This window comes from Emys orbicularis, chromosome 1, assembly GCF_028017835.1.
Source record: "Emys orbicularis isolate rEmyOrb1 chromosome 1, rEmyOrb1.hap1, whole genome shotgun sequence".
NCBI lineage: Eukaryota > Metazoa > Chordata > Testudines > Emydidae > Emys > Emys orbicularis.
Genome location: NC_088683.1, coordinates 51,429,568 through 51,501,656, shown reverse-complemented (window position 1 = coordinate 51,501,656; position 72,089 = coordinate 51,429,568). Strand labels below are relative to the sequence as shown.

General features: G+C 41.1%; 1 long non-coding RNA gene across 1 annotated transcript; it reads left to right on the top strand.

Moving 5' to 3' along the window:
* The first annotated feature begins 17,351 nt into the window (after positions 1-17,351).
* Positions 17,352-57,248, top strand: LOC135891164 (uncharacterized). The gene is made up of 4 exons (XR_010562253.1): positions 17,352-17,661; positions 18,922-19,244; positions 20,235-20,325; positions 57,162-57,248. It is a non-coding gene; the product is annotated as an uncharacterized LOC135891164 (long non-coding RNA).
* Positions 57,249-72,089: the final 14,841 nt, after the last annotated feature.

Here is a 72,089-nt window from a genome sequence, read left to right as displayed (position 1 = left end):
TGATCTTTGCTATATTTTTCATGTGAGTTGGAAACTTTCATGTTAGGTTAGTCACTCTGGGGTCCTCTGGTGTAACCACTGCAGTGTGTTATGGCTCCATAAGGCACTAGCACTGGAAGTAGGCCTGGCCAGGGACTGTGCTGATTCTCCACTTCACTTTCAGCAGTTCACTTCAGAAACGCTGGTGCAGTGGGGAGCATAGTCTACACCCCCGCTGCCTCCCTCCCTCTGGATTTAACCTGAGGATTTAATCAGCAGGAATGTTAATGTGCACCCACTTCTCTTGGCTAGCTTTTCTGAATCTGATCCCTTTAATTAATAATATAGTTTTGCCTCAAAAATATAGATGTTTGCATTTTAAAAAACATTTATCTAGCAGCATGTGATTTAGTGTTAACATTGAAGCATCCAGTGGATCTCAAAGTGAATGAGTCCTTCACTTTTAGCCAGGGGTGAAAGTAACTTAAAGGACTTACCGGTACGCCGGAGTCCTGAGTGGGGGCGTGGCCTCAACCGGAAGAGGCAGGGCCTCAACTGGAAGAGGCGGGGGCCTTTACATCAAGATTTAAAGGCCCCGCTCTGGCTGCGTCTGGGAGCCCCGGTGCCTTTAAATCACCCCCGGAGCTACCAGCTGCAGAGGCGACTGGGAGCCCCGGGGCTAAGGGGTGATTTAAAGGGCCCGGGGCTCCGGCCGCTGCTACTACAGCACAGCTCCGGGCCCTTTAAATCACTGATGGAGCCCTGCCGCTGCTACCCCGGGGCTCCGGCAGCCCAGCGGCAGGAGCCCGGGCTCTTTAAAGCACCGCCCGAGCTCTGCTGCCTGAGCCCAGGGGTAGGTGGTAGGGCTCGGTTGGTGCTTTAAAGAGCTCCCCACAGCAGGAAGAGCCCTGGGCCCTTTAAAGCGCCGCCCGAGCCTGGCTGCATGAGCCCCGGGGTAGGCGGCAGGGCTCGGGTGGCGCTTTAAAGGGCCGGGGCTCACCGCAGTGGCAGGAGCCCCGGACTCTTTAAAGCGCTGCCCGAGCCCCACTGCCTGAGCCCCGGGGTAGGTGGCAGGGTTGGGGCGGTGCTTTAAAGGGCTCCCCGCAGCGGCAGGAGCCCCAGGCCCTTTAAATCGCCACCCAAGCCCGGCTGCCAGAGCCCCGGGGCTCGGAAGGCAATTTAAAGGGCCCGGGGCTCTAGCCGCTTCAGGGAGCCCCAGGCCCCTTAAAGCACCAGCCTGGGGAAGCCGGTTTGGTCCGGCATGGTGTACCGGCTCTTGCTGGTGCGCTGTACCAGACCGTACCGGCTTACTTCACCTCTGCTTTTAGCATGCCTTTTGGAAAATACAGGGATTCCGGGCCCCAGGGAGAACAGTCAGTGGGCCCCATGGAAAGGGATGGGCTATTTTTAACCAACAGTTTAGGTGTTTTTTTAGCAGTTGCACAATGTGAATTGTGCTATTCTGGGCTTGGGCTATTTTGCTGACCCTCACTCCAAAATATATCATCTACCTGAGAAGTGCTGCCCTTCCGCCTTTCACTCATCAGATGATGCTGTGGCATGGCACCAAATACCGCAGGGGGTGGTGTGTGTGGTGGACACGTGCACAGCAGGGGGTGGGGAGCCACTGATGCTGCACATCATGCAGGACAGGCTGGAGCCAGGCCCAATGCTGTTGTTGGCCTGGCATGGCGTCGCCACACGGGCACGGAACTGGACAACGTGTGGCGGCTGGTGCATGCATGCAGTCTGCCTGACATTTGGGCGGTGCTGCGCCTGCGCTGGCAGGTGCCCAGCGAGCTGCTGCCGGCTGTGCTGCTGGCACGAAGTGACCTGCCGGCTGTGCTGCTGGGTGCGCTCTTCCGGTATGGCCAGGGCTTCCACATGCCCGCACGGCTGCCTTCGCCACTGCCAGTACTGCATCGAGTGTGCCTAGCAGCGGCGGCGGATGGGAGGCCCCAGGCCCTTTTAAATCATCCGGGCCCCTGGGTAATTGCCCCATTTGCCTCCCCCCCTACCCCGTCGGCGGGCCTGGGGAAATACATGTGAGAAATTACTTTGTAACAAACACACAAACTGTAATTAGTAAAAACTTTTGTATCATTTAATTCACCATCAAGCTTATTTTAGTGAATTTTATAGCAAGAAAAATAGTAATCCAGTTTTAATTTACTTTATTTCCCCCTTTAATATTCTGAAAAAGGCACAGGTTACTAATATTTCTGTATGTGAAGTGAAGGACCTGATTCTGCACATGCAGAACACACACTGCCTGGTGAACCTTCCATTGCTTGGGAACTCTGCAAGGGCTACACCTGCATAGGCCATGGATGGAATTTGCCCTAGACTCCGTATTTTAAACCAGGGCATATATTGCTATTAAAGTTCAATGTAGGTTCAATCCTACATTCTCTGCTTGCCCCCAAAGTTTCACTGATGTCAGTGGGAGTTAGAGAGTACACAAGGAATGCAGAATTGGGTATCTTAATAAATATGCTTTCTCAAGGCAGGCTTAATGTATTTCTTATCCAGTAAGAATACTCTAGGGTGGCATTGAAGGATGATTTTATGTTTCAGGCATGGTAGTTATGCAAAAGGACAACAGGTTTTCCCCAGCAATTTACAGAATCAAAAATGGTTTTGTTTTTGTTTGTTTTTTCTGCTGTTGTTTTTTTCAAATTGGATAGTTAAAGGAAACGTAATTGGTTATAGAGACTTTCCATTTCTGGGTCATTTGTTTGAAAACATCCCAGGCGAATAGTTACCAGTTGACTGAATATCTTTAATATTTGATGGCTATATGGTAATCCATGTGAAATAAATTGGTGGTCCTATTGGATGGTATCCATGTCTCAAAAAAATTATCACTTTTGGCATTAATTGGAACCTTTGGCAGAGAACTCAAAGACTGAACTGGCAGAAGTATGAAGTCTCACGCCTAGAAATGATCCATCCACATCAAGATTCAGGCTCACTGTGAAGAAGCTTTGATTGCAACTGTTTATGCTTTGGAAAAACATATGACTTCACACTCCAGCAGGGAACTGTGAACTGATTCAAAAAAGAAATGGAACTTTCTGCCAACCTCAGACACATCGAGAACTGAACTCAAACCAAATATTTTGCAGGTTTACGTTTCAATAATTTTTTTAAATTATTTACATTGTTCTTCACCTCTTCACTTCAGGGTTGTGGCTACAACTAAAGCAGAAATAACATGGTATTGAGAAAGGAGCTACCCTTTAAAATGTTTCTGATGGGAGGATTTTTGGGTGGTTCTGGAAAACAATTTTTTTGTTCCCTCATTGAATCCCTCCAGCATAATTAACTCCTGTCCATCATGATCACACTAATATGGACAATAACAAGGGGGACCTCTGGAAATAATTTCAGTGGACTTTAAAAGCTAGTCCTAGGCAACTGTAGGAAAAAACATAAATAAACTGTGATCTTTAGGAGAAATCAGTAACAAATATTAATCCCTAGCAATTGGTTTGCCTGGGTCAGTGTTTTCTAGGCTACCTTCTCAAGCAAAAAGAACAGGAGTACTTGTGGCACCTTAGAGATTAACAAATTTATTTGAGCATAAGCTTTCGTGGGCTACATCCCACTTCTTCGGATGTAGCCCACGAAAGCTTATGCTCAAATAAATTTGTTAGTCTCTAAGGTGCCACAAGTACTCCTGTTCTTTTTGCGGATACAGACTAACACGGCTGCTACTCTGAAACTTCTCAAGCAAAGAAATTAGTAAATTCCTTTTTTAAATGAAAGTTGAGATTCTCCTTCCCATTTCTAGGACCACCAACTCAGGGTATCCTGTAGGTACAGGCCAATAGTTTAACCCAGTGTGGTCCCACATTAATCTCTGGAGCTTCTTCTCCGCAGCCTCCAATACCTGAAACACTCTCCCTGATCAGGTCCACCATGCCTTATCTCCCACCTCTTTCAAGTCCCTCAGAAACGCATGTTTCTTTCAAAAGGCATATACATTATCATGCTGTACCCCTCTCTTGGCCCTGAGAAGTGTTTACATATTAGTTTCATTTTTTTTTAAATTTCCAGCTAACATATGCTTGCAAAACTTTATTGTTCAAACACGTTACTTCTAATTTTTCCTACCTCTATCTTTCATGCATGGACTGTAAACAGATTAGGGCAAAAACCTCATCTCAATATCTCACTAACACTATACAATAGTGGGGGGAGGGATAGCTCAGTGGTTTGAGCATTGGCCTGCTAAACCCAGGGTTGTGAGTTCAATCCTTGAGGGGGCCACTTAGGGATCTGGGGCAAAATCAGTACTTGGTCCTACTAGTGAAAGCAGGGGGCTGGAATCGATGACCTTTCAAGGTCCCTTCCAGTTCTAGGAGATGGGATATCTCCATTAATTTATTTATTTTATTAATAAAATAATAATGCCAGAAATAACTTGATAAAACCACTTCTCATGAGATTACAGTCCAGTTTACAAACAAATCATTCAGGGTTTTTTGGGGAAAGTTTTGGGCAAGCATTCAAATTTTAGTTGTCAAAGATCCAGAATGAATCATAAAATATATGGCTCGAAGGGACCTCGAGAGGGCAACTAGTCCAGTCCCCTGCACTGAGGCAGGACCACATATTCCTAGACCATCCCTGACAGGTGTTCCTCTAACCTTTCTTAAAAACCTCCAAAGATTCCACAACATCTCTGAAAAGCCTATTCCAGTGCTTAATTATCTTTATAGTTAGAAAGTTTTTCCTAATATTTAACCTGAATTGCCCTTGCTGCAGATTAAGCTGATTATTTCTTGTCCTGTCTTCAGTGGACATGGAGAACAATTGATCATTATCATCTTTATAACAGCCCTTAACATGCTTGAAGTCTATCAGGTTCCCCCTCAGTCATTTTTTCTCAAGATTAAACATGCCCAATTTTTTTAACCTTTCCTCATAGGTAGGGCCCTACCAAATTCACAGTCCATTTTGGTCAATTCCACAGTCAAAGGATTTTTAAAATTTAAAATGTCATGATTTCAGCTATTTAAATCTGAAATGTCAGTGTTGTAATTGTAGGGGTCCTGACCCAAAAAGGAGTTGTGGGTGGGGGGGTCGCAAGGTTATTGTAGGGGGGGTTGCGGTACTGCTACCCTTACTTCTGCACTGCAGCGGGCAGTGGCAATGTCTTCATAGCTGGGCAGCTGGAGAGCGACGGCTACTGGCTGGGAGTCCAGCTTTGAAGGCAGAGCTGCCACTAGCAGCAGTGCAGAAGTAAGAATGGCATGTTATGGTATTGTCACCCGTACTTCTACGCTGCTGCTGGCGGGGCGTTGTCTTCAGAGCTGGGCACCCGGCCAACAGCCGCCGCTCTCCGGCTGCCCAGCTCTGAAGGCAGCACAGAAATAAGGGTGGCAATATCATGATCCCACTAAAATAACCTTGTTACCCCCCTGCAACTCCCTTTTGGGTCAGGATCCCCAATTTGGGAAACGCTAGTCTCCCCTCTGAAATCTGTATAGGGTAAAAGCACACAAAAGATCAGATTTCATGGGGGAGACCAGATATCTTGGTCCGTGACACGTTTTTCATGGCCGTGAATTTGGTAGGGCCCTACTTATAGGTCAGGGTTTTCAAAACCTTTTTTTGCTGTTCTCCTCTGGACTCTCTAATTTGTCCACATCTTTTTTAAATTGTGGTGCCCAGAACTGGATACAGTACTCCAGCTGAAGCCTCACAAGTGCTGGTTAGAGTGGGACAATTATCTGCCATGTCTTACATCCAACATTCCTATTAATACACCCCAGAACGTTATTAGCCTTTTCCACAACTGAATCACACTGTTGACTCTTACTCAATTTGTGATCCACTATAACCCCCAGATCCTTTTCAGCAGTACTACTGCGAGGACTGGTTTTTGCCAGGGTTTTTGCCGCCCCAAGCGGCGGGGAAAAAAAAAAAAAAGCCGTGATCGCAATTGCGATCGGCGGCATTCCGGCAGCAGCTCCACCACGCCGCTTTCTTCTTCGGCGGTAATTCGGTGGCAGGTGCTTCCCTCCGAGAGGGCCCCGCCTCCGAATTGCCGCCGAACAGCCCGACGTGCTGCCCTTTCCCCTTGGCTGCCCCAAGCACCTGCTTGCTGGGCTGGTGCCTGGAGCCGGCCCTGACTACCGCGTAGCCAGTTATTCCTCATTTTGTAGCTGTACATTTGATTTTTCTTTCCTAAGAGTGGTATTTTGCACTTGTTCTTACTGCATTTCATCATGTTGTTTTCAGACCAACTCTCTAATTTGTCAAGATTGTTTTGAATTGTAGTCCTGAAGGCTCCTCCATGGTAGGTCAGATTGGTCAGTGACTTCTGTTTTCTGAGGCTAGGCACCTGAGTTGCCAGCTGGGCTCTGCTCGGTCTGGAAGAGTTCTCCAAATCAGTGGCATTAAATATCAGCGACACAGAAGACCACTGTGCCAATACATTAGTTCAAAGAATCCGAAGAAGTGGGTTGTAGCCCACGAAAGCTTATGCTCTAATAAATTTGTTAGTCTCTAAGGTGCCACAAGTACTCCTGTTATTTTTGCGGATACAGACTAACACGGCTGCTACTCTGAAACCTGAAATTAGTTCAAATGGTTCTTGTACAACAAATCATTGTATTTCAAAAGAAACCTGAGAGCATTTTATGACATTAGAACCTCTGTCCATGGACAAATAACAAGTTGTGTTTATTCTAACTTTTAAATACTTAACCCACACAATACAAAATATGAAAAGTTAAATCCTTAAAAAAAAGGTTTCATGGGCATAGGCCTTTGATGTAGAGTTATTTATAATCTCATAGACTAATGCATTCCCAATTCTTCTTTGCTCCCTATCAGATAAAAACCAAACAATGATGTCAGTGGTTCCACAGAGGTGAGAAATTTGACAAGTTAGTGTGTTTGATCAGGGAGTGTGTGCTTCAATAACATTTTTTAGAGTTGTTCATTTTCAAATACCTGTGAAGAGCTTACAAAGTAGAGAGCTCCCTGTTCTTTGCATTTTTTTCCTCTTTAAAGAGTTCCAAAACATTGATGTTGCCACCACAGGGGTTATCTAAATTTTTGTTCTCATTATTCTCAGCATTTTATTTTCTTTCCAGAAAGGAGTCTTTGGTTTTGACTTGTATTTGCCACAATTAACTTTTCTTTAACTTCTTGTAATTCTTTTGCAGCATTCCATTCAAGTAAGGGACAAAAATGCAAACCTAAGTGGAACAAATGAAACTTTTCAGAGTTCTTTCACAAGCAAAAATTCTCTTAGATGAAACTGTCTGAGGTCACACACCTCCACCTGAAATATAAATGTCCTGAAACCAAATAAGTAAAAAGGGAAAATCAGTTGACTTGTTTTGTGTTGGATTGCGGGTTTTATGCATATCAAAGTCAAATGAATAGCAAATTGAGAAGAATTCCACTTATGGTTAGAAAGTCAGTGATAGTCATAACTACATAATTGTGTAAATCTGTCCTTATTTATGTGAACTTCTTGTGAGATTTACTTCGGGGTATAACCTGTGAAGTGCTAATGATCTTACACTGCAGTCCTGACTGTCAAATCAAATTATAATGCCATTGCATTTATTTTTCAAGCAGTTGCAACATAGATTAAAGGTCTATTAGATGTAGGACTAAGCACCTCATTAAATGGGTTAGAATCAATGTTGATTTCTCTATTAAAATGAATAGCCTGTTATTGATCAGTCATCACTAAACTATGTGAAGTTGCTGTTGATCAGGAATTAGATGCCACTTTAAAGAGTAAATTTATTTTTATTATTACTGCTATTCAATACATCTTAACTTTATTCTGTTGCAACCCCTTTAATTTAACAAAAACCTGTATCATTTATATTGAAATCTATGATAGGTTTAACAACCTGGTAGCTATTTGTCTGCCTGGGGAGTGTGAGCCATTGTGTTAATCTTTCAGGTCATTTTGCTTCTAGGACAATTCAGACTTTCACTTACTCTAAATAGAGATTTACAATGCAAATGCTGACAGATCCTTAATCAAGGTTATTAAAGTTACTGGAACTGTTCTCTTTCTTAGAGTAGATTTACACTAGTGTAACTCCATTGACTGTAATGGAGCAGCTCCTGATTTATACTAGTGTAAGTGAATGGAGAATCAGACCCATTTTCTTATGAAGTACTTATTAGTGGAATGGGAAGGTAATGTTACATGTGACTGGTGACTTATAAAGAAATAGATTACTGATTATTTTTGCATTTTGTAGGTGAATTGTACTCTGAGAAGGGCCGTATCAATTTAACTGCATTTTTCACAAGGTCACATCAACAACAGCAAATCTGAGAAGACTTCTATATGATAGGCAGATTCCCCATGTAGCAGGATAGCATGTATATACCAATAATAGCACCCGCAGAGAACAAGAAAGTCTATCATAAAAAAAAAATCTCTTGAAATACAATGACATGTTGTACAAGAACCATTTGAACTGATGTATTGGCAATGGCTTTCTTGCCCAGCCATGACACTTATATCTCTGTGTTTTCAGCAATTAGCTCAGGACAGGAATAACAGAATTGCCAAGAAAAGTAACTGAAAGCAATCTGTGCTATTTTTGAACCTTTCCAAGTGTGCAGGTGTCTTTTGAATTTTATAACATAGTCTTTTATTGTGATCAGTTATTTACAGAAAAAATCTGGCACCTTGACATCTTGGTGATGGGGGTCACCGCAAACACTTAGATAATTTATTTATCTGCTGTTCTATCTGCTGAATGCCTGGAGAACATCATCCTCAGGAAGGATCTGGGGTCCCACAGAGTTGTGCTTTGCTTATTCCTTTAATCTTTGGGATGTGCAGAGTTTGCAGGTCTCAGCCTCTTCCTTTATTGAAAGGCTGTACATCTCCCTGTCTAGAAGAAAATGCAGTTCCAACTCAAATTAGGTAATTTCAAGAAGATATAACTCATGGCTAGGCAAGAGATCTATTGCAAGTACATTAGTTCAAATGGATCTTGTACAGCAAATCATTGTATTTCAAGAGGGCTTTTTTGTGATAGACTTTCTTGTTATCTGCAGGTGCTATTATTGGTATATAAGTGCTATCTGTAATTCCTGCGACATGGAGAATCTGCCTATCATATAGAAGTCTTCTCAGATTTGCTGTTGTTGATGTGACCTTGGGAGAAACACAGTTAAATTATCAGTAGGAGAGTGTTTCCTGGACACACAAATCTGGAGGCATGGCCTGAATGACCATGTACTCCAGTGATCTCCAACTGACCAATGGGCTTCTTGGGACTGTTGCACTAGGCACAATTTAGAGCTGTACTAGGTTGCTCCTGGGGACTAGACTATGGCCTGGAAGGCTTAGGAGCAGGCAGCAGCAAAGGTTGCTTTTAGTTGATGATCCATGGTCTGAGATTTGAGTTTGTGATGAAACATGAAACCAGAAGCAATTTGGATTTTGTAATAAAGGTTTCTCACAGATTTCACCCTTAACTTCTGTCATTAGGTATTGCAGTTCAAAGTACTAGCTCAGTGTGCATGGGTCATGTCACCACCTACTGGGCAGCTGGATAAGAGTCCAATCTGTGCTCTTCTAAATAACTGTTCTGGATTCTATTCACACTAAGGACCCATATATTTATATGTGTGTATAAAGATTGGCACCTGACCTTTGGATAGGAACATCTGTGAACCTCAGAAGCTAAGGAGGAATCTCTCTTGAAGGGAGTTACTGGCTCAGTGTGTGCAATCATATTGCCACAAGTGACTAGCTCACAGAAAGAACACGAGATTATAGCTGAGTAAGGGAAATTCTCCTTTGGCTCAAATTGTATTCATTTATTTATTTTGGAATTTATACTAAAATAGATAAAAATGATAGGAGGCTGTGTTTTTACTCTGCTGTTGCATGTCTGTGATTTAGCTGATGACCAAAGTGTCTGTATGCTTGTAGTCCATTACATATATTAGTATACTGTAAGAACATGCACTCTCTGAGGCGTGGGGAGAAAAAACAGAGGCGTCGCCTAGTCTCTCAGCCTTCATTAGTGCTGATAGCCATGTTAGCACAGGAAAATTGTATGTTATTTGAAAATGTGCAGGCTCTGTATAGATGGCTGATGGCTTACGCTTTGGAATATTGCAGTTCTTATAGGAGTATCTCCTCATGCAATCTAGAGGTGAGATGGCTATAAGTGGAAAGTTGAGGTGTTCTACAGCCTTCAGGATGTGGGAGGAGACGCTGGTACGAGTTTTATGGTTTTAGCAGGGGACTGGGAGCAAGATCTCCAGTTCTTTTTCTTGCTCTGCTGTGTGATTAAGTGTCAAGTCACTTAGGATTTAATTCACCTATAGCATGGAGGGCCAGTGCAGGGCTCTTTGTACCACACAGCGGTTGTACAGGGGATGAAGGCATAGGCCTGTGAAGGAAGCTGTGAAAGGTGGACTGGGGGCCAGCTACCGGATGAGCAGCTGAAATTGCTCCACCAATCCTCTCAACTGTTATTTGGGGGCTGCAGGAACCTTGGATTTTGGGTTGTGACTCTTACTTGGGCTTTTTGCAGATGGTGTGGATTTCACCCTTGTCTTTGCCTCCATTTACCCATTTGCAAAGTGGATGTAATAGTAGTTACATGTGTTATCTCACAGAAGTGTTGTGAGGCTTAACTGAATAATATTTTAAAAATATTTTGAAGTCCTTTGATGGAAGGCTTTATGTTGTTGTTATTTGTTAGATGCAAATGTGTTCTCCAAAGTACACCTGTAACCATATTGTAAATCATTATTTTAATATATTTTGTTAAGTGTGGTAAGATTTACATCTAGAATGTCATTTTTTGTTATTTTACTGCTCTTTGCGCTTGAGGCATTTCTAGCAAACGAAGAGATCTTCACATGCATAGACAAGTCGCACTCTGGCTGTCTGTAGAGGAATGATTTAGAATAAAGAGAACATCATTTTTAATGCACTACAATAAGTAAAGATTTTACTGTGAATTAATATAATTAATATTTAATAAAATCCCAGTCTTATTTTGTTTGTGTAACATCTGTCTCTTATTATCATTTTTGTCCATCACTCAATTTTGTTGCCATTCAAAATAAGTAAAAGTAATTTTTTTCTTACAAATCCTGCAATTGGGCAAAGTGCTTCTCTTTTACAAACCTCTCAAAATTCAGGATATACAGAGAGAGAGAGAGAGAGATCTTGAAACATTAAAATGACAATTGGCTTATCTGGTCTTTTGTGGCACTATACAAAATGATACAGGATTTCTGACATCAAAATCAGCAATACAGATTGCCTTTAAAATACAGACTGTGTTGCTTATGTCAGGAAACAAAGTCTCACAAATAACAGAAAGCACCTTTTGTTCTTTAGTTAATTAGCTCATTATACTGTAGGTACATAATTCTTTCTAAAAAAGCAAACACATCTGAACAGGAATCACGAAAAAGTTATGGATGATAAATTCAGGCAGTGTAAAAATGTTAAAGATGTCGACTTTTCATGAAAGATGTATCTGGTAGCATGAAAGAATTTAAGCTTGTGGAACCAATGCTGGTGTAATGTTTTAATTCCTATCAGTTAAAAAGACGTTCTATTGTTTGTAAATAAAAAGGAAATATTTCACTGAGGCACTTCCATCTGTTACCTTAACAATGAGTGAAGTCATGCAGTTAATCACAGCATTTTCTAAAAAAGGATTTAAACTTGAAGCTCGGCTCTTATATCCCCATGCAGTTATAAAACACTTACCCACCAAGAACAACTATTTCTGACTGTCAGTGTTGTGCTTTAATTCCAGTATGGGCTAGTTCAGAACTCAAAGACATGGATTTCCTACTGAGTGCTGAGATCTGCTGCCAGGAATGGCTGCTTTCCAAGGAAATGTGCTACCTTTTCAAGATAAGTGTTCCCCGGGTGAAAGAATGTCTTCACTGCTGAATATGTTTGCTTGCGACATTTTTAGCAATATGTAATCGTCCAAATATTTAATTTAAGCAAGCTATCCAACATAAAAATAATGGGGAAAGAAAAACCGTGAAGCTAGCTTGATGGCTCAGAACTCTAATCCTTTCTAGTGCTAGTGGTGTGCTCTGCTAGGACTGTGATTCCAATCAGTGAACTGCTCTCAAAGCTGGGAAACAGACTAGCAGGACTAGCACTGCAAGGCAAGTTTCAAGTTAGGTCGCTCAATAAAAAGGCTTTCTTTTTTTTAATTACAGATATTGCTTTTCCCTAGGGAAGGAATGCTGGGACAATACTGCTGCATACTGGGAAATTTTAGGTCATGGATTTATCTACATAGTCCATCATGGACTAGTGAATAGGCTATTTTGAAGCATAATGGATAGTGACTTTTTTTTTTTTTTTTGCTGTTGTGTTTACTCATCTGATCTAAGCAACCCTGATGGTGATGTAAAGTCAGGAAAAATGTTACATTCATTATGGAGAATTCCTGAGGAAAACTGAAAAAATGTTCAAAGGCAAATAGCAGTTTCAAGGATGTCTTTGACACGCCATACCGTTTCACAGAGTGCAGGGCTGCTGCAGTGAAAAGATTGCCTATGTGACGTGTACCTGAAATTAGTAAGTGGAGGAAATTGCTTCCTTTAAGTAAGAAAAACATGTTTGTATGGAAACTTTAAACCACAAACCACTGACATAGATGCTAGTATAGGATTACCTTTTAAAACATGCATACAATTTAAAATGATATAATTACATTTCATATATTAATGCCAGGCATATACAAGAGGGGCACGGGCACTATTCAATATACAAAAAATATACAAAGTTCTTTTTACTGTTTGAGATTCACTTCCATTCCAACCCTAAAAAGGAAGCACCCTCTGCTGGCTCCGTCAAGATATTACTTTATTTCTTTGAAACATGGCAGCTATAAACTGTAAGCTAAATTGCTCTGAATTAGGTTCCTGAGGTTCATTTCTGATCAATAGAGATCAGTTTGTTAATCTGAGTGGTACTTCTTGCGGCTAATTGAGCAAAAATTACTCTTAACTCATTCACTTTAAGATAATGATGGTGATACTAAGCCAGGATCAAAAAGGTGTCACATATTACCTTTAAATTAATATTGAGGTTCTGTGCAAGCAGATAATGCAATCTACACTTAAATTTTTTTGCTGAAAATTTAAACCAAATACTGGCTATTTTTGAATTGATATGTAAAACATATAATCCTGGGACAGAGAGACAGGAAAGTTTTAGAACTAATCTAACTATATGTATTTGAGATAGGGAAAATGTATTGGGACAAATGTAGGTCCATCAAAATAGGGGGATGGGGATGGTGGAGGTGCTCCCTGATTTCTAGAAAGTGAGAATTGATACATTAAATGTCCTTTTTACTGTTAAAATATTGAAAGTACAACATGCCCACCCCATAAATTTCTGCCAGCTTATGTTACTCAATAAAATATTATTTTTGATGTTTCTTTCCTTTTTATTTTATAAGTTAAAAAAATAAAAATCAAGTAGTTTTTTTCCCCAAAATATCCATATGATCTGCTCTATCAGATTGTGCTAGTCAGTGTCTTGATCAAAAAAGGGACAACTGAAAGTGATATATCTTTAGTACAATGTATGTATTCCTCTCTAAGAGCTGAAATGGGCAAAGGCTGTCCCATGCCTTTGTAGTTCAACGTTTGCCAACTCTGACCTTCTCATTTGGTTTAAACTTTCTCAAATAGTGATTAATTACACAGTACTACATGGTAGTATATATTTTTCACTTGTGCCCAAAATGAGGATTTTAGGGCCTTGATGTAGCAAAGCATGTGCTTAATTTTAAGAACATGAGCTGAATTTGGGGCCTTAAGTAGTAGAATATACTCAACCCATTTTCCAAAGTGATTCCACCCATTCAGCATGGCTTTGAGGAATATAGTATTTTAAAGTTTTGTCAACATCCCCACTGAGCTGCTCTCATAATTGAGGGAGTCCACCAGTTGGTCACACAGTGAAACATTAAGATTCTGAATTTGATGGACTAGATGGTAGTTTGGTTGGTTGTACTTTTTGGGGGGGTGGAGAGGTGGGTTTGCTAGTGTAAAGCCAAGTGAGGGATTTCTTTTAGGAATTGGCAGCCATTTCCCCCATTTTCATGAAATGTTTTAGTACGTATACCTACGTGCAATGGCACTGAACACAGCTTTCAGCATTGCAGGATGCTGTACTGTGGCAGAACTAAGTGAAGAGCGGGATTTAATAGTTAAGGCAATTTTAATAATTATTTTTAAAAATGGAAAACAACCTGATATTTTAGAAAACTAATCTGAATATAACTTGTTAGCATGTCAGTCCTGGACAACAACCCAGATTGATCTAGCTGCCATAATCTATAATCTCTAGCTGCCACTCGATGTTGCATGAGTATTGTGCAACATCGAGTGGCAGTTAGAGATTATAGATTATGAAGTTAATTTCATACACCTTGGAGTTCAAAATTACAGTTAATGTTGTATGCATGACTGATTTGAAAAGAAGGAATGTGTATGTTAATAAAAGTGTTGCAAATAGCTTAATTAGTAGAACTGGGCCAACTGGCAATGCAATTCAGAAATAGAATTTTTTTATTTTCTACACACACTGAAAGATAATCTCTGAGGATTTTTAGGCTCAAATTCTGCCAGTCTCCTGTAGAGAAATAACCACTTTTGTAGCATATTTTCTGTGGCGAAATTCCAGGCCATTCCAGACCATTTCACTTTCAGTTTTGTGATAGGCCTTTATTTAACATGTCTTTTCTTTCCTTTCATTGTGTGTTAGGTTTTTCTAAAACATTGCACCTTTGCAGCGTTTATTTCCCCAAAGCTTTACAGAGTAATTCTGATAGAGTTGTTGGATAGCACAAGGAGAGAACTTAATAGAAGGCAAGGGAGGAAAAAACTGTTTTCAGATGAATTTGGGAATGAGATGGAGAATTGATAAAGTGGAAGGTACTGGAAGGCAGTTCCAGATGACAGGAACTGCAGAAGAAAAGACTCTCATGTCAACAGTGGGAGATTCTCTGGAGGGCAGACAGACTAGAAGTGGTGAGTGGAGACTCTTTGAAATGTAAGAACTGAAAAAAAAGAAGTGCCCCAGTATTATAAATGCATGTGTTTTGGAAGTCACGTAAACTCCCATTCTGTTACCGTGGAACCACTTCACCCATGAAGAGACTCCATGTGAGTTCAAGGGTCCACACTAGTATCTCTGTTTAAAGACTCTGGGCCAACAGCTCTTTCTAAGTCATTTTGGGCTGATGCATAAATACATCACAATTTGAGAATTTTAAAAATATGTGTTCAGAATGACTTCTACAATGTGCATTTCTCCTTGCAGTGGTTCAGAAGATGCTATTGTGTGGCTAGATCTTTGGGTAAATTTAAGGATATAAATTATAGAGACATTTTGGTTCTTATACTGCACCCATCACCTTGGTGTCTGACCATAGGTGCTGACACCCTGAAGTACCCATGGAAAAAAATTAGCGGGTGCTTAGCACCCCCTGGCAGCCAAGCTCCCCTCCTCTCCCCGCACTCTTGCCCGCCTGTGGCCCCCACCAATCAACTCCTTCCCATCCCTCCTAGCGCTTCCTGCAAGCCATGGAACAGCTGTTCTGCAGCGTGCAGCAGGCACGCTCAGGGGAGGGGGCGGAAAGAGACGGAGCAGGGGCAAAGTGGGGGTAGGAAGAGGTGGGGCTGTGTTGGGCTTGGGGGGTGCAGTTGGGGCAGGGCCTGGGGCTGAGCAGGGATTGAGCAGCTCTGGGGAAAATTGGAAGCCGGCACAGGTATCTCTGACTACCTAGAACGCATGTTTTCCTAAGAAACAATAGTAGAACTTTTGAAGCATATGGAGGTCTGCTGTGTAAAATTATTTCTTTGTCTTTGATTAAAAACAGTGGTGCCTAGGCTTCCTTCCACTTAGTGATGGGGAGAGGATAAAATCAAATAGAAAGTCATGGTGGATCCATGTAGAGGGGGATGGTGGCTAAGTGGGGCTCTCCCTTGTGCCCTGTTTAGTCATCTTTTCCCTCTGCAAAATAAGTGGGCAGGCCCAGGGGTCAGAGCAAGATCACACTAAGCACTATGCTCCCTGCAGCAAATGCAGCTGAGCCATGAGAAAAGTCTGTGGAGAATTAACGTAGCCTGAGGCGGTATTAATTCAAGATGTGCACACTATGACTCTCTTCTGCAAAGTCACAGTGCAGCAAGGGGCCTGTAGCCAACAGCTGTGGGTTTTCATATCACACTGTGGATATCCAGGATATCTGAGCACTTCCAATAGTAACTATTATCACCCCACTGCAGATTGCAAAACTGAGGCAGAGAGGTAAGTGACTTGAGCAAGATCACACAATAAGTCAGTGTAAGAGCTTGGATTAAAACTCAAGAATTCCAGGCTCCCAGTCCTAAACTCAACCCACTAGACAATGCTTCCCTTGCAGAATCACACCAGCTAAAGAAAAGGAAAATAAAAAAAATGCTAAACCACTCACTTGTAATTTCCCCCCTTCTTGCTATGCTATTACTTTAAAATAGCTAAGAGGATTTTTCTACAAATTTAAATTTAAAAAAGTGATGCCAGACTATGATCAAGTAGGACTTTAAAAAACTCATTTGTATTCTGTGGGGGAGGGGGAGAAAGGAGTTTATAATAGAAATGCTGAACATGTGGCAACAGTGTATTATGGTATTATTGAGGATGGCCTATGAGTCTAATCATATCACCTTCATTTTGCAATTAAACATGCTTGCATTAAGACTTCTTTATGCTTGTCCAATGAGACAATGGGAGCTGTGGAGCCAGTGCTCAGGACAGGGCGGGGGCAGTGCACAGAGCTGCCTAGCCGCGTCTCCTCCTAGGAGCAGCAGGGACATGTCGCCACTTGCAGGGAGCCACCTGAGGTGAGCCCTGCACAGATCCGGCACCCTGCACCCCCTCCTGCACCCAAACTCCCTCCCAGAGCCTGTGCCCCCTTCCATGACCCAATCCTCAGCCTTGAGCCCCCTCCCAAACCCAAACTCCCTCCCTCTTAGTTAACTGGATTTTTTTACTTACTGGCACCCCCCATTCTCCCAACATTCCGGATAACAAAGCTTTTACTGTATTATGCATGTACGGAGGGTACAGTTTATAGAATTCAGCAAGGAAAAGAATGAATTCTAGACCAATTTCTTTCCGGTGTTCAAGTATTAAGATTTCAAGGGGACCCAGCTGATTGTTCTTGTTTGAATCAGCTATCATATTAGCCCTGTGGAATCCTCATGAACTTTATATGATCTAATGTCATAGTGACATGTTTCAGTATTTGCTTTGAACATTCTCCCTGTATAAAATACTTGTGTCTCCTACAGATATCTTATGATTTGATAAAAAGGCACCAGCTCTTAGAGTTGGGGGCATTTTCCCTCCCCAAGCAACCAAGATTTATATTGAACAGTATGGACTACTGGACATTATCTGTTCCCCTGCTTCCACCGGCCAACGCCAAACAAATGTTCTAATGTTGTCCTTGAAATCCTGACAAGTGGAAGCCATCAGAAAGAATGAGGTAGAGCTCCAAGGACGGTAAAAATCTTCACAAGAGGACCTTATTAACATTGCTCCTACACCTTAAGGTCGGAAATTATACCTTCTGATGCAGTACAGACTTCTGCAGATCATTTCCAGAGATATAAGTAAGGAACCCCCATTAAAAAGAGGAATACTACTTGGCAAAATCTCTCAAGAGAACCAGAGCTTTTTCAGAGTAATGAAGAAATGTCAGTGGAAGTTGATGGTGTGTGTGTGTATGTGCATGCATGTTGTGGGGAGGGGGAGAAAGGATGTAGGCAGACTCTAGAATTTTTACATTTCAAATGTCTTTTGGAAATCACTTGTGTACTCTAAAACACAATCCCTAACTCTTCCCATGCTATTAAAAATGGTCTGCATACAAAGCTGTAAAAAAAAAAATTGATTTGGCAATAGCTGTTTTTAAGTGGTTGCTGGCTTCAAGGAAGCACTAGCTCCCTTGGCTCTAGGTCCAGTGTGAAGGGGAGGATGTTTATCTGTTATGTATGTGGTAGGCTGATAGTAAAATGGAATATGTTCTTCTCTGACATTTGTCTCTGTATTAATCTCACTGTCAGGGCCACATATTGAGGATAGTAGGTAATGTTTGGGCTGCCTCTTATCACCATCACTGTTTGCTGTGCCATCAGCTAGAAGTTTAAATAGGCTTATGTAAGGTCTGATCTGAAGCCCATTCAAATTCATGGAAAGATTTCCAATAATTTGAATGGACTTTGGCTCAGGCCCATAACCCACTTCCTCGTAACCACTACCACATTAATCCCAGACAACGTGAGTCTGTAACACAATGCAATTTCTTACAGCATCTTTCTGATACTTCAACAGAATTTATAACTACTGTACATATAGCCTGATATATATTTTGCACTTTGCATATTGAAAACATTGTGCTCATACTATGTAATTAATCCTTACAACAGTCCTGGATGTATTATCGTTCTATTACAAATGATGAATATGAGGCAAAACCACTCACTGGCTTACCTAAGACCATAGAGTACGTCTGAGATGGAATTAGAATCCAGGAGTTCCTGGCTCCCTGTCCATTCCTCAAATCACTAGAACACCCTTTCTCCCAGGATGTATTTACAGTAAGACCACAAGCCTATAAACTGTAAACAATAAGATAGTAATATGATTATGAAACCATTTATTTTTATATATATAACAGATTATATCTATCTATCTATCTATCTATCTATCTATCTATCTATCTATCTATCTATGTGTATGTGTGTGTGTATATATATATATATATATATATATATATAGCATGTAAGGTTGAATAACTTTTAGTTAGTTATATTTTCTTCAAAGTAATCACACTGTTTTCAAGGTGGTTTTTTTCTTTTTTTTTTTAAAAGGATTGAAGGAAAAGAAATAATCTGCAGTGGAAAATATTATTTTCAAAATCAGGAAAGTGTCTGCAAGAGCTTAATTTTTACTTGAAGAAAAACTATGCTTCCAAAAACAGAACAATCCAAAGAGCTTCATCCTAATTTTTGTTGTTGTTCCACAGCATGCTGCCTGCCTCACTGAATGTTCAGCTTCTGCTAGCGTACCATGTGGCGTTCTACCAGCTGCTGAACAGTTGCTTGCAACAGACAGCTGCCGAGAGTCACATATGAGTGATGTTTATAAAAACGACAGTGTAACGTGACTGATATCTCCCGCTTCCCATTATTAGGTATTCTTTCCTGTGTGCCTGCTCTGCAAAATGGAAATAATACTGGAATATATTATGCTGCATTTTTTTGATGTTGTTGCTTTGGCTTTTTCAAATTTGGCTGAAAAGTTAAAGAGCTGATTGAATGTACTTCTTTGTGACCTACAGGGTTATGATGTTGTCCCTTTTGCATTGTCCACTTGATATTTCAGGGATTAGAACATGATTTGCACTGACGACCTCTAATGCACCATTTGATGTTTTGTAATTGTCTCCAATGGTCCCGCTTTTTAGGAGTATCTTTGACAGCCAAGCTTGTCAAGTGTTATAGTAATGAGGGTTGTTATAAAGGGGAGTTGAAAGCAATGGTGCATTAGTAGCTGTTGTCAAAGAGTCTTATGAAGAGGGAGTGAATTATTTTAAATTATTAATTTTGCATTATATTTATTGCTAAGTAGTTTCTGATATGTTGAAGTAACATTTTTATACAGTAAGTTGATTGTCTCTTCTTTACATTTATTAGTACTCATCCTGGTAATTTTTCTCATTTAACGATGGCTTAACTCAAGGCAGTAAAAAATTGCCTTATGTGGAAAGAACTTTGCAGCATGCCGCAACTTGATTATTCACACTTCAAAGCAACCCTAAGACAAACTGTAAATAAGGACTAGGCATAAAAATATAGCAGCACCTGGGAATACTCTGCACACTGCACAATAGAACAGAATCCAAGCCCTGGCAAACGGCCAACCACTGGGGCTAAATCTGGAAGGGCTTAATATATACTGAAGAATTGATCCACTTGGAAACAAACTATGTGGGTGTACTTAACTCCTTGTCACATAGTGTACTCATTTTACTACTTTGACTATAAAATAGATCTTGTCATCATGTAATAGACCAGAACCTACCATGGCTGGAGCGCTATAATAAAATTCTGAAATTATAAGAAGTACTCACACTTATCATGAAACTTTCCAGGTTTGTTATTGTTGTTTTTTTAACATACAGCTTCCTATGGACATTAAGATGGCAGAAAACAGTTCTGAAATCGTTTTAGAAAAGTGGAGATACTGTAATGCAGGCTGGGAGAGATAATTGGGTGAGTACTAATAATTCTGAGTCATATAAAAGCACTGGATAAGTCATCTGTAGAAGTTGCCATAGCTATACAACAAAACATGAGGGTTCTGTTTATACATGGACAAATTAGCTATTTCCTGTGAACTTTAACAATAGTTATTTTTACAGGTTGCCCTTAAAATAATTTTCAGCTGTTAACATTTTACGTAAAGCATAGACAGATAGGCTAGTGCCATTTGAAATTGAAACGATTGACTTAAGACAGACAACAGAACACATGTATATTTTAGAATATGAAACAAGAAAAAGTCTAGAGCTTTTCAGTAAGATAGCTCAGCAATAAAACTTTGAGACACAAAAGCTTTCTCAGTCAAAGGGATCTGTAAAAAGTAATTATTAAGTGCAACATGAAATGTAGATTTCTATTAGGTTTGCTCTATATCCCAGTTTCTCTTTCCCTTCAGTATATATTTCTCTATTGTTGCAAGTTTCACCAGGGAAATACCAGCTTCAAATTTATCCCTAAGCTAAAACCTATAAATGATTGACAAAATATTAGGAAACTTGAAAACTGGGTTAAATATAAATTCTCTTGCTATTGGGGGCATATTCTTTACTCAGTGAGCATCTGCAACTCCCATTCATATGCAGTAAGGAGAGAATATTCTCCAAATAATTTTTTTAGCTAAAAACCCTTTGTAGTTCCAGGAAGCACGCATGAATGCAGACATTTGTAGGGTTTTCATTGGATCTTGAGTTTCTCCCATTAAACTGAGCCTCTAAACCTCCCCCCGCCCCCACCAATACATTTTCATTCAAGCTCCTTCTGTGTTTTAATTGTTGGCATATGTATATATTTAATCACACAAGTAGGAAATACAAATGAAGTGCTCAATAAATCCTTTTACTTCTACAAACTATGCTAATAACATAGCCAATTATATTAATAACCAAATGTGCCTCAATGGTGCTTTCTGTGGAAAAAATATCTGTCCCATTAACAGGTTTGCCCCGATTACTGCCTCACTGGACCTTCCCCAGGAGAAGCAGGTCATTAATTTATCATCTGTAAATCTCTCTTGACCCATACTATGTTTTACTTGTTAGCCCTTTCCATTGTGTGGGCTATTTAGTCACAGTCATGGGACAACCTTCCAATAAGTACTCCTGGGACTTGCTAACCACTGAATATGTGGAATACCAGATACTTCCTGAATGAGTTCTAAAAGAATTAATACTAGCTGCACCCACCCATTTAAACTAATGACCACCTGTTCATTAACTGGTGGTCTGGTGTTCAGCCCTTTTGAAAATCACATTGTGAGTTTTTAGTGAGGCATTTCAGGCCTAAATATTTGGCATAGCCATCTGGGTTTGGAGGAGAATATGGAGTATATTGTAGCAAAATGCATGAAGTGTATGCTGTAACACTGTGTGTTTTTCTATCCTTGCTTTAAAACCATCTTTGGGGTCAGAGGTGTATGCTTGTCCCCATTCTTATATCTGGTTATTAACTCTGGACACAGAGGGGTATTACATTTGTTTTATGACTAGTGACCACCAGACTAATGAAGAATTTAGACAAAAGAAGACAAAAATATGAGTGCTGCTAAAACCAGTCCTAGACCCTGCCTAGGCTGGAGACAATTGAGAGATAGTTACATATCATTATTGTAGATTTACTTATTTTCATTTGTGACATAAATGTTGCGAGAAGCCGTAGCACTGTGTCATCTAGCACTGTACTGAGATATTCTTTCTATAAAAGTACACATATATGTTTTTTACTCACTCCTTAGTCCATGGTCTCTGTGTGTATAGGTATATACAAATTTGATTTGGTGACTATGAAAGCTGTGGATGGAAAGTCCTAGAATTGGAAGTTCTCTGTTGTACAGCAGGGGTGGCTGCATCTGTTCAAGCTGCCCCATCCTGCTCTGGCAGTGTACCTCAACCCTGACCTTAAGGGACTATCTCCAGTGTTGAGAAGGTAGCTCTCTTTCTTCTTCGAGTGCTTGCTCATATCAATTCCAATTAGATGTGTGCGTGCCGCGTGCACGATCGTCGGAAGATTTTTACCCTAGCAACACTCAGTGGGTTGGCTGAGGCGCCCCCTGGAGTGGCGCCCTTATGGCGCTGGATGTATGCCCCTGCCGACCCAGCGCCCCCTCAGTTCCTTCTTACCGCCCGTGACGGTCGTTGGAACTGTGGAGCGCGGCTTAGCTGATCTCCACTTCCCTAGCTCTTATCTCGTTTATACCTGTAGATAGTTGTTATAGAGTAGTTGTTAGCAGTTTCTAGTTGTAGTTAGTAGTAGTTTTTGTAGTTAGTGTATATAGTAATTGGAGGTAAGGGGTTTCTCCCCTTCCCTCCTTCCCAGTACCTGGACTCATGCCTAGGTCTCTGGGATTCAAACCGTGCTCGGCCTGCCTCAAGCCAATGCCTACGGGAGACCCCCACAACTCCTGTCTGAAGTGCCTGGGGGAATCCCATCAATCAAATAAGTGCCGCATTTGTAAGGCATTCAAGCCTCGGACAAAAAAGGAGCGGGACTTTCGTTTGAAGCAGCTCCTCATGGAAGCGGCACTTAGCCCGATGTCCTCGGCCCCGTGCCAAGACCCGGCACTGTCGGTCCGAAGCGCGCCTCCGGCACGGGAACAACCTGGCACCGGCAAAGACTCCAGGCACCGGACGTCTCCGGCACCGCTACCAGCACGGCACTGCTCACTGTCTCCGGGATCCAAGAAGCAGCACAAGCAACCTGCTGCTCCTGTACAGTTGCCGGCACCGCCTGTGACCCCCTTGGAGCAGCGTCTCATGCCAGACCGCCCCACGAAGGCTCCAACTCCGGCACCGTCAATTCCGGTGCCGTTGAGTCCGGTGCACATAAGCTCCCCGGTGCGTACCGTGGTCAAGCTCGACCTGCCTTCCACCCCGGAGACTTTCTCCACTGCTCGCGACCTGATTGTGCTCACCGAGCCGGGACCGTTACAACCTTTGGTACCGCTAGTGCGGGCTGTTCCCTCGAAAGGGAAGCCCTCCATGATGCGCCCTCCGTCGCAGAGCGAGATGGGTCAGCACCAATCTTGATCTCGGTCCCAGTCCAGGTCACGGTCCCGATCCAGGCGCTGGTCTCGTCCACGGCACAGCTCGCAGTCCCGGCACCGATCATCATCTCGGCGCCGGTCGCACTCGCGGCGCCGCTCCGCCTCACGAAGATCTTCTTCCTGGTACGGTCGGTACCGGTCCAGGTCCCGGCACCAATCCTGGTGCTGGTCTATTCGGAGTTGTTCCCGGCATCGCTCCGGCCGTAGATCTTCATCGAGGTCCAGATCTGCCTCCCAGCACTGATACGACTGTCAGTCCCGGTTCAGGTTGCGGTACCGCTCGAGACTGCGGCGCCGATCTCCATCTCTGTGGCGCGGGCCAACAACACAGGACAGTGCGACCCAGCATGAGCAATCGGCTCCACCTTGGCCGTCCCGCCCCAACTCGAGGTTGTCCCAAGCGGAGAGTGGCTACCATGTCCATGACCAGATGCAGATGGTGCTAGCCAATGGCACGACGAAGGGCAGGATCCTACTCAGGGACAGCTTTTATCAACCGCCTCTCCTATTTCCTCCCTGCGTGGTCCCGCATAATGTCAGACCGCTGGGTCCTACGCACGGTGGAAAGTGGATACCACCTTCAATTTGCTTTGTTCCCCTCCTTCCCCCCCCTCCCTCCCTGTCCCTCTTCAGGGACCCCTCTCACAAACAACTCCTCCTACAGGAGGTGCAAATGCTCCGAACTATCGGGGCTATAGAGGAGGTTCCAAAAGAACTGAGGGGCAGGGGGGTTTACTCCCGTTACTTCCTAATCCCCAAGGCAAAGGGCGGGCTACGGCCCATTCTGGACCTGTGCGGACTCAACAAATTCATGGTAAAGTTGAAGTTCCGCATGGTTTCCCTGGGGATCATTATCCCTTCCCTGGATCCTGGAGACTGGTATGCCGCCCTCAACATGAAGGACGCGTACTTCCACATAGTGATTTACCGGCTGCACAGGCGCTTCCTTCGCTTTGTGGTCAGCCAACAACACTTCCAATTTACCGTCCTCCCCTTTGGCCTATCCATGGCACCAAAGGTCTTTACAAAGCTCCGTCGACATCGGATCCAAGTGTTTCCATACCTTGACGACTGGCTCATTCGAGGTCGCTCCGAGCTCCAGGTGCAATCTCATGTTCGGTTCACCATGAGCTTGTTCAGACAGCTGGGCCTGCTGCTCAATGTCGAAAAGTCCACTTTGCAGCCGACCCAAAGAATAGACTTCATCGGAGCAGTCCTGGATTCAAATCTCGCCCGGGCATGCCTACCGCATGCCCGCTTCCAGTCCATGGTGAGCATTATCCACGGCCTCTAAAGCTTCCCAACCTCGACAGCATGCATGTGCCTCAGTCTACTGGGACACATGGCGTCTTGCACCTTCGTGACCAGACATGCCAGACTACGCCTCCGTCCACTTCAGGCCTGGCTCTCATCGGTGTACCATCCAGGCCGGGACAATTTAGACACAGTGCTCACGGTACTGATGGAAGTCTTAACCTCCCTGGTTTGGTGGCTGAACCCCAATGCGGTACGCGGGGGGATGCCATTCCAGGCCCCACAGCCCTCCATAGTCCTAACCACGGATGCATCATCTCTGGGCTGGGGCGCTCACCTTGCGGCCCTTCACACACAGGGCCTTTGGTCCACACAAGAAATAACTCTGCACATCAATGTACAGGAACTGAGAGCAGTACGCCTGGCATGTCAGGTGTTCCGCGAACACCTTCAGGGCCATTGTGTTGCAGTCTTCACAGACAACACAACGGCCATGTTTTACATCAACAAGCAAGGGGGAACGCGATCGTCCCGCCTCTGTCAGGAAGCCATTCGCCTGTGGGAATTCTGCATAGCCCACTCAATCGACCTGGTGGCATCGTTTCTCCCGGGAGTCCAAAACACCTTGGCAGATCGCCTCAGCAGGTCCTTTCTGGCTCACGAGTGGTCAATTCGCCCGGATGTTATCCATTCAGTTTTCCGGAAGTGGGGGGTTCCCCACACAGACCTTTTTGCCTCTCGCGAGAATCGGAAGTGCCAGGTGTTCTGCTCTCTCCAGGGGCGCTCCCCGGGCTCCCTATCAGACGCCTTCCTGATGCCGTGGAAAGACCACCTGTTCTATGCCTTTCCTCCATTCCTGTTAGTCCACAAGGTCCTTCTCAAGTTACTCAGAGACAAGGCCCGCTTAATCTTGATCGCCCCGGCGTGGCCCAGGCAACATTGGTACACCATTCTCCTCGATCTGTTGGTGACCACACTAATTCCGCTCCCGTTGTGGCCGGACCTGATCACTCAGGAGCACGGCCGACTGTGTCATCCGGACCTGCAATCCCTTCATCTCACAGCATGGATGCTGCATGGCTAACTCAATCTGAGTTACGTTGCTCCCGCTCGGTGCAGCACGTACTCTTGGGTAGCAGAAAGCCCTCTACTAGGTCCACGTATCTGGCCAAGTGGAAGCATTTCTCCTGCTGGTGTGCACTGAGCAATACTGCCCCTCTGGAGGTGCCAGTACCTACCATCTTAGACTATCTCTTGTCCTTGAAACAGCAAGGCCTGGCGATTTCATCCATCAGAGTAACCTAGCAGCGATTTCGGCGTTCCACCCGGGCGAAAATGGGTGCTCGGTTTTCTCCAATCCCATGGTCAGCAGGTTCCTCAAGGGATTGAACCCGCAAATTCAGCATCTGGCTCCTACGTAGGACCTCAACCTGGTCCTATCCAGACTCTTGGGTGCCCCGTTCGAACCGATGGCCACTTGCTCGCTCCTGTACCTTTCCTGGAAAACAGCTTTCCTCATCGCTATCACTTTGGTGAGACACGTGTCGGAACTTCGAGCCCTCACATCGGACCCACAGTGGTCCCCAACATTTTTGTGGCCAGTAACACATTCATGTTTTCAGAAGAGTGTGGCGGGCGCCAACAATTTTTCAAGGCTTATTTTGTATTTGTACATTAAATAATATGAAAATCATCATATTGAATATTACATAATATATGAATCCAGAGAGAAGAGAGAAGCCGGAGAGAAGCCGCGAGGACAGAGAACACTGGCGCCCGCAGCCCTGGAGTACTCAGGGCCCAGCTTCTCTCCCCTGCTGGGCACTAGGCAGGCCCTGTGCCTGCCGGGGACAGAGAACACCAGCGCCCACAGCCCAGGAGTTCTCTGTCCCCGGCAGGCGCGGGGCCGCAGCTTCTCTCCCCTGCTGGGCACTAGGCGGGCCCCGCACCTGCCGGGAACAGAGAACACCGTGCCCGCAGCCTGAGTTTTCTGTCCCCGTCAGGTGCGGGGCCACGGCTTTTCTCCCCTGCTGGGCATTAGGTGGGCGCAAATAAATACCCCGGCGGGCACCATGGCGCCCGCGGGCACTGTGTTGGGGACCACTGGTATACGGTGTTTCATAAGGACAAGGTACAGCTGCGACCACACCCTGCCTTCCTTCCTAAGCTGGTGTCTGCCTTCCATGTCAACCAAGACATCTTCCTTCTGGTCTTCTACCCGAAGCCACACGCTTCTCAATGAGAACAACAGCTGAATTCCCTAGACGTTCGCAGGGCCCTCGCCTTTTACATTGAACGAACGAAACCTTTCAGGAGGATGACCCAGCTGTTCGTAGCTGTGGCAGACCAGATGAAGGGCCTCCCGGTCTCCACACAGGCATCTCATCCTGGATTACATCATGCATCCTTGTGTGCTATGACTTGGCTGGTGTCCCAACTACACACCTTACTGCCCACTCTACTCGGGCTCAAGCTTCGTCGTCCTCCTTCCTGGCTCATGTGCCCATACAGGAGATCTGTAGGGCAGCAACTTGGTCATCAGTACATACCTTCGCTTCCCACTATGCGATGGGGTGTTGCTGCATTTGGTTCAGCGGTCCTTCTCTCCGCGACATCTGACTGCGACCCCACCGCCTAGGTAAGACTTGGGAGTCACCTAATTGGAATAGATATGAGCAAGCACTCGAAGAAGAAAAGACGGTTACTCACCTTTGTAACTGTTGTTCTTTGAGATGTGTTGCTCATATCCATTCCAAACCCACCCTCCTTCTCCTCTGTCGGAGTAGCCGGCAAGAAGGAACTGAGGGGGCGCTGGGTCGGCAGGGGCATATATCTGGCGCCATAAGGGCGCCACTCCAGGGGGCACCTCAGCTGATCCACCGAGTGTTACTAGGGTAAAAATCTTCCGACGATCGTGCACGCGGTGCGCGCACACCTAATTGGAATAGATATGAGCAACACATCTCGAAGAACAACAGTTACAAAGGTGAGTAACCGTCTTTTCCTTGATCGTGTTACTGAAACTACCTGGAAGAGTATTAAATAGAATCATATTTTTTGTGATGTAGACTGGTGTCTATTAGGCATGGTACTGAGATCAACTCATTGCACAAATGCCATCAAAGTCAGGCCATTGCTATTCAGATTTGGAATCAACCCAAAAACCTAGAGGTGAAAGCTCCAGATCTTATAATCAATTCTCTCAGCTGTCGTGGATTGCTGGTGTATTTTTTGATCATGCTTTGTTATCATCCAAACTACAGACACGATGCCTTGTGTAAACTGCAAAATGTGTATTCAGCAGTTTACATCACTTACTTTCTTACGTTTTTCTAGACATTTTGTTGTGGTATAATTAAAATTACTTTCAGACGTTTAAAGTTATTCTCCTCTCTAGCTACTTAGAAAAATGGCATAAATAAGGACTTAATGGCAGTGGTATGGATTTGTTATTTTTCTGGAACTATCTATGTTCCAAACAGGGATTTGTGCTAATCACCATATCTGGGTTGGCCCCAATTAGTTTCCAAAAGGATGCATAGTCTGGAAGAGTTTTTTACTCTAAGGCCTGGTCTACACTAACCCCCCAATTCGAACTAAGGTACGCAACTTCAGCTACGTGAATAACGTAGCTGAAGTCGACGTACCTTAGTTCGAACTTACCGCGGTCCAGACGCGGTAGGCAGGCTCCCCCGTCGACTCCGCGTACTCCTCGCGCCGAGCAGGATTACTGGAGTCGACGGCGAGCACTTCTGGGTTCGATTTATCGCGTCCAGACAAGACGCGATAAATCGAACCCAGAAGTTCGATTGCCTGCCGCCGAACCAGCGCGTAAGTATAGACAAGCCCTAAGAAATCCTTGTGTCCTGATTCCGACTGATAGGAACATGAAAAGACAGTAGATCCTACAGTGATAGGTGCATGCAGATGCATAAGATAGTCCACCCTGGAGCTTCCTCAGATGTGGAGCAATTAGAGAAATTAATTGATTTATGGACAGCATAGCCACCCAAACGTCTATTTTCTAATGTACAGGTGCTTGTACAAACATTATGAGAATTTGGGGCCATCCCTAGATCATTTCAATTTGATCAAAAATATTTTGCCTGCATGCCACCAGCTATAATGTTCCTCCTACATTTCATGAAATGTAACCCCATGCAAACCTAACATCCCATATACGTGGCATGATCGGGATGACCATGTGAGCTCTTCTACCTTGAAAGAGTCCAGCTGCCTTGACCATCTCCTTTGCCCTGGACATTTGCCCCACCCTGTGTTCCAAAGAATAATGATGTGAAGAGAAGAAATTGTACTCATGTTTCTGTGGAAACCCTGCTGAAATTTTAAAGGTGAGGAAACACGTTGGAGCATGAATAAGCACAGGGGAATGTACATGGCACTATCTGACAGCACCATCCAATCTGGAAATTTCAGATTTCTAGATGAACAAAAATGGGATTGGAAACAGATTGTTTTTAATTTGTTTTAGGCACCACGGGCCAAGTTCATTGGTGGTGTAAGTGGATGCCTCTCTGTTAACTTCAGTGGAATAGTGCCTACTTGCAGTAGGGATGAATTTGATATCAGTGTGAGTAAACCAAACAGAATGGAGGTGTTTTACTCAAAAATGTGTAGGGGCTATAGCATTGTTGCATGTATGTTAATGAAGTGAAAGGCATATCACTCACACGCTTTCTTTTTACCTTTGTCATATCCTATAGGCCAGGGGTTCTCAAACTGGGGGTCGGAACCCCTCAGGAGGTCACAAGGTTCTTACATGGGGGGTCATGAGCTGTCAGACTCCACCCCAAATCCCTCTTTGCCTCCAGCAATTATAATGGTGTTAAATATATAAAAAGTGTTTTTAATTTATAAGTCGGGGTCGCACGCTGAGGCTTGCTATGTTAAAGGGGTCACCAGTACAAAAGTTTGAGAACCACTGCTTTAGTGCAGTGCCATGCCATGAGTATCAGTACAAAGGGCAAGTATATGACATGCCTTTCACCTCACTACAGGCAAAAAATTGCAAACAACAGGGAGGCCAGGCCTAAGCCTAGCTGAAAATATACCCCATAAAACCTTCTTTTGGCATTATAATCTCCAGAAAAAGTCTCCATTTCACAATAATGTACAGCTATTTCCCTTAAAACCAAGGCGCAATTTATAACATAGTCATGATGTATACGAGGCTATATGGAAACCAAGGACTGACACTATAAAAGGCAAAGAAATGTAAAATATTTAGGTCATATTCTACCGTTCTTACTTGATTTGATGGCACCACTCCTAGAGCAAGGCGCTACACAACACAAATAAAGGTGACAGATCTGGCTCTAAATTACATTATTGTGAATAATATGGATAGTCTCTAAACAATTACCTAAGGGTCATATCATACCATTGATTTTTAAGCCGGACTCCCACTGAAATCAATGTGGAACTGTGCTTAAAAATAGATGGGATATAAGAAAAGATAATTGTGCATCTTGTTCTTTATAATATTTCCCATTTTCTGCAGTAAGAGGTACACTTAAAACCTCTCTTTGTTTCAATTTAAAAGGCCATGCAGTAAAGTCCTCATTTTCTACCCTCAATTTTTAGTTCATTCAATGTACGAAAAATAAATAGCTTGGTGTCAGTATCTGAAGGTAGAATGCTTTTCATATTTTTTCCCATTTACTGTACCTCTACACTTATTGCACATTCACAGTTGCATGACAGTTCCTTCTGCCCTAATGAGACCCATAGTTGGACTGAGACATTATTAGAGATCTCTCTGAACTGGTCAGACAGCATATTATTATAGAATACGGAAAAAAGTGTGCTGTTTTTAACATGGTCAGTAAACAAAAGACACAGCTATCTAAAAGCCTTTTGAAGTGAAAGACTTGAAACATTTCAGCCCATTGTGGTTTATAATCAGCAAACATACATGAATAATATAGATGAGATGAGCTCCCTAAGAAGTTCAAGTGCTTTCCAACATGTAGATTCTTACCTAACGACCTTTAGTTTCAAGGTGAACTGCAAAGGATTTGTAAATATATATGTTTGTGCCCTCTTTTGCTTCTTTCTGATATATAAAAAGAGCCTGAATGGTTTATTTTTTACAAGATTTTTCTGCTTGTTTTTTAATTTAGAACGATCATGAATATAATTTTGGTTTAGTTTGGTATTGTTGGAGGACCACTGGGAGGTCTTGGGGATATTCATTGTGATCTTTTAACATCTCAATTGAATGTGTGAGAATGGTAAATCTTCAACAAAGATTTCTTTTATTCAAAATGTGAATTAGTCTTTAAAGTTTAATAGGTGTTACAAAATAAACAAAACACAAAGCATACTAGGTAGTCAGAACTCTCTGAAAGCATGCTAAATGTGTAATTTAAATTGCTTTATTCTGTGGATTATCTTTGAAAGGATTCATGGACTGTAAACTCCTTGGGGCGAGGACTGTTTCTTTATGCTGTCTGCATACCATCTGCGTACAGTGTTTAGCACAGTGGGGTCTTTGATTGGGGTTTCTATGCACTACTGCAGTGCAAATAATTATTAATAATAGAAGAATGTAGAAGGTTCCAATGATGATTTTTAAATGGGAGCCACTATACGAGTACAGTATCAGAGGGGTAGCCGTGTTAGTCTGGATCTGTAAAAAGCGACAAAGAGTCCTGTGGCACCTTATAGACTAACAGACGTATTGGAGCATAAGCTTTCGTGGGTGAATACCCACTTCGTCAGACGTATGTCAAATATATATGGTGTTAAATATATAAAAGTGTCATACGTCTAGACAGGACTCTTTGTCGCTTTATACATGAGAATTCTTTCTTACAGCAAGAGCTGCGCTAGCTCAGGAAAACCTGCCCAACATAGATAATTGCCTTTTACTAACAAAACAAAATCCTAGATTAGAAAAGTAAAGACAAAGAATTAAAAAAAAAAATCAAGAGGAGACAAGCCTACTCCCAAGTATTATGATTTCCTTTCCATTTCATATTGCAATCACTAGTTAATAATAATAATTAGTCTTTGTTCTGTGAAAAAAAATTACACACATTTGACAATAATTTCACTGATTCTTTGCTTGGCTTTTTAAAAGTCAGTCATCTCCTAGACATGAAAGTCAAGGCTGTTAAATGCTGATATGGTACCATGGGATTCATGATCAGAATTTTTATTGCAATGTAGCCTGTCATCCAGAACTGACATTACACCCCACTCAAAACAGTGTCAGCATCAGAAGCAGCGTCATTAGTTGTAGCAGAAGCAGCATTGTCATCTGGACAAAAAAGTCTCCATATTTACCTTTAGGAGTGTCTGATCCTTTATGTTTGCATAATTGTTCACAGCTTCAATAACCACTTTCTCAGCTCCAACAGACATAGGACAATAAATCAGGAAAGGATTCCTGTGGTTATATTACAGGCCTGAGCTTAGGAGCTTTTTGGGTCCAGTTTCTTGTTCTGCAGATTTATTGTGTGACCTTGGTTAAGTCACTTAATCTCTCTTTGCATGAATTCCCCATCTATAAATGACTTCCCTACCTCTCAGGGGGTAAGTGAGGATAAGTTCTTTAAGGCTTGTGAAGTGCCCAGAGACTAGTGTAATGGGGACCATCATTCATTTACAAAGCTCTCATTGGTGCTGTGACTGCTTTCTGATTATATATGCCATCATGTGCCAGCAATGCCCCTCTGCATTGGCCAAACTGGACAGTCTCTACATAAAAGAATAAATGGACACAAATCAGACGTCAAGAATTATAACATTCAAAAACCAGTTGGAGAACACTTCAATCTTCCTGGTCACTTGATTACAGACCTAAAAGTCGCAATATTACAACAAAAAAACTTCAAAAACAGACTCCAACGAGAGACTGCTGAATTGGAATTAATTTGCAAACTGGACGCCATTAAATTAGGCTTGAATAAAGACTGGGAGTGGATGGGTCATTACACAAAGTAAAACTATTTCCCCATGTGTATTTCTCCCCCCCGCTCCTCACACCTTCTTGTCAACTGCTGGAAACGGGCCATTTTGATTACCACTACAAAAAGTTTTTTTTTCTCTCCTGCTGGTAATAGCTCACCTTAACAGATCACTCTCATTATAGTGTGTATGGTAACACCCATTGTTTTATGTTCTCTATGTATATATATATATCTTCCTACTGTATTTTCCACTGCATGCATCCGATGAAGTGGGTTTTAGCCCATGAAAGCTTATACTCAAATAAATTTGTTAGTCTCTAAGGTGCCACAAGTACTCCTGTTCTTTTTTCTGATTATATAGTGATTGATGGGCAACTGGATTAGAGTATCTATATAATGGTGACCACAGTGTTCAGTTTCCTTGTTGTTTTGGCAGAATCCTCACATTGATATTCACTGTTCTTTATTTTCTTTTAAAAATAGGCTTCTATTAGACACAGAATAGAGGTGCTCGTTTGCATTGAAAGGAGAAGGCCTTTGTTTTCCCATTTTGTGAAGGCCTGGCTGAATGGAGTCTGTATTAGACATTAGCGGCATATTTAAATTTTCATGGAGGATATTGAGAGCATTGGAGCATGGTCATCATCCTTTGATGTTGGTCTTTTTCTCCTTTCTGTTTTGTCCTCTTCAAACAATTAGTGGGAAAAACATCCACTTGGACATCCATCTTGACACAAAAAGTGTGCCAAACCACTCTGGAAAAGGATTTAACATGTTTCAATACAATACTGTTCACATTGCAGCATCCTTGACTGCCTTGGATACACTGAGAGATGTTGAAAGCAGTTACACATGACCATAACACTTTTTAAATGTAGAAATGTTGCTCTTTGCTTTGGCAGTCTTTGAGTTAGCAGGCAAGTTATTGTGATGACCGATGCTGTTGTTTGCTGCCTGTCCTTCACTTGTAGATTCCTTAAGGGTGTCCGTATTTCATATAACACACCATGAACTTTACTGTGAACATCTCATTTTGTACCATATTGTTCAACACTGAATGCTCTTGCTTGAGGAGCCTAAGAAAAGGAAATGCCATTATACAAATCATAATGCCATTATATAAATCCATGGTATGCTCACACCTTGAATACCGTGTGTAGTTCTGGTTGCCCTATCTCAAAAAAAGATCCATTAGAATTGGAAACAGTACAGAGAAGGGCAACAAAAATGATAAGAGGTATAGAACAGCTTCCATATGAGGAGAGATTAAAAAGACTGGGACTGTTCAGGCTGGCAAAAAGAAGTCTAAGGGTGGGGTATGATAGAAGTGAACAAGGAAGTGTTATTTACTCCCTTCATATAACACAAGAACGAGGGCTCACCCAATTAAATTAATAGGCAGCAGGTTTAAAACAAACACCAGGAAGTACTTCTTCACACAATGCACAGCCAACCTGCAGGACTTATTGTCAGGCGATGTTGTGAGGGCCAAAAGTATAACTGGGTTCAAAAAAGAATTAGATAAGTTCATGGAGGATAGGTCCATCAATGGCTATTAGCCAAGATAATCAGGAATGCAACCCCATGCTATGGATGGCCCTAAGCCTCAGACTGACAGAAGCCGGGATGAACAGCAGAGAATGGATTATTCAATAATTGCCCTGTTTTGTTCATTCTCTCTGAAGCATCTGGTACTGGCCACTGTCAGAAGACAGATAACTGGGCTAGATAGACCACTGGTCTTGACTCAGTATGGCTATTTTTATGTTCTTAAAGTGATATTCCCAGGAGGCTGCAGTCTCCTTCTCAGCTGATGAAACAGCAAATTGTATTTTCTTTTTTTTTTCTAAGCTGTCTTAATTCCCTGCAGGCTATTGCAGTGTCTGAAATGTTTCAGAGTAGCAGCCGTGTTAGTCTGTATCCGCAAAAAGAACAGAAGTACTTGTGGCACCTAAGGGTATGTCTACACTACCGCGGTAGTTCGACGGCTGGCAATCGAAGTTCCGGGTTCGATTTATCGCGTCTGGTGTGGACGCGATAAATCGAACCAGGAAGCGCTCGCCGTCGACTGCGGTACTCCAGCTAGACGAGAGGAGTACCGCGGAGTCGACGGGGGAGCCTGCCTGCCGCGTGTGGACCGCGTCTGAACCGCGGTAAGTTCGAAGTAAGGTATGTCGAATTCAGCTACGTTATTCACGTAGCTGAATTTGCGTACCTTACTTCGACTTGGGGGGTAAGTGTAGACCAAGCCTTAGAGACTAACAAATTTATTTGAGCATCAAAGTGGGCTGTAGCCCACGAAAGCTTATGCTCAAATAAATTTGTTAGTCTCTAAGGTGTCACAAGTACTCCTGTTCTTTTAGTGTCTGAAATGTCCAGCTTTTATGGCCAGCAGCCAACCTGTTGTGAATATTATTTTTATGATGGAAAAGTCAAACACTACCAAGTTGAGTGCAGATAAAACATGGTATGTACAGAAATTCAGCATATTCACTTTTAGCTCCGTTGTCCCAAATAACAAATTAGGGTTAGCCATATCACATACCAATGATTTTCTTCGGAGTAGTAAGCAGGTTCTTAGTAGAATGTTTTCCCCCCTCAATGCCAACAGTAGAAAGGGAAACCTACCCTTAAAGGTCTTGGGGGAAGAGATCCTATAAGGAATAACAAAGACAAGGAGGAAAGAAAATGATATTCCATCATATTTATTTGTTAGTTTCTAATGCACAGTTCCAATCCTTTTGATTTATGCATGCACTATTCCCTTATATTCTGTGGTAGTTCAACATAACTTTGCTGGTGCATGTGCTTCATAGTATTTCATTCTTTGGACATCAAGGTACGGCATGGAAGCAGTATTTTTGTAGACATACAAAGGAATAAATTGCAAATAAAGTCAGTGAGAGGGATTCTATTTTTGATTGCCATGCAAGGAATTATCTTGCTAGTGAAAAGATCAGTATTATGCATCACATGAAAAAATATATTTTAAACAGATCCTGTCCTTTCGCTTTAATTGGTATGCTGCTTTTACTTGTAATAAATTACAGAGAGTAAAACCTAAAGGATGTGATAATCTACTCACAGGGCTGGCCTTACCATGAGGCGAACTGAGGCGGCCGCCTCAGGTTCCAGACTGTGGGAGGGCGGGGGGGGGGGGGGGGGCGCCATTAGGACCCAGAGTGTAGAAAATTGTGTCTGCTGCTGATGCATATGTATTCTCTCTGCTCTAGATGCACAGAGATGGTGGAGTGCTGTGCTGGGGGAAGGAGGGCACAAGAGACATAACAGGCAGGCAGGAGAAAAGGTGAGAGGGAATAACAGAAAGCAGCAGGAGCTGCAGGGAGAGAGAGGAGGAGGAGCCTTTTCTGTACCTCTCTAGCACCCCCAGGAGCCTGGACTGATTAACACCAGCTTCTCAGGGAGCTTCCTGTTTCCTGCTGATTCCCTGAACCCACTTGAGGAGAGCAGGCAGTCAACTGAAGTAGTAGGAGCCAGTTAGGCCCTTAAGACGCTGATATTTTCCCTCACTCAGGCCCTGCTACCGGCCTGCTTATTTGTCCCCTTCAACTGAGTGTTCAGAGCCACTATAGCTGGCACAGAACAGCAGTCATGAGTGAAAGAAGAAAATGCCCCTCTGGGGCAGCATTCAGAAAAAGAAAGAAAGCAAAGGAAGCTTTTCTATCTAAGCAGGAAGGAGCTTTCCTGAGATACATAGACACAAATGTTCATGGTGAGCCTTCCGGCCCCAGTGAGGATGTGAGTGGTGAGGAGATGCCTGATCTTCCAGTTAGTCAGAGTGCAGGTGACTTGGCAGCTACTGCAGCATCCATATCTCCATCTCAAATGGATGTAACCATGCACATTCTTGAAGAAAAGTGTAGATCAGAGAAGAGTGTGGTGGTGGCTCAAGAAACAGCTGCTGCTGAGTTTAGTTCCTTAAGTCTAGATGATCCAGGACTGTGGACCCACTTGAGCAGTAGCCTGAGGGACTTCCTTGTACTGCAGGAAGAAGGCAGAATTGAGACCTTTCAAAGTTTTGGCCCAAGCGAAGGGGTATGGGGGCGTCATTTGAGCTCCCCGCCTCAGGTGCCAAAATGTTGTGAGCCGGCGCTGTCTACTCACATTTACGTTGCTACTTAAATTAAACACATGTTCACACTTACTGTTTCAGCACAGGTCATTTTTTGTTCAGCATCTTCTCCTAGAGCTTGGTGTAGTGAAACAATGTGCATTTCTGCCTTCTCTTGTTTACTGGCAGTATGGGACAGAAGATGCAAGTACATATGAGCCCTTGGTGCAAGGTCCAAGAAATGGTGCTCACACTGAGGAAGGAGGGCAATTTTACCTTTGGCTGTCTGGTATGTTTCATCCTTGTGTTGTTTGGGATGGATGAGAATGTATGAAACTTTTATTCTCGTTTTGTAGTATTATGTATTTCCATTAGTTGTTCAGTTGATATGTCTGCATTGGTCATAAGAACCATCCTGGAGCTTCATCCATTCCTTGAACCTATGTGACTTGAACCAGATCCCTTTGGGGGATGTTCAGAGATGCCCCCCATCCCAAATTTTTCTTATTTAGTTTTCTTTTGTGGTGAGGTTTAGCTATCTTTCTGCTGTTGTTTTGTTTCTTTGTTTTAGGTCTTGCACATAATCAAGTCAAACTTCCTCAGAGTCTTAGTTGTTTGTCACAGCCCAGAGTGCACTGTATGAATCTGTGTGAATACATCCAGAACATTCAAGGTACAGTTTTACAAGTCACTATGGCGACTCCTGACAGGACATTCTATTTATATGCTCAAGTGATGTAGGATGAGAAATGCCAGTGGGGCACTACGATAGAGTAGACTTTACCTGAAGGTTCTGATTGTTCAATAAGACTTGGTATCACAGGTTAATGTAGACAAATATAATCAGGAATTAAGTGTTTGGTTAGAATAGGAGAAATTAACTCCTATGAATATATCAAGTTAGTGTTGAAGTTTGCTGTTGAGACAACATGTGCTTGGGGTGATTACATGTTTAAAAATCCTTTTTTTTTTATTAACACCTATTATCATTCTGAAGCCTGGAGGCTTCATACCAATCAGCAAGGAGGTTTTGGGCCTGGAGTGGTAAATTGTCATGCTACTTTCACAAAGGTGGTTTTACATACATTTGCCTTTTTTTTCTTTCTTATAAAAATGTTGTGCCCAGGTTCTTACAGTGCGGTAGGTGTACATTAGAGCTAGTTGGAAATTGCAGTTTTGTCAAAATTGAAATGTTTCACAGGAACATATTTCTCTAGATGAAATTTTTGATGGAAAAAGGTCAAAATGAATTGTTTCAATTGTTCCAAATCAATGTTTATTAATAGTTGTGAATCAAAATGTTTTGTGGAATTTTTGTTTCATAGAAAATTTTGAAATTTCGGCTACTTAGTTCTGATTCAGAACAAAAATAAATTTTGAAATGTCAGAAATTCCTTCTGACCAGCTGTAGCGTACAAATTTAAATACATAAATCATCCTTGTTTGTCATCCGAGAAGTGCTTTGCTTAATTAGGTAAGATAACATGAGTCCTCATAGTTAGAGCTCTGTGAAATTCTCTGGTTTCAGCTAGCAGGAGTTTGCAACTTTGAATCCTTGTTTTGGTTATAGACAGACAACTCAAAGCCCTGTCAAGTTTGTGCCTATGTGTCGTGAAGATGGGTGATTTATTTATTTATTGGTCTTATCTTGACAATTGAGATTAGCTGGAATACTTGACAGTTTCTCCTCCATGCACAGATAAACCCTAGGACTCCTAGAATTGCTAGGGAAGAAGCCTCAGGATGATATCCCTAGAGTCACTTTCCTCCTTTTTTTATATGCTTATAGGTGTATAAGCTCCCAATGTGATTGTGTGGCCAAAAGAGCTAATGCAATTCTGGGATTCATACACAGGGGAATCTTGAGTATAGTAAAGAGGTTATTTTATCGCTATATTTGGCACTGGTGTGACCACTACCGGAATATTGTGTTTCCAGTTCCGGTGCCCACAATTCAAGAAGGATGTTGATTAACTGGAGAGGATTCAGAGAAGAGCCATAAGAATGATTAAGGGATTGGAAAACATACCTATAGTGATAGACTCAAAAAGCGCAATCTAGTTAGTTTAACAAAGAGAAGGCTAAGGGGTGACTCTAAGTACCTTCCTGGGGAACAAATGTTTAATAATGGGCTCTTCAATCTAGCAGAGAAAAGTATGACACGATCCAATGTCTGGAAGTTGATGCTAGATGAATTCAGACTGGAAATAAGGTCTAAATTTTTAACAGAGTAATTAACCATTGGAACAACTTACTAAGGATCTTGGTGGATTCTCCATCACAATTTTTAAATCAAGATCACATATTTTTCTAAAAGATACAGTCTAGGAATTATTGTGAGGGAGTTGTCTGGCCTGTGTTTTATAGGAGGTCAGACTGGATGTTCTGAATTGGTGAATCTTTTGTCATGTTTTATGGAAGGGGAAGGACTGGTGGTGTGCTACTCTTCTCTTTGATACTTATGACTTCACAGGGTGGCTATGAGACCCCTTCTCTATTCCAAACTTTTTCAGCCTGTGCTATAACAATTCACAATTGGTGTAGGGTCCTATAGAGACCATAACCAGTTGGCATGAGTTAGACCATAACCAGCTGGCAATAGTTTTAACTTACATTGATGGGTTGGGGTCAGAGCATATGCATTGTGAGAATCAGGGAGGCCTATATTGCTGCTCGCTGATAACCCCTCCACCTCCTATGCTGGGCATATGTCAGTGCAGGAGAGAATCTGTGCCAACATACCAGCCTTGTAGACATGACAACATAAAGTCCTGGTTTTGCAATTGGATCCACTAGTGCAGAGTTCTGCTTCAGTAGAGCTTGGTGTGGGTGAAGGGTTTTGCAATTGCTTGGTTTGATTGCAGGATCATTGCTTAAATCAGCATATTACAGATGAAGGATGGGTAGAAAACTTATTGAACTGAACAGATATGCTTGATGTGTTTTGATACAGCCATTATTTTTTTGTAAATAGAGAAATTCTAAAAACTTCCACCTTTCTCCATTTTTACATAACAATAATAATTAATAATACATATTTTCATGTTTGGATCTTATACTACCCATCACATAAATAAATACACATTAGAAAAGCTTATCAGTACGGCGATGGTGATATTTTCAACCCTGGGGAAAACGGCAATATCAGAGATACTTGCAAACCTGGCAGTAATTAGCCTCATAACTCTATTTGAGGTTTGATTTGCTATTAATGTGCAATGATACAATCAAACTTTTGAATAAATTATAGACAAAATCTTTCTGTTGTGTAACATTTGACCTAGAGTCTCTGCATCCTGCTGTTTATTAAGACATACTGTACAATTAGAAGCTCTAAACACTTACAGTGATCTGTTACATGGGGGACTGCATACACAGGAGCTCCATTAAGAAATTTAAGTATTGTTAGTGTCGGTTTTATTTTCCATTTTTTCACTTTCATTTCCTGTTCCAACTAAATACTGTACGTTCCTGTGTATATTACTGGAGAGTGGAAAAAGAAAAAAATCCACTAGAAGCAGAGCTTATTTGAAACCACATTTTTTCACTGGCGATTCCCCTTCCCCTATGGTATAACTGCATTCTTTCTGGCCATTGGACAAAGGTCAGGTATTGATAGTAATTTTATTAGATCTATCAGCAGCCTTTGATGCCTTATAAATGAGGTATTGCTGACCTGCCTGCTGTTTGCGGATAGTTTAGTTTAAAGTGTTGCTTATTTCTAGTGAATATCCTGCACCCAAATGCCATGATGAATGATAAAACTCATTAAAGACATAATACTCCATTTTTATCTGGGTACAACACCATTTCTGTATACAGTAACTTGTCTCTGTTGTGTAAAATACGAGGAAATCAGAGTTATACAATACAAAAACGATAGTAGAATAGACTCTTTGATTTTTTTCCTTGATAATAAAATGTCTCATTTGGCTTCCTCTGACAGGGAAGCCAACTATAAAGGTCACTTCTGTAGTGAACTTCACAGATGCTAAACTCTAATATCAAGTATTACAATCTAGTTATCTTACTGTGGTATTTGCCATCCTGGTTGGTCTTTTCCTTGCTTCTACAGTAGGTTTTTGTAGTGCTTTTGGAGCAGCATGTCAATCTGTTTTAGGATTACATTTGCAGATAGTTTTTCTTCTGCCATGTTTTACCAAATTTTTCCCTGAGTAACTCTTGATTGTTAATTGTTACACAACTCTCTTTCCATTAAGGTCAAACCACAAAAAAATGTTTCCCCTACATCTGCTATATCTCAATTTTCTGACTAAATCTAAGCAGTAGCTTTAAATGAACAATGAAACTTCTACTATACATCTAGAACACAAGTTAAGAATGAGATATTAAACTTATTATGATAGATCCAATGACACTGTGATGAGTAGGCAAATGCAAGTTGATTGGTTTGTTATTATTTGAATAAGCTGAGATGTTTTATAACCTTATTCATACTTATGTTGGCTTATCCATAGTTTTCCTACATTGTACTGTTTAGGATCAGCATTCCTCATCTCATGCATTGTACATCTGGCTTTTATGTCTGGCACTCTGTGCTTCTTTTACCTTCCTTAATGATGCACTTAGGGACTAGGGCACTATCACTGCCTGCCTCCCATTCATTGGTAAGAACATAAGAATGGCCATACTGGGTCAGGCCTTTGGTCTATTTAGCCCAGCATCCTGTCTTCTGACAGAGGCCAGTGCCAGATGCTTCGGAGGGGATGAAAAGAACGGGGCAATTTTGAGTGATCCATCCCCTGTTGTTCCCGCTTCTGGCAATTGGAGGTTTGGAGACACCCAGAGCATGGGGATGCTTTCCTGACCATCTTGGCTAATAGCCATTGATGGACCTATCCTCCATGAATTTATCTAATCCAGTTATAGTTTTGGCCTTCACAACATCTCCTGGCAATGAGTTCCACAGGTTGACTATGCTTTGTGTGCAAAAGTACTTTCTTTTGTTTGTTTTAAACCTGCTGCCTATTTAATTTTATCCTCCAGTGCTTATGTTATGTGAAGGGATAAATAACACTTCGCTATTCACTTTCTCCATACATTCATGATTTTATAGACCTCTGTCAGATCCCACTTAGTAATCTCTTTTCTAAGATGACTAGTCACAGTCTTTTTAATCTTTCCTTGTATGGAAGCTCTTCCATACTCCTAATCATTTTTGTTGCTCTTCTCTGCACCTTTTCCAATTCTAATATATATTTTTTGAGATGAGGTGACCAGAACTATATGCAATATTCAAGGTATGGGAAAACCATGGATTTATATAGTGGCATAATGATATTTTCTATTTTATTATCTAGCCTTTTCCTAATGGTTCTGAAATAATTAGCTTTTTTGATTGCTGCTGCACAGTAAGAAGATGTTTTCAGAGAACTAGCCATGATGACTTCAAGATCTTTCTTCAGCTACTGTAGACCCCATCATGTTTTATGTATAGTTGAGATTATTTCCAGTGTACATCACTTATCAACACTGAATTTCATCTGTCATTTTCTTGCTCAGTCATCCAGTTTCGTCAGATCCCTTTATAACTCTTCACATTCAGCTTTGGACTTAACTATCTTGAGTAATTTTGAATCATCTGCAAATTTGGCTATCCTCACTGTTCACCCCCTTTTCCAGATCATTTATGAGTATGTTGAACACTGGTCCCAGTACAGCTCTTTGGGGGATCCAGCTATTTACCTCTCTCCACTGTGAAAACTGACCATTTATTCCCACCCTTTGTTTCTTATCTTTTAACCGGTTACTGATCCATCCCTCTTATCCAACAACTGCTTAGTTTGCTTAAGAGCCTTTGGTGTGGAACCCTTATCAAAGGCTTTCTGAAAGTCCAAGTATAATATATCCACTGAATCACTCCTGTCCACATGTTTGTTGACCCCCCTCAAAGAATTCTACTAGAATGATTTCCTTTTACAAAAGCCACGTTGACTGTTCACCCAACATATTGCATTTATCTATTCTTTAATCCCAAAATGGAGCATAGGCTGCTCCAAATCCATGTCTGCTGTGATTGGGGATGATCTAGGCATACCATATACCACTGTTTCTTTAATCAAACATTACCAAATCGGAGACAAATAGATATCATTCTAGGAACTGGCACAGAAGCTGGATCCAGAGTTCATGGTTAAATCCATGGCCCTTGCATGGAGCACATAAGGGGTGGCAATCTAACTGCAGTTTCTGTTTGCACTATATTAAAGCTAAATTGCTTAGCAAGATTGAAGTGTATGAAGAAACAAGTTAACGCTTTAAGGTCCTGAAATATGTGTTTGATCAATGTTTAGAAAATAGTCAGGAGTGAGTTAAAAATCTAGCCTTCTAAGATTTTAACCTTGCAGTTATGGAACAACTGCACAGATTGGAAATTGTTAGGCATATTGGCTTCACTTGGATCCATATACTAAAGAAGTGGAAAAACAATGGTAGGGGAAAAACACTTTTTCTTTTAAATTCATTTCAAGCCACTTAAAATGAATAATAATACTACAAAATCACTGGAGGCCCTAGAATGCTAAGACCTGCAGTCTGCTAAAATTGGCAGCTGAGTCAAGCATCTGCTGAGTGAACTCACATACCCAAGACATTAGATTATCCCACAACAATCACACGCCCTATTGTGGTTTAGTTTTTACTTAATACAGTTACTCAGACATTTAAACACCAACTGATCATAAACATTTTTTATTTAACAAACAATAACTGTTCCAATATCCATCTTTCTATACATATTAGCATTGCATTTGGTTTATATACTAACTGTTGAAGTCCCTGAGATTTAACAACTATGACACAGTGACTGTTGTAAGTAGATATCTACATTAAACACACTTCCATTATACAGTAGTTCTTGATCCTTAATAAATGTTTTTATTACTAATTGGTATTTATTATTCACCATATAGTATTTGAATGATTGAATGGTCCCAGAATGCATATTTGGGAATTTTAAGAGACATTTTGAATAAGAATATGCTCCATTTATGTTCCCTGTATCCAGTGTGTGTTTTAACTCTTACCTCTTTCTGGCTTTCCAATTGATGAAAAAGCTCTTCTATTAAGTTTGAAAAAGTAGAGCACTGTGTTTTTTCTAAGCTAGAGCAAGCCATGCTTTCAAATTGCTTTTACCTTTGAGCAAAATCACTGCATATCGAATGAAAAACAATTTTTTGTTCAATGGAATTCTTTGCAGTTGATGCCAAAAAAATAAATCAGTCAAATGAATTATCTTTAGTTCTGAAAAGTTACATAAAGCATGAGGCCCAGATGCATAGTTTAATAACACGATACTGCAACTTTAACAAGGACTACATTTGTCTTTAAGTCCACATGCTAGTGAAGCTTAATATGAAAAACTTTTGTCTAGCACAAGTGATTTGAAGATGTTTTGCTCCATGCATGTGAACTCAGCAGGTGATTCTTGCCTATCTTTGATGTCAAACAGCACAAAACTTCAGTGAGTAGTAGCTTCAGAAATGCAATAGACATAGCTGAGTCTTCATACGAAGCTCATGCTTGAACTACATCAGAAGAACTGACATCTATTATGGTGAGCAAAGACAAGTGTTTGAAAAGAGATTCAAACAGAAGTGTCAGAATTTACAGTGCATAGTTTTATATAAGTTGATTTTAACCAAGCATATCTCTATGAACTCTGCAGGATAGAAAAGAAATTTCAAAAGGCCGAGAAATTGTTGTCATCTAAGGGCATGGAATGTTTTAATAGCTTAAGGAAGAACATTTCTGAAAGGTTATATGGTGATCCATTTACTTTGACTGAGTAATAAGGCTCGTCATTGTGATGGTGAAGTTTTTAACCCTTAGAACAATGGAAATGTATAAATGCATCTGAGATATTTAGGAAGCTGAGAGTAATTGGCTGTTGTGAATAAGACTTTTTGAGATTTTAGTTCATCCTAATACACAGTTTACAATAAGAGTTCTGAATAAATTAACTACACATTTTTCAGTCACCTTATGTCTGACCTAGACTTTTTCTGCCTCAGATTAAGACATACCTTAGGAAAAGGAGCTGCACTTACAAATGGTCACTTCTAAGGGGAGAGCATGCACACAATAGCTCCATTAAGTATCATTAAGATTGTTTATCGTTTCTCTTCCATTAATTCATTTTCATTCCCTGTCCTAAATACATACTCCTTGTGTGCATTACATGGCACTGGGAAAAGAAAAACCCTTTGTAGGAGCATAGTTTGTTTGAAACTGTGTCCTACAGGCTTACTCACAGCAGTACTCTGAAACTGTCCCCAAGGAGTCCAGTGTCACAAACCAACCTAATTGTTCTTCTTGAAATGTTGCTTCTTTCGCTAACAACTAAAAAAAAAAAAAAAAAAAGCAAAACTGCTTGGCTGAGGCAGCTGAGGCACAGAAACTCAATGCCTGCTGTATTTTCTAGCTTGTAATCAGCATGTAGCAAAGTGATTTGTTTTTATGTTTCCTTAATTTGTAATTAATATAATTAGAAAGACACTTGGTGGGCTAGTAGCTCAGTTATTATAGTCTACTGTTTAATTATATCTTTTGTAACAAATTTCCCATGTTGTATTAGCCATGAAAAATCTCCATCTTTTATAAAAAATAAAATGACTCACAAAACTGAACTTTTCCTTGTCTCTGGAGTGTACCACTTTGCTGACTTCAGAGGGCCAGATATTGAGAGGCGCTTACCTGCCTTGAAGCCATTTGCTCAGCACCTCTCAGAGATGGCCCTCAGAGATAAGATCTATTTGCTGCTTAAGTGGGTTATTCCATACCACATTGCTTGAAACTTTGTGGGAACACGTGAACACACAGTTAGTCAGGCCTATGGTATATGGCGATGGTTACCCTTTTCTCCTTTATTTTGAAAGATGCATAAGGCAGTCTCACACTGAGACACTTGGTATCACTACAGTCTACAGAGCAGTATGTTTTAAGATCAAGAGTCCCAGAACTGTGTGTCCTATAGTAAAAAGAATATATATAATATGGATTCCTGCTGCTGTGGGAACTAGTTGCTAGAACATTTCCTGAATGATATTAAACTTGAAGTGCAATTGTTTTAACTAACATTCCAAAAAGAAGTAAACCCCTTTGCATATGGTTGCATCTGACTTACTCAGCAATGTATTTTAATGAGCAGTTTTCTTTTGTTTTAGCATCATACCTCTGAAGTGATTTTTGAAGAGTAAAATACAAAATAGGTTTATTTACACTGAAGGAACTCTTTTCATCTGATCTGGAATTTCCCACTCAAGTCTTTTGGCTTTGATACTCGTGGTTATTTGATTGTCGTAGGCTGAGGAATATGCTAAATGCAGTAGAGAGAGTTGTTATTGTATGTGTCTTCTCAATTGCTGCTTGGTTTTGCACATTTACCCAGATTCTTCCACTCCAGAGTGAGTTCCTCTTATAAAATCCTTCATAGAGTCTAAGGCCAGAAGAGACCATTGTGATCCTGTAGTCTGACATCCTGTATTACATAGGCCATAGAACTTTCCCAAAATAATTCTTTCTTGAACTAGAGTTTACTATTAGTTACCATGGGCCTGACCAGGTAACTCCAAACCATAAAAGGTTGAAAAAAGGCCACAGAGTCTGACCTTACAGCAGGCTGAGCTATAGAGGCACAAAGCCAGCCTGCCATAGGAGACTGTCTCAAGAAAAAAAAAAATCTTCTCAAGGCAATTTGCACAGCACACAGAAAGAGAAGACCTCATTTAAACGAAATCCCAACACCCATGTTGCACAACTCATGATTCCTTCCAACAGAGGCCTCACAGTTCACAGTTTACACAGCCAGTGGCAGCGAGTCTCCGAACCCAGTTCGACAGACTCATTGGGCTAGCGCTACAGTGCTAGAAATAGCTGTGTGGACAGCATATGTAAGTTGTCGCGTGGAGTGGAGCTCTGGCTCTGAAGCCCAACCCGCTACCTAAGCTTCAGAGCCTGAGCCACAATGTCTACACAGCTATTTTTAGTGCCGTAGCACAAGCCCTAGACATACTTCAGGGGTAGTAAATCCTCTCAACAGCTTTAGGTAGTGATATGGATGACTTTAGGCTCGTGGCGCCTCTTGCTTCTGCTTTTTATTACAGGAGTGTGATGAGGGAAATCCCTTGATTACTTTATGCTTTGAGGACCCTCCAGCCCTAATAGATAAGTTCCTTGCTCCTTCTCCTTGGCTTATAACTGGAATAGAGCTATCATCCCGGCAGAGTTCAATCTTTTGCAACCTTTTAACATTCTTTCTTGGCTGGATGGGTGGCATTCAGTCACCAGGAGAAGAACTGGTTCTCCTCTATGTGTGGTAAAATCCATACAAGAGGTTTAAAGGGGAAGAAAGGGCATTAAAGGGGGCGAGAGCTTCATAAGGTTCTCTTTACAGAGATATCCTCCTGAACTCCATTAGGTGGGATTGCTTTCCCATAGCATAGTCTGTATATTTGTATTCGATATCCACACATATCCCGGGGGGATTGCTGAGAGGCCGGAGCCATTCATATAAGTGCCATTTATTTGCTTCCTGGAGGTGGTGTCCTACTTTTGACTGCTGCCCTAGAACTCTCTGTGGAGTGGGATCTGCACCATGGAGCTATAGTAGACCCTACAGTTGTATTACATTTTACCACAGGTCTCTGTGGGTATGTCTACAGTGTAACATAAGCCCACATTTGACCCTGGGCTCAAGCCTAACCCCCCATACTTCCACACTGCAATTGCACTAATCAGGGCTCCGACCCAGGGTCCCAGGACCCTGCAGAGCAGGAGGGTCCAAGCTCAATTAAGCTGGGACCCAGTGTCTGAGCCCTATTGCTTTGCAGCGTAGACACAGCCTCGCTTGGCTTGGGTCCTGGAAGTCAGCAGGAAGTATTTCACAATTCCATGGAACAACACCCTTACTCCTCTCTATCATAACAATCAGCTATTCACTCTATTGAAAATGGATGCCATCCCACCTTTGCAAACGGCAGCAGCTCAGGCCAGCTTTAACCCATTCTCTCTGAACACTGATCTGCAACCACACTAGCAGAGCCTCCTGGGTTTACAATGGAGAGCGAATTGATCAAGACTTTGCAAAGTGAGCTACTTCCTAGTAATGTGAAGGAAGGGCATTAACGTTTTCCCACAGTGCACCACCGTCCTAGGGCTACATTTTGGGGGGGGGGAGGGCACTAGGGACTCTGGGATATGGTTACTTTGACTCGTATCTGGGGACTGCAGTGTGGATGCCAGAGCCCTAGGTTTGAGCATGGGTTAGAAAAGTCTTAATATAGGGTTAAAATACAATATAGACACTCAAATCCAAATAGACACTCAATTCCCTAACATGGATCAGCTGACTCAAATCCCATTAACCCTGGGCTTACATTGCAGCGCAAGCATATCCTGTATGGCTGGTGGTGCAATGATTTGCTTCCCCAGCCTACTTTTCCTTCCCAGGCAGATCACTATACTCACAGAGCACGCTCTACTGGGATGCTGAACTTCTGAGAAGGATGAGCAAGATCCTATGATGGGGACTCTCCACATGCTGTTAAAGGTGGTCTGACAAGACTCATCATTAACAGAATAAATTCAAGGTCCTTATCTCAAATTCAGACCACTGAAAATGGATCTTAATTTTAAAACTTCAAAGGTAAAAATGACATCTCAAAATTATATGTTGGGCTCATATTGCATTACTGGGTCATTTCTGTACTAGTGGGCCACAGATTCAAGCTTTATTAAAAATGGTAACATGCAATGCCTATGAAAGTCCTTGTGACAGCCACAGGAATAACAAAACAATTATATTCAATGTAATTGCAGTGAATTCATATGAAATGAATTAATAATGGAGGGGTTCTTTGGAGGAAAAAAAGAATATTATAAACAAGAATGTGCAGGTTAATCTGATCATTGTAAAGTGGATGAGGCCAAGTGATGACATCATTTTTAAACAAGTCTCCCCTGTCAAAGGGGAGTTCTGCTTGAAAAAATGATGGCAAAATATGGCCCATCATATTTTGGTACCAGTTATATGGCATCAAAACTTGTAAGTGGATATACTCTAAATAACCTTTCATCTCTAGAGTGAGGGAAGTTGAAAAAGTCATCACTTTGTGACGCTTATAGTAGGAAGCTTAATTGTGACTATCTGCATGGTCTGCTAAACCAACTAATGATTGGCCAGAACTAGATCTATGATTTAAAAAGGTATGTTAAATACACATTTGCAAAATATATAAAATGCTAAACAAATGTGGAGATAAACAAAAAGGTCTCAGCCAACAAAATCTATTGAATGAAAAAATAAGGCTAAACACTGTGTTGACTGTGTGAGGGGAGGAAGGCTTTTGTCAGTTTGTCTCAACCTTAGCATTATATAAACAGAGTGTGTTTTAGGCATTTATATTTCAATTCAAACCCCTCTAGTGGTCCCATGAAAAACTCCTTGCGGGATAGAAGTCTCACAGTAGCCTGGGGTTGGGGTGAGTGGTGAGAGTGGCTAAACAAGGGGGCTATGTGCACTGAAATCAGACTCTAAACCAACTTTGAATAGGTTCATCTGGAGTGGAGTACTGGGAGTCCGCTGGAGAAAAAGGCTCGGGAGCCGTGTTTATGTGGCTCCAACCACTGGGAACACTCAGGAATGGAGTGCAAATGCCACCCACCCACATCAAGAAGTGGGGGAACTTGATGGGGCCAGCAGTGAAAAGGAACAGTCCCACCAGCAAGGGAGGGAGACACTAACCAAGGAACAATAGGTAGCTCCTCCCTTGGGGAGTCTTTGGCACGCATGGGCCAGCTGGGGAAAAGGGGTGCTGATTGGCCAGCATTCCTGACCTACAGGATTTAACCCAGTGAGGGGGCCATGTGAAACTCTTTCAGCTCTGTTCCACCAGCCCAACCTACTCACCCAAACTAGGAATGGGAACCGGGTCTGACGGATATTGCAGATCGAGCTGATCGCATGTTCAGGGCGTCAGGAAGCAATTTTATCTCCCATGGACCAATTGGTCGAGGACCAGGGAGTTTTTTGCCTTTCTAGCAGCATCTTTGAGCCACAGTGGGTTAAGCAGGAACACGGCTTAGTACCGAACTGAGGTACTGGGGTGGAGTTGTTTATTCATCACAACTTGAGGCTGGTTTTCAGTGCAGTTAAGAGAATAAAATTAATGGTTCCTAGAGGTAAAAGACCTGGGATTTTGGTGATGGGCCTTGGGCTCATGTGATAGGGTCAGACCTTGTGGCCTTCTTGGGCCGAGGCCCCCACCGTGCTGCATCCTCTGTCCCCCTTGCATTGTGGTATGTGTGGTAGGACTCAGAGAGAGCTGAGTCCTGGGGGATAAGCTGAAGAGACTCTATCCCACGTTATGGATTAAATGGTAAGGAGCCCTCTAACTCCTGCACTGGAGCCAATTAAATGCCTGGTATAGGAGCGTGTGGGCGATGGACGGGTAGTGCCCCCCACCAAGTGTTAAAATTTAATAAAAGTTACTGCCTGCCACTTAATTCCATGCATGTGTCTGTCTTCATTTTGCCACTGCATCCACATTAAAGGAGTACTTCTGTTAGTCTTAAAGGTGCCACAGGACCCTCTGTTGCTTTTTATTAAAGGAGTAGTGGCTGCTATTCCAGCATATAGACTTCAGCCTGGGTTTGAAGTAGTTTCCATTCGTCCCTTCCTTTAGATTTCCCAAACATGGCCCGGTTACTTTAGCTTGATGTGTGCGAATGAATTTCCACCTCCAGTTCAGATTCGGCATTCCTTAGACACCCAAAACACCAAATGAAGTCAGTGGGAGTTTTCTATATGTATAGAATTCAGGATCAAACCTTTAATTCCTTAAACTTTTTTCTTTGTTAAACAAAATTATCTTTCAAGGAAGTTTGTAAAAGGCAAGATTCCAATGGGAGTATTGTGTAAGTAAGGACTGCAGGCTTGAGCTATGGAAGCCTTCCTATCTCTTTAGCTATGTTTGTACTTCTGCCGAAATGGGCCTAAATAGGGCTTTTGGGCACTATTGTAACATAAATAGTTAATCATAATCATAATAATTAATGAATCTATTTACAGGACAGACCAGCATGCTCTGAAACATCTATTTACTAAATACCATTATAGTATTTCAGGTAGTGTTAATACTAATTTAGGTGCTTTTTCACAAACTAGCATGTATACATTTCTAGTGATTAAATATATGTATAGCCTATATTAAATGTATGCTTAGCCGAGAGCTGAACAATGCAGGGAAATATAGTATGCACTCACTTTATACTTTTATGCATGTATTATTGACTTCTTGCCTATAGCTTTGCAGCCATTCTGGTATTTGTACTCATTATTGTATCAGTTACAATGTCTATGTAGATATGTGCATCAGTTATGCGAAGGTGTTTTTGCATATATGACTAATTTTCAAACTTAAAAGCTTAGCTATTTCACATCTTTTTAACATCTAAACCCAACTGTATATTTCTGAATATAAGGTGTCTGTAAAATTAAATTGTAATGGATAATGCTTGTTTTAATTATACGGGTGGAAAAAAGCATCCAGAACCAATAAGATTTTCCGTTTTCTTTCTTTTTTGTAATCCCACAATCACCAACAGGATTATTTCATTTTTTAATATAAAATTCATTCCAAAATGGACATCTTCTATGCCATGCATTAGACCCCAGCATATTTTTACCAGTCAGTTTTAAACTCCTGAAAATTTTAATTTACAATGGAAGTGCTGCCTCCAACTTAATGATAGCAACTTGAACGACCCACTGTAATTTAAAATGTAGAATGAACCTTTATATATCTGTGGCAAATACAGACTTTGCAGCCTCAAGGGTTTGGCATTTTTAGATAAAAAAGAATCAATGTCATTATACAGTGTCTCTCTAGAGCATCATAATTATTCTGCATGCATACAATATTTATTTTAAACTTAAAATTAAACTTCAAGAGGTGGTCATTTGAAAGCTGGCAGTCAGTGAACGGATCCTGTCTTCATGAAAAAGAGAATATTTCTTCTAAAAGTTAAGGAATAGATCAAAACGGTCTTTCCAGTAACTGACACTTTAGTCATACAGATGCTTTTTATGTGTCAGATTTATTAATAAAGAAGGTCCATGGGAACGAACAGAGGAAAATCTTGAGGATGTGACTGTCAGTTTTTGATATGTCAGGTATAATTTTGTAACTCTGATTTTTGGATAGGAGTACACACACAGCATTGTACTGATGTTTGTGTACTTCTTTGTACTTCTCATTTGTGATGACTGGGAAAGAAGATAAGGCGGGAGATGTTTTGATACAGGATTGAAACTTGAAACTACAGTCCTTCAATTTGAACAGCATTCCTTTTTCATCTTTCTTTTCATGTTATCTTTTTAACTTTTGCCACTGATGTAAAGAAAAAAGAAAATTTGAAAAGATGCCAGGTGTTGGTTCTTATCTAGGTGAAAGATCACAGAAGTAGAGAATAAAATATAGTTTTAGTTTGTCGCTAGACAGAATTATGAGAGAGATCAAACACTCATCAACAACAAATGTTTGTCCTCCTAAAGCCAACATGGAATAATTTAGGTTGTGACATCTCTTCCTATTTTACATGGAATATATTCATAGTATTATTGTGCATGTAATTATATTCACTTGGGCTACTCTTCATGAAATTCAGAATGTTATTGTTCCAGTTTTAAGTTATCAAAGTAAACACCGCAAAAAAACTATAGTAAAATAAACCTTTACATCAGATGAACAAAAGGAAATGAATGAATAAATGGTCTTTTTTCTGATTTTATTATTTTGTGGAATATATTATGTCAGAAAAAGTAAAAATGGAAACTCCTTTGTTTTTGTCAAATGGTGAAATATAGTGGTTTTGATTGAGAGTCAATATTTTTGTGTATTCTCCACCCATGGATTCACTTGTCCAGGTTGAAGATGTCATCTTAATGTCCCTCAGTTAGCAATATACAATCTAAATATTCAGTCATCCTCTGCATCTCATTATTTTTAGGTTTTCATTGATACTTCTATTATCTACATAGTCACTGACTGATCTGGTGAAACTGAACCGTATTCTGCCTAACACCCAGGTTCAGCAAAGAACTTAAATATGTACTTAACTCCATGAAAAGAGATGGGTGAGGTAAAATCTTTTACTGGATCAACTTCTGTTGGTGAAAGAGATGCTTTTAAGCCTGCACAGAGCTCTTCTGCAGGAAAGGTACTAAGAGTGTCACAGCTAAATACAAAGTGGAACAGATTGTTGAGCATAAGAAGTTAATATGTTGTAAGAGACCACTCAAGGTGAAGTGTGCAGTAGACACCTCTGCAGTTGTAGGACAAAGGAGGGTTAATGGGTTATAGATTGTTGTAATGAGCCATAAATCCAGTGTCTTTATTAAGTCAGTGATTTTCAGTCTCTGGAAAAGTTGTGAATTTAAGCTCCCAGGCTCATCTTTTGAAGGTGTTGGGCAGGTTTCCTTTGAGGATGAGGACTGAGAGATCAGATATGGAGAGATCATTTTGTGAAAAGTGTTCACCCATGGGTGAGTTGGTGGTTTTGTCTTCTATTATTTTCCTGTGTGAGTTCATTTGAAAGCATGTCTTAGTTGCCATTTTAAAAAAAGTAAGTTTCTAGCCATCATGATTTTATAGAAAAGCTTAAAAACATGACATGAGGACACCACAAAGGCCTAAAAATGATAAAGAAAATGAAAAGACCCAGAAATTTATTATTTTCATAAATCTCATTACTTTTAAGCCAATCTCATGATTTCTGGGGGTCTGACTCAGAATATTTGAACACTTGGGACTTGCAATTCTGCAATATATAGACTAATTGCATCACAGTAGGTAATAAAGTATTACGCAACTGTAGGGTGACCAGACAGCAAATGTGAAAAATCGGGCCAGGCGGTAGGGGGTAATAGGAGCCTATATAAGAAAAAGACCCAAAAATCGGGACTGTCCCTATAAAATCAGGACATCTGGTCACCCTAGGCAACTGTATGCCACAGTCAGACACAACAGTGATGAGGAGACACTGTAGTGTGGTTGTAGCCATGTTGATCCCAGAGCTTCGGAATTAAAGAACTGCTCTGCGGTGCTTGAAAACTTGTCTCTTTTACCAGCTGAAGATCATCCAGTAAAAGATATTATCTCACCCAATTTGTCACCATGAGGAAATGGTTTTTTTATCTGTCTTTTGTAGTTGTAAAAAAGAGATCAACTAACACACCTCCCCTCTTGCTGAGCAAAATGGCTGTTGCTGAGCTTGGTTATGTTACGTCACAGATGGAATATTTGCACCGTATCAGACAAAGGAGAAATAACTTGTGACTTGTCCCATGTGATTATCCAGTGAACCAGACTTGAATTCAAATTACACTACAAATATCAGCCTGATGAAGTTTTTTGCATATGGGGATAGAGAGAAAAAATTGCTAAAAGTTTCTGCAAAGACATTGATAACATTTCAGCAATTCACTGCCAGTTTACAAACGTAGTTCAAACTCAAATCATTTTGAGTTTTGCACTTAGATAGTTTGGGTTGAGCAGTTTGTACAGTTCTATCCAGAAACCAATCTCCATAGTCTAGGTACCACATAGACAGGGGCTATTATCTGCCTTGTCTGTAAAGTGATGCCTCTGCATATGTATCTGAAAATCATGCTGCTTTTTTTACTTCATATTGCAATGCAAGCTCATATTCAACATACAGTCCATTGAACACTTATGCTGCTGGGTGGTTATTCCTGTGTGGAATATGATTCTAAATAACTGTCAGGGCACCCAGAACTGTGGATAGGCATTTAAAAATAATCCAAATGAATAAATGATAAATATAATCCCTAAGGACTATATTTTAAAAGGTATTTAGGAGTCTAAATTTGCAGATAGACAGTGGAATTTTCAAAAGTGCCCAGGCCCCTAACTCCCACTGGTCCATTGGGAGTTAAGTGCTTAGGCTCTTTGGAAAATCCCACTAGCTGCTAAGATGTATTTTTAAGCTCCTAAATACCTTTAAAAATATGCCCTGAGTAGAGGTGGGCAAAAATTTTCAGCTGAAACTATTTTTGGTGAAAAATGCAGGTTTGTGAATTCATGTTGGTTTCTCTGAATTGTTCCTGATGGAGGGAAAGAGTCTGAAAAGTCAAAACATTTCGTTTTGACCATTTTGAAATGAAACATTTTGATTTTTCAGTTCAAAGTGACTTTCCATTGTGGAATTTCCTTCATTTAATTTTAAAAAGGCAAAAATATTTTTAAAAGGCCTGAAATCAAAATGAAATGTTTAGTTAGTTTTGGATTGAACAATATGTTTAGCTTGGCACAAAACATTTTTTCCACTTTGCAATTCGCCAAAAATATTGAAAAAATTCATTTGGTATGATGCAAACCAAATTTAAAAAAAAAAATTTTTGGAATTGCCAGTGAATTTTTAAAAAATCCATTATTCTCCCAGCTCTAGACTTAAGTCCCTTTCACAATAACCTGCAGTCTCTGGCTGTGTGGTCATGGGTTGTGTGGAGAAGCACCCCCTCCGTTGGTGGGCTGTGTGGTTATATTGGGAAATGAGTTCCCTTTAGTTTTTTTGAAGTAAGCCGATCTGCGGCTGGTGTGGAAGAGGTGGGTGAGCAGGTCTCCCTAGGCTGGCTGCAAAGGGTCTTCCTTGGTTGGTGGGCGATTAGGGGTCAAGGCTAGAGCCTTACCAGTTTTTCAGGCTCCAAGGTAGAGCTAGCATTAGGCGTATGCAGGCACCAATGGGAAGAGATCAGGCTGCAGTGCATACAAGGCTTTCACTCAGTGCCATTTTCTCTGCCTCCTTGTGTGCTGTTGGAGTAGCTGATGTGCAAGGGAGGATTGTGGGGACTATAGGGTCCATCCCCCCCATGACCACGTACTCACGTGCATACGTGTTTGCAGGATCGGAAACTTATTCACAAGGGGCAGGGGCACTTTAAGCAGCCAATTCCCACTGACTTTCAATAGGAGGTAAGTTCCTAATTGTCATTTGTACCTTTGAAAATCACCCCCATAAACTCCTGTACGTGAGTGTTATGAGAAGAAAAATGACCCAAAGGATAAATAATGGTGGAGACACTCCTGACAATAATTTTCAGACTGTCATCAGCTACATCGGGGCAGTATTGCTTTCTTACCAGAATGGGAGAATTAGCTTGTTACTTGAATGAAAAAGAATTGCTCGCCCTAATTGAAATAGTCCTTAGGATATATATATATATATACTTGTGTCAAACTGCAGTCTTCCTGGCAGTAGTCTCATTGACATCCCTGCCAGTCAGCAGCTGCAAATTCTAGCTAGTCCTCTCTTGTGCCAATCTGCTGGTGAGTGGTGCAGAAACATTTTAATTAATGTTGAACTTCTTAAAGTTGAAGTGAAAACAATTACAGCTCAATTTTACTTTGCCTCCTCATTTTCATCACTTATATTCTCTCTTCCTCCTCCCTCTCCATTAGAGAACTTCGTTTCACAGTCGGTGAATTATAATCTAATTATTATATTTTAAAAAGGCAGACAAGGCATTGTTTCTCCATCCTTCAGTTAAAAAGCTCTAGAAGGACGAAGGAAAAACTATTCTCTTCTCGAGTGCCACTCGCACGGAGTCAACGCTCATCACAGACATCTCATTCTTCCCCATCTGTGGCTTTTCCCCCCCCTACAAAAGGGATTGCATCTTTCCCTTAACAACTGTGTGCACACCAGACTCAAAGAAAGTTCATAGGCACATCACATGTACACTGGATATGTAAGTGAAGTGATCTGTAGCGCTGCTAATTAGACCTAAATTCTTGATTTACTATTTATAAAACAAAATTGATTATTACTTCATCAACAACATTTAAAGCATCATTAAGAGAGGTCTGCTCCAGCAGCCTCAGGTTAAATTTTTTAACAAGCACTTTAGTTGCTAATCTGTGTTATTGCCAACATATGTAAACTTCCTAATGCTAATTGCATTCAGCTGTGAATCAAACAATGTCTAATTCTCTTCAGGATTAATTATGCACATGTGCTGCCTGCATTCCTAAACATGGTTCTCATAAATAATAAGAGATATATCTAGGCAGATGGGATTTTTCCAACTAAACGATCTGTTTATCATGAATAAAACAATTGACATATACTAGACTTCTAATGTAAAGTCACCACAGCCTTCACATATTTTTAATCATAAATAATTACTGCAACAGTTGTTTGTCTGACTACATTTTTGAACAACCAAGCACTAAAAAGCATGTTCTTCAAGACATACTATTATCTCTGTGCTGCTGCTTTTTTTCTTTAAACTGAAGGCACATAACAGGATGGTTTATATTGTGTGTTTGATGAATGAAGCTAACTGACTGCAATAAATGCACAACTTTTGTAAGCCCCAGGGAATCTTGCTGAAGTGGACTTTGTAAGAAAAACTGCTAAAATGTTATGTATTCTGCTTTTTCAGGATTTGAAGTGTCCAGAGAAAATGTTGGCAGCATCTCTTTGGAATATTTAAATGAATTTGGAAGTGCTGATAGTTTGCTTCATTTTTTGGTAAGATGACTTCAAATGGAGAAGACCTATTAAATGAAAAGATGCTTGTAAAAATTGCATTTGACAGAGAGAAAAGAAATTTATCTTTAACATTTAATGAAAGGTACAAATAAAGGTATTCTATCAAATCTCTTATTAAAGAAGGCTAGATCTTAAATCCAGCCTCAGTGAACATATCAGTAACCCCTTTTATTATAAGACATACATTTCTTGGTTTCCACCAAAAGAAGCTTACATAGAAAATGCATCAAAAAAACAAGAGATGAATATTAGAAGTAGTGGTACATATAAATTGCATTATTATGCAAAGATCATGTTTCATCATGGGCTATTGCAGCTGTTATTTTTAGTGGTATTGTGACACAACTTCTCATGACTGCATGTGTCATTTTGAATTCTTCTGGTGAGTCTGTTAATATTCTTTTTTAAAAACATGAGTGAATTTAATGCTTGTGAAAGGTAATGGACTGATAGCCCTGATGTCTGACATTCTCTTGCAACAAAACAGGTGTAACATGGTTAGCAGCAGTGCAAGCTTCCCCTGGCAGTGTGCTCTAAACTACTCTCCAAGGACCATCTCTAGAGGTGAGAAAGCAGTTCACTCTCTCTGCTGAGTCAACCAATAGAGGTATCAATCAACCTCTGTTGTGATGTTTTCTGTAATAAGGACACCTGGGCTGAGATCATCAATTAATTTCATATAACCATCTGATGGGTTTTCAACGGTCTATCACTTCCAGTCACTAGTGACCTTGCCTGAATTTGAGCTGGTGACCTAGAAGTAAAAACCTCTGAGTTCTGTTACTAGTTCAACTGTGCCACCCTGCCCTTTGTTCAGTTTAGGCAAGATAAACCCTGTTGTGGCTATGGATTGTATGCAATACAGCTAAACTATGAAGTGACAAAAAGCGTGATAATCTGGAAAGCACATTTTCAACAGCTTGAGCAGCTTTATTTCAAAATGAGCCATTTGTCTGCTTTTAGAAATCAGATAATTCATGATAACAGCATGTGGCTGAAAGGATAAAAACAAGTGAAGAGTTAAGGGCATTGTAGCATTCACCTTATTCAAAGTAGTATAGATGGAGAAAAAATATGTAACAGTTTAAGGTGTCACACACCACATGCATGCAGGAACATGTGGTAGGATCTTTTACTACTTGCTAATGTTACATACGCCATGCTTTCTTTGTGCACTTAAAGCCTGACCAGTGAAGTCCGTGAGAATTTTGCCCTCACTGGATTATTATTTTTGCACTGAATTCTTCCCAAATTAGAGTTATTTTGAGAGACTAATAAAGTCAAAGGGGCCAGATTCTCAGATGGTGAAATCAGATTAGCTCCATTGACTTCATTGGAACTATTAGAGATGATAAAATAAAAATCAGTGACATTTTCAGGAGAAAATTTTGACATTTTCAGGGGGGGGACATTTTGACTTTTCATTGGGGGAAAAAAAGTTTGGTCCAAAATCTGCCAAAAAGAAAAGAAAAAGAAAAACAAGCAAAATATGGCCAAAAAATTTCTATTTTCGATGCGTTATGGGGCAGGTTAATTTAGGGAAAGTGCACACTTTTCTCACTCATTTTCATTTTGTTGAAACCCCAATTTTCTGAAGAAAAAAAAAAAAAAAAGTTTGGATGGCATTTTTTGGACCAGTTCTAAGAGCTACATTGATGTTCACCTTTGAGAGTCTGGCCCAGTCTTTCTTTTTTTAGAATTTGAGCTTTCAGGTAATGTTGAGACCTATTGTCATTTCTGAAATGCTATCAGAACCAGGCAAGGGCTAATGTGGAGCATTTAGCCATAGTGCAGTACCTATTGGAGGGATTGTGTCTGTGGAGACACAATGACTTCTGCAGCTAACCAGTGGCATGGGGATTTTTGATGCTGTACACCTGGCTGTCCCCAGGAGGGACCTGGCCCCTGCTTTCACACCATTTGGGGCAATTTGCACCCTCAGGGACCTACAGAGAGATTAATCCCTCCATTCCACAGAGCATAGGTGGTATATGAAGGGGGGGTGTTGGAAGGGTATGGTAACTCCTTGTTACCATCCCCTGTGTACCTGCCCACAGGCTAGGGATAATCTGGCCCCAAATGAACCAGAATTAATTTAATTCTTTTGAAGCAAACCAGGCATCTTGCCTACAGATCTTATCACACTAAAAGAGGCCAGCTGGTGAAGGAAACAAACAAAAAAAACCCTCCCATTCATAAGCAAGCAGTAAGGCTTGGTCTTTTTGCATCCTCTGCTGTACCATGAATACACAGAGAAAAATAACTTTCAGACACGAACTCAAAGTCAACAATGAACAAAAAGTTGGGTCCTTGCCAGCTGTACCTGAGTAACTCAATAAATCAAACAACCAACAACTAAAATAGCAGGTGGCCATTGATGTTTCTGTGTGTGGTATCAGCTCCTGCAAAACAAAACTTTCGGGCTATTACTAGTTTACCGTAAATGGAAGTGTAACTATTTACTGATTATAGAAGTACACCCCATTTTTGTGGAAATATAGTAACTTCTTGTTTCCAGGTTAACAAAATATGTTCAAGAAAAGAAAACCACAGCAATTGCAATGAGCTGTGCCCATTGCTCTTAATCCCTCAGGATGAAATTCACCCTGGTGCAGGAAATCAGCACAAGGCCAACGCACTGCTTAAGTCCCACTTAAGACCTAAGTGTCAGATTTTCAAAAGAGCACAGCTCCCATTTAGGCACCTACAATAACTGGTCAGATTTTCAAAAGTGCTCAGTGTATTGAGTGCTGAGCTCCCAGGTGTAAGTGGGAGTTAAGCAGTGAATAGGTCTTGTACTTGTCCCCTACACAGGGGTGAATTTCACTGTAAGTGCTGAAGGCGTTTGTCTGTAGTGCCTTTTTGCAGCAAACAGGAGAGCTGTCAATGAGGGCCTGCAGCTCTTAGACGTGTGAGTAGTCCCCACCAACTACAAACGTGAGAGAGGGCTGCAGGATCTGACACTGAGCCACATATAAGACAATTTTTCCCCCCATGGTAGTGATCGGAAAAAAGCAAATGATGTTCATGATGCAAAAGGCAAAAAAAAAGGGGGAGTAAAAATTCATGCTTTTGATATTGTCTTGTACCTAAGTAACCTTTTATTTTTTATTGTTAGTGATAACAGTTTTAAAGAGGGGAGTTGCACTTTGTAAATTATCCTGCCTCTCAACATATTAAAATCCTATCTATTTATCTGTGTAAAGTTGTGAGGCAGGAAAAGCTGGGAAATGAGGACTCATGACCCATTTGGAAAATAAACTGTCAAGGATAGGTCATTGGCTTATTTCTTTGTGTTACTATTATGCTGTTGTTGAGCTCTGGCTCCCTATGGTATCCTGTGCAGCCCAAGGCTCTCACTAAAGTTTGCTTGACTGTAACTACCACATCCACCCACTTATATACAGAAATCCCAGAATGTTAAAAGTCACGGATCTTTTTAAAATAAAAAATCATGGAACCCGTGAGGACTATAACAAAAGTCAAGTTTTTGTTATGTGCCTCACTGCTTTTTGGCTTTGCTTCTTGGCTCCCCTGGTTTGTAATATGATTATTACTTGTTTCATATGAGTCATCGCTGCGGCTACTTCAGAATCCAACTGATATTGTGTCCTATTTTAAGTTACCAAAGGCATCCAATAAAAAATTATCTAGATTTGTGATTTGTGTGCTTCTAGCAACATAGTTGCAGTTGGTTTATAACTGCTGCTGTTTCTTCAGCTATTTATTATTTACAGTGTTCAAGAGTGTACAAGGTGTGAAGTTAAAGACATAGGAAGAAACCATGGCTCCATTGACATTAATGAAAGTTTGGCATTGACTTCAGTGTGTCCCAGATTTCACTCAGGGTCCCTTTCCTGAAATTCTTATATAACCCACGGGCCTAATAGGGAGGTATCTCTTTAAGAGATCTATGGAGGGGAGGGGTAGATATGAGTAGTCACTTGTTGCTAGGAGATGCACAATTAGCACTCCACACTCAGAAGTTTCTGGGATTGGGTGTGGTAGTTTTGGGGTCTGCTCAATAGGTTCCCTATAACTGGACTCAGACTCCAGCTGCTTTTACAAAAGCCCATGTGCCCTGTGTGGGTTGGAAGAAGCTGAGCCAGGGGAGCAGAACGCTGGCTGTTTTCCCCTAGCACTGAAGCATTTTGCAGCAGGGTTGGTTTTTTTAAAATCTACTAAATCTTTTTAAATCTAAATACTTAAACTGGTTGGTTAATTAGTTAGCTGACTAGTCACCTGTGTGATTTCAGCAGTGAAGGAGAAAGAGTCTGCATAGATTCCAGTTGGAGGTTTCTATGAGCAAGTCATGGCCAGCGGGTGAACCCTGGGCTCGGGGAGGCTAGCCCCTGACCTGGACCACCCCTTTTGTCTGAGGCCCCACCCCTCCCGCTAGAGCCCAGAGTCCCCCTCCTCCCAGCGCGGCAGCCAGCTCTCCCACCCCACTGCTGCCCGAGTGCCCCCAGTCCCGGATCGCCGGGCAGGTGAGAGGGCAGCATGTACCCGCCAGCCCCAAAGTGCTGGGCGGGTGAGTGGGTGGCGCGGCCGCCCCTCCCAGCCCCAGAACGCTAGGCAGGTGAGAGAGCGGCATGCCCCCCCAGCCCCTGAACGCCACCCCCCCAGCCCTAGAATGCCAGGAGGGCGGGTGGCACAGCCCTGGAGTTCAGGCTGGCCCCCATTAGCCCCAGCCTGGAGCCATGGCCATGGGGGAAGAGCCCCCTGCAGCATAGCCAGGGAAGCAGGAAGGGTCTGGGGGTGGAGCGTGGGTGGGGCCACGCAAGGGTGTTTGGGGAGGCACAGCCTCCCCTGCCTTCCATACCCGCCGCCCTCTCAAATTGGAACTTGCACACACAGCAAGTGGAGGGAAAATGTTGTTGCAGTGCTTTTGACTCAGCAGTCTTGGAGATTTTGGTGTTTGAATGCTGTAACTGGTGTTCGAATGCTCTCACATCTGTTGCACATTCAAAGCTTGTATTCCCATGCAGACAACAAGTAATGGGACAGATTCGAAGCCTGCATTTCCACACATGAAACAGATAATAATGGGACAGGCAACTTGGAACTTGCACATGGAGCAAGTGGAGGGAAAACATTGTTGCAGTGCTTTTGACTCAGCCGTCTTACAGATGTGGGTGTTCGAATGCTGTAACTGAGGCTTGGTCTACACTTACCCCCCAATTCGAACTAAGGTACACAACTTCAGCTACGTGAATAACGTAGCTGAAGTTCGAAGTACCTTAGTTCGAACTTACCTCGGTCCACACGCGGCAGGCAGGCTCCCCCGTCGACGCCGCGGTTCCCCCGTCGACGCCGCAGTACTCCTCTCGTCTAGCTGGAGTACCGCAGTCGACGGCGATCAGTTCCTGGTTCGACTTATCGCGTCCAGACAAGACGCGATACGTCGAACCCAGAACTTCGATTCCCAGCCGCCGAACTAGCGGCAGGGTGTAGACATACCCTGAGACTCAGATGAACTCAACCTAAGCTTTTGGGAACTCTGAGTTACTTCCCACTGCGTTTCTGTGGGGACTGACCTGTTTAGACTTATTTTGTTGTCTTCATTTATGTTTATGTACAACTGTGAAGATAATGTATGTGGATCATAAAGTAGCCATGTTATGTCGTAGACATTAAGTTATTAGTATTTTTTATGTTTCTTTATCATTATAAGATTTTATAAAGTTGGTACTTAAGAATTAAGTTCATTCCTTTTGTTCTTTTTGGACTTGATTGTGGAAAGTTGACCCTGTGCAAATCCTTGCTGAAAATCCTCAATGACTGAATGTTGAGTCTCCATGTGCTTTTCTGTGGGAGTTGTGTTTTAGGCATTAGGAGAATGAGCGGTGAAGTAAACTCTAGCCCACCTAAGGTTACACTTACAGTCTAAATTTCGACTTGACACAACAATTGGAGGAGCATACTCAGAGAAACGGAGGGAAGGAAAGTATAACAAGGGTTGCACTGATCACGTGTGTTACTCAATAGGGCATGTGCACATTTTGATAGTTCCATTCAATTATTGTTGTTGTGATTTATTAATACATCTGGTTCTCATTTAACTTTTTTACTCACATCTCATGGGTGACCACAAAAGTAAGATTTTTAGGAGGAATCTGAATAAGGAGAGGGAGAGACTTGAAATAAATTTTAGGAGAAGGTGTTCTGTGCATATACGGTGGCATGGAGGACATTGTCTTCTATCTCTTGCTTTGCTTTTTCTCATTACAGGAAATATTTGAAGAACTTAGTTTTGTGTTGGTAGAAAGGGGAATTTTCGCCAAGGGTCTCTTTGCTTTGATCAGTCGCATTTGTTGGTCATATACATAAGATTAAGCTTATAATTCAGACCTCAATTAACACCTTCAACCTTTAGCAGCCTTGTCAGTGTGATTTGTTCCCTCGTGGCAAAAATGAATGGCAATTCCTTACATAGGTTCCTGTTAAAGTCAATAGCAAGAACTCCTGACATACTTGAGATCAGGATATGGGCTTAACTCCTTGTTCATAGTTTATTCTTCTTCTTCATATGCCACTATTGTTTTAAAATCAGTGAAAAAAATGTTTTTTAAAGAAAATGCCTAAAATTTCCTTTGGCCTTTTCATTAAAACTTTGTTCAGATTCATTTTAAGCCAATTTGCAAACATAAATTGCTCCTGCAAATTATGCTCTCATATTTGTTGCACACTCGAAGGCTGTATTCCCTTGCATACAACATTAATGGGACAGATTCAAAGCATACATTTCCACACATGAAACAGATAATGGGACAGGCAAACTGGAACTTGCACACAAGCACTCACATGCATACAGCTCTGTATTTTCCCAGGAAGGGGAATTGTATGTTTTGCAAGGAATGTTCTGCAAACATGTGCTTGAAATTTTGGCCCTTTATATGAGAATCTTCTCACAGCTCTAAAAAGATCCCATATTTAATATTGCTTCTATGTGTCACACATTTAAATCCCAAATAAAATCTTGTGTTAGCATGTGATTTTATGTAAAATAACAGTAGCTTTTTGAGTGCAGTGTGCTTGCTGTCATTCACACTTTGCCCTGCTCCATAGACAGACTGAAGCACACTACATTTACAAGTCCTCAGTGACACTCTTTCAATTGCTTCATGAAACTGTTTGGATGATACACCTAAACTGATTAGGTCACCTTGATGGGCATTAACATACTTGAGTGTTTGATAAGGGCAGTAATGTAGTCCCTTTGGATTCTAACGACTGAAGAGTTACATTAAAAGATAGTATTTCTTGGAACCGCTACATTCTTTTTTTTTATAGCTTCTTATAGCTGTTGATGCTTACTGGTTTTCAGTGTGGTGTGTTTATTAATTTACTGATCAGTAAAATAGGAGCAAATAAACACATATTTGTTGGTTTCGGAAAAGCAAAATTAATAAAATTCAACTCATTTACTTATTTTTGGTCAATAACAGAGTTCCTGTACATAATATATTATCATCTCCTGTTTCCATGTGATTTTTTGTAAAAGTACTGCTTGTTTGGTAAGCGTTCTGATAGAACTTTGGTGTTTTTTTGTTTTTGTTTTTTCGGAAATTAAAGAAAAAAAGACACCTCAAGTCAGCAGATTTAGCAGAAGTGCTGTTGAGCAGAAGTTCCATTTGGAATGTCAAGGCTCTCATTCTCCCTATCTGTTCAGTGTAAGGGAATCCCATCCATTGTGCTGTTACTGGGGTAGAGCAAATCCACTGAGCCACTGCATATTCATTAGGGTTGTGGCTATGTGGGTGAAGAGAGCAGGGCATCTGACATGCTCCATTGTGTCTTAATCCACTCTAATGCCTCTTGATGGAAGGAGTTGAAGAGGATAGAAGGAAGAAGGCTAGAGGAGTTCAGAAAGAAAGAAAAAGTCACAGAGGAAGTTAGCTAGAGGAAGGAAATAAACTGCAATCGGACTAAAGCAAAGATTTTAAAGGTGCCTAAAGGATTTTTAGGAGCGCAAATCCCAATCAATGGCTGATTTAATTGCCATGGACTAGAGCAGGGGTCGGCAACCTTTCAGAAGTGGTGTGCCAAGTCTTCATTTATTCACTCTAATTTAAGGTTTCGCGTGCCAGTAATACATTTTCACGTTTTTAGAAGGTCTCTTTCTATAAGTCTATAATATATAACTAAACTATTGCTGTATGTAAAGTAAATAAGGTTTTTAAAATGTTTAAGAAGCTTCATTTAAAATTAAATTAAAATGCAGAGCCCCTCGGGCCGGTGGCCAGGACCCGGGCAGTGTGAGTGCCACTGAAAATCAGCTTGCGGGCTGCAGGTTGCCTACCCCTGGCCTAGAGCACCTGTTCCTCTGCTGTGCTAAGAATATACCAAGCGCATTACTGCATTTACTAATCTATATTTCTCATGTTATTGTTGATATTGATGCCAATAATAACATTCATATTAATATTTATTTTACTGTTATTAAGCATTTTTACAGCACAGTAAAAGTATACATCACTTACAAAACAGTCCTTGCCCTCCACAGCTGACAGTCTAACTTAGATAAATAGGGTGCATTGGGTAAGAATTAATGTCTACCATTCCTACACAAAAAATGGGCATTAACATCCCTTTTTTACACCAAGCTTGTCTGCGTCGGAGCCCAGAACTCAGGTGTTCTAGCACCCAGTGTCAGCATCATTTTACTAGATCATGGCTGAGCCTCTCCCATCACCAAAATAGTGGATGCAATTTAAGGTCCTGATCCAGTAAAGTAATTGAGCATGTCAGTAGTTCCACTGAGGTTCCATATGCTCAAAACTTGCTTGGATTGGAGCCTAGCTGCGGGTAAGTGAATGATTCTTGGTGTGAAGGGCTTACCCCTTGTCTAGCTAATTTGTCTTGGGCTTGAAGTATTCCTCCAAGCTGTTTCATGCTGTGCCCTATATGAAAAATGCCACTATTGGTGCAAATACTGAAGTGCACAAGTACAAAGTATGCTCTTATGCTTTCTACAGGCATTCATCTGAGTAGTATTTCATCACTCGGATGTTTGCAAAGGGGTTGTGAGAGTGGCCAGGGCAAATTAAGTTTTAAATTTGAGTGAATATTTACAGTATTCAGATATGTTTTTGTAGTGTACCCCTACCTTTAGCTGGCAGCACTGGGTGGAGCAGTTTAAGCAGGCAGAAAATTGTGAGAGTGCCTAAGATTTGAGGTCGACAGGTTGCTACAGAAAATGGCAAGTAGAGCTCATTATCAACAGGTACCCTGGGTGGAGAAGCCTGAAAAAAAGTGGGATTTTAATATTTTTATTTTAAAATATTAGGCACCCAATTTACCTCTGCTAATTTAAATGAAACTTGAACCCACTTATGCCAGTGGTGAATGTGTCTGTAGGAATTTACTGCCAAAAGGGGGAAACTGGATTAATACCTTACATAGATGCCAGTCCTAGAATTGGGTCCGTATAGATGGATCCTGGTATCCATGATTTCAGTGGAGTTCCTTACAGGCATAATTCCTAACTGGCAGGTTTGGGGCTGTGAAATTCCCTACTATAAAAAGGATTTTTAGCCCACTAACATTTTCCAGGATTGACACTTCAAGGTCACAGCTTGAACTGTCTGCACCCAACCATCCTTAGGTACAATATGACATAGGGTGTGTCGTACTCTGCTGTCTATTCCTTTTAATATCTCTAGTCAAAACATTTTGCTAATTTGTTTTTCTTAAGTAAAAGACTATCAGGGCGGAATGAATGCTGTTTTTAAAAGCTTGGCTCTACCAAACTATAGGCCTTTGTGAAATGTTACTGGAAAATATAAACCTACAATTAAACTAATGCTATGAGTAAAGAAAACAATAATTCATAATTTCACACTTTGTAAATATATTTTTGTTGGCAAAGAAAATTATACACATCTCCACAACATAGTATGTCATGGTAACATAACAAACATATATTACTTTAAAGTTTTAATGTTCTTTTTGAGGTATACAGCACCTTTTAAAAATGTATTTATAACTGGTATATAACATATAAACAATGTAAAGCTTTCAAAGTTGGATTCATTACAGGTATTAAATGCACCCAAAATTATACCTCTCTTCATTCACTAGAGGTGACCTGTTTTTTGGCACATTTTGGATGGAAATATTCCTGTTCAATGTATGGAATGTTTTCAGCTATACTGGTACTAGTTTGTAGCAACTGTTTTATGTAGAGACACACACACACACACACATAATACTTATATAAATACTGGAATGGAGTACCATGAACATTAATATTCTGCTTTTCCCCTGTAGACCTTTGAATGAGAGAGTTGATATTATTTTTACAGAAACTTGATATGAGCCTATTTATATTAAATATCACATTCATTTTATTTCCAATAATTTTTAGCACAAAGCCAACATCTTCCACAGAATTCTATATTTAACTTATGTGTAGTTTTGATGAGAGTTTACATTTTTACTGTACTATGTATATTTGAAAATATACATACTACACAAGATGTATATTACAATATACATGGTATATAGCATAGGCTTTATCTTTAGGAAATACAATAGTCTCAAATTTCTGGCAATACTTTCTGCAATTGCCCTTGGTATTGCATCAATATATTAGGGTTTATTTTCAAAATGCTGAGTACTGGCTTAATTCTGCTTCCATTGAAGTCAACGGTAAAAATTTGGCATATCTGTATTACTCAGGAGTGGCAAGTGAGTGAGATATTATTATTAATATTTATTATTTCTATTACCATAGCATCTGAGGCCACAACTAAAACTGGGGCCTAGTTGTTCTAGGCACTGCACATACACAGGAGAACAGTTCCTGCTCCAAAGACCTAATGATCTAAGGAGACGAGACAGATAGTGGGAGAAAGAAAGTTTCATTATCTGCATTTTATAGATAGAAACTGATGCACGAGGGATGAAGTGACTCACACCGAAACCCACATCTCCAGAGTCATAATATGGTGTCTTAATCACAAGACTTATTAAGTTATGGAGTAATTCAGGTCATACCAAAGTAGCACAGATAATACCTTTACTCCACATCACAGTATGATGTATTTTGTATATGCCTCATGTTCTGGTGTAAAGGGCTCAGAGGAAGACATAAAAACCTCTTATATGACCTATATTCGAATTTCTATGCACAAAAGTTGCATGTCCTTTAAGGAGTTTCAGTTACTGCATCTGTACATGAGAGAATAGAATTTGGCTCTTGAATCACCAGTTAAAATCTCAGCCTTAAGGTTGCATCAATTTAGTTTTCTCACAATTAATCCCTTGTTGAAAAAAGAAAAAGAAAGTGATACTGATCACACATGTATAGTGCATTTGTTTGAATATGTGAGAATCCAATAGACATGCTTAGTCTCATTTGCAGGCCCTAATCTTTGTATCTTTCTTGAAGTTTGAAGTATTTCCACATTTCTGTCTTCCTGCCATACTTCTTTATTGTGTTTATATTTAATTCATTTTAATTTTGTTTTCTTTCTGTTCCCAACCAAACACTCAAATGACTTTATGTTGCCAAAAATTGGAACTTCAGTACTTTTTCCTTTCAGAAGTTAATGTTTGTTTTGTTTTTGTTTCCATTTTGTTTTATTATTTTCCATTCCTTTTGGTAACAAAGATGGGAAATTTCACTATAAATCGAAGTAGTTCTGCTCTGTTATGTGTCTGGTATGTCTGATTTTTTATTTCAACGACAACTTCAAAATGCATATCATTCAGTGCAGATTATTCCACCTTTGCTTTGTGTGCCGGTGTCATCCAGTAAGTGAAAAAAATCGCCAAAATAGAAGAAAGTGGGGATTTCACTTGCAATATTTCCTTTTTCATTACAGCACCAATACCATTGAACCATACTATGTCCCATATCTACCAGCAGTCTTGCTGATTCCTTTGCATAAGCAGGAATTGCAGACAGAAGCAAATCACTTCCATATTGCAGGCAGACAAGACAGATGCTTTCCATTAAGAAATGTGTTTATTTTGGAGTTTGAGGGGGTTTTGTTTTTGTTTAATTGAAGATTAATTTACTTTAAACCTGTAACATTCACACTAATTCTGAACTTTTTCATTCATGTTTAATTTGAACATATTATATGTAGTTAATTAGATTTTGGTTTGAGTTCTTGAAGAACAAACTTATGGTTATTGGTGATGTCACTTGTACCAAGAAGATATGCTTTTCTTGTGAAATTCCATAATAACTCATAGAGATTCTTTTCCTATTTCTGAATGATAAAGTAAATAATTCAGATAATTTCTTTATAAACAACTGGGTTGACATTGCTGAGTACTGTGAATAAGATTTTGGTTTAACTCTGGAATTATTGCCTATGCAATGTATCATAACTAAAATGCACACAGTTGATAAATATTACTTAACTGCATTAAGTACAGTAGAGTCTCTTTCATCTGCACTAATAATGGAGAGTGAATTCCTTAATCTGCACTATAGGTGTGCAAGGGAGGCCTGATGGATTGGTGAAGTTCACAGATTTGAGGGTGGGGACAAAGCATAAGCTCCAGCCACCAGTAAGGGCCTTAGCCCTATTTCAGAGCATTACTGAGTGCTAGGATCAAGGCCTGGCACCTGGCGGTGAAGTAGCCAGCAGGGTGCATGGCATCACTCGCAATGGCCATATCCCTGGCACAGCAGCAGAATTTCATTGTTCTGTATTTCCGTAAACTGCAAACCCAATGACCAGTCTTCTTGGTGATTTGTGAAGGTGCAATTTACCAAAACACAATTTGGTGAGGGGTCTCTCTGCAAGTTAAATGAATGACACTAAAAATGAAGTCCAAAGCTATTCTTTATTCTCTTGAACTGTCTCCCATCCACTCCTGCCCTTGTTTTTGTGGACCATAACTATGCAATTAGATTTGATGCAATTTCACACTGCATTTTTCCCATGAAACAGTGTTATTTGGGTCTTTAGTGTATGTCTACACAGCCTATGTAAGCCCATGCTTGAGCCCGGGCTCAAGGCTAACCCCTCTTATGTCCATACTGCAATTGCGCTAGCCCAGGGCTTGGACCCAAGGTCCCAGGACCCTGCAGGGCTGGAAGGTCTGAGTTCCAGTTAAGCCCAGGACCCAGGGTCTGAACCCTATTACTTTGCAGTGTAGCCACAGCCCCGCTTGATTCAGGAATCAACCATAAGTATCCCATAATTCCCTGGGACAACTTCCTAATTCCTCTCTATCCCAAGAATCTCTAATTGACTCAACTGAAAATGGAAGCAACACTCCTTGACTTACAGCAGCAGCTCAGTGAGTCAGCATTAACTCTTCCATTGTCTTCTGATCATTGAGCTGCAACCACACCATAAGAGTGCGACTCACCAAAATCATGCCCCTTTTATGAGGCGTTTGACTGGGTGCTAGGTACTGTGCCTTCCATAGAGCCAACCGTGGTACATGATGACTTGGTCAGCCAGGACAGTGCCCTGCTGACTCCACAATCCATCATGGGGACTGATGGGAGTCAATAGCAGGCACCAAGTGAGGACCATGAAATCACTCTGTTGCTAAAACCAGTCCCAGAGCAGGCTTTGGAACAGGAGCAGCAGCAGCAAATTCTGGGTGCATACTCAGAGGAGCTGTTTGTTTCCCTCCCCCTCCCACGAGGAACAGCCCACTGCTGAGCCTGCAGCAGACATAGGAGGGACAGAAACCGCCCCTGAGTCTGGTAAGTTTCTGGCTCCATTTCAATTTTTGTTAATACAGTAATGGAAGGGATTTCTGCTCTATGATCCAATGCAAAAGTTATGAGAAGCCCTGGCCAGTGTGTATCTGCTAATGGCAGATAGTGTATCAGCACCCTGGAATCCCCCTTTCCTCTCTCCCCAGGTGGAGTTCAAAATGGTGACAGGGAAATGCAAACAGTAAAGAATACTGTAAAGTATATCTTTACTGGAAAGGCACAGATTTTTGCTAGCGCCATTCCTGTTTCTTAAAAAACTAATAACCTTACATTGTCATGCCTTTAAGTTTGCTGCTCGGTAACTACTCAATGGTCTATGGAGCCGCCTGGAAACAGTGAACTCTCTGTGTGTGTTTGGGGAAATGTGTTCCATTCACAAATCTAGTCCATTTCAATTACAAGTAGTCCAGGCAGTCCATAGGTGAAAAAATCATTTGTCTGAAGTATGACTGAGGTTTGAATTTTTGTCCAGAAATATGCCAGGGGCGTGGAGGAAGTAGGCTATGGAGTTCTGTATATTTGCATGCAGCCATAACAGGGTAAGCCATGTGGAAGCTAGTGCATCATCCTGTTAATTCCTTCATGGATTCTGACCCAATCCTGGGTACTGATAGCTGCAAACTTTTCATGAAGCAGGAGCTCTGAATAGTCAATTCCATTGAAGAAAGGGCTTATTTTCCAGGGCCACCTCAGTAACTGGCCACTCATAGATGTGCTGTTCAGTCACTATACATTTGAATACTTCGGTTGCATACACTGCTGGTTTCCCACTGGCTGCTTGGAATAACATCTCGCTTTGCCAGTCGGGCACCATAAGAACTGTTATGTCCTCCAAAACGTGAAAGGCCTGAAATGATAGAAAAAGCTTTTGTAGCAAGGCCACTAACCCCTGCCTCCCCAACCCAAGTAGTTCCACAATTTTTATAAAACAAACACAGCTTTGAATTTTTAACTTATCATTGTCTCTGCACTTCTTTAATTGTGTTTAACTAGGCTGTGTCCAGGGAGACTGTGTGGCCTAAAGCATTCCTCTCCCAATATACTGAAGTTCAGTTTGGAAGTGTAAGTTTTTATCTCCTTGAAATTCCACAAGGATTTTTTGTGTCCTCCTGCACTGGG